General features: G+C 29.9%; 2 protein-coding genes across 5 annotated transcripts; one reads left to right on the forward strand and one right to left on the reverse strand.

The window, feature by feature from the left end:
- Window positions 1–5169: 5169 nt before the first annotated feature.
- Window positions 5170–44878, forward strand: Usp (ultraspiracle). Of its 4 annotated transcripts, NM_001161668.1 has the most exon segments (8): window positions 20529–20815; window positions 35804–35930; window positions 39835–39987; window positions 40057–40222; window positions 41668–41820; window positions 41917–42049; window positions 42122–42346; window positions 42450–44878. In NM_001161668.1, coding segments are annotated over 8 exon segments (1302 nt in total). In that variant the 5' UTR covers window positions 20529–20736; the 3' UTR covers window positions 42716–44878.
- Window positions 44879–53502: 8624 nt separating this feature from the next.
- LOC100575833 (SET and MYND domain-containing protein 4-like) lies at window positions 53503–55443 on the reverse strand. Its single transcript, XM_003247160.4, has 3 exons — window positions 55126–55443; window positions 53855–54012; window positions 53503–53775 (listed from the first exon to the last, which is right to left on the reverse strand). The coding sequence occupies exons 1-3, from the start codon at window positions 55441–55443 to the stop codon at window positions 53547–53549; spliced, it is 705 nt and encodes a 234-aa protein (XP_003247208.3). The 3' UTR covers window positions 53503–53546.
- Between the last annotated feature and the right edge of the window lie 43 nt (window positions 55444–55486).

Below are 55486 nucleotides of genomic sequence, written 5' to 3' on the forward strand. Positions count from 1 at the left end.
AAAAAAACTAATAAATGGAAAATGAAAATGTCCGTAAAGAGCTCAAAATAAATCAAAATATTTTCAAAATTTTACCGTGTATAGAAAATGCAAATATAAACAACCTGTGAAAATTTCATATATCTACGGTCATTTGTTTTAGAGTTACACCAAAAACCAAAATCGATTTTGTTAAAAATCGATTTTGCGTAAAAATTCCCGTTTTTCCTTAATTTTTCTTTTGTTTTTCACGTCGCTTTTGAAAACTACTGGGAAATTTTTACTTTTGACCCCCCAAAGTACCAACTAGATTCACTTTCCAATCATAAAAGTTACTGTTGAAGAAAATCGAAGCAGTTTTACTGTCCTAAAAGGTGATGACAGACACAAAAATTAAAAAAAAAACACACATCATTGTAAAATCAATACATTCATCGTTCCACTCAGAATCTAAAATGTGTGGACTTAATTTAAAGCACATAAAAATAACATAAATAAGTTTTTAATTGAAAGAAAATATCATATATAGTTAGAAATCTTAAAATGGTTTTTATTAGGAATTAGGTGGATAATTATGGTACATTTGTAAATAATATGTACATTTTATTATAAAAGTAATTAACCACCAAATAGAAATGTATGTATATTTATGAAGTAAAATGGTTAAAAAAAAACTTACCAATGAACATCTTGTACATGGTATAGGAACTACTGGCGATTTCAGGCAATTACTACAACAAGAATTGTGTAATTGCAATCCCCCATAAATATAAGGTTCATCTATGGCCAAAACATCTCCTAAAAATAAATTTATATCATAAGTCTATCACAAATAAATATTGTTTATTAAAAAGCACGATTTCTGGCATGTTTTCTGGTGCTCTTCTCGTAGTGGGATAAACTTGATACCTAATCCTAATGGTCTTTGATTTTTGTTATAATAATATTGTAAATCTGTAACTAACTCAGATTAAAAGTATGCCTAAGTTAGGTACAAACCTATATTGATATTGACTATTTATCTAAATACCTTGCAAATAGTTTATTTTAAATCACGATTATCAAATAATTCTTAAAGAATTTGCATGCGATACTTACTAATATAGGAACTTATTATTCATATTCTAAGTTATAAAAGTTAGTTATAAGAAAAAATTATTTAGCTCTTGTAAATTAAACCTATACCAATTAGGTATTTCAATTAAAAGTACATATATTAATACATATTTTACTGAACTTTAGAGGACCATAGTTAATAAGCTAGCGAACCAAAATTCATGATTTGGCTATCAAAATTTTCAGAAAAAAAAGCTTTACAGGAATTCATTAAAAAATATAGTAGTTACCATTTAAAAAAATAAAGTTCATTTTGCTATTGGTACACCTGGATGTTTAAAAATGTTGAAATTGTTATAAAAAAATTGCCTGTTAAAAATAAAGAAACATGCCTTTTTTCGTTTTAACGAAATTTTGTATCATCGATCCATAATCGTTAAAAAAAACCCGCGTACAATGACATAAGATACACTCTGTATATATAGTTGCATTCTGCCCAAATACATATATCCCGGTAAAAAAGTACCTATCCGCCCATGTTTACGGTGATAATGTTTTTTTTATCCATCTTTATCCATCCTTTTGGAACAGTAAAATGATTCATAAAACAACTATTATCTGCAGGCACGGCGCTGGAATTTTTTTCCAGAGGGGGCAGAGTGGGGCAAATATTTCTTTTACATGTGCTAAGGTTTTTTCAACAATCACTGAGGTTAATAAATAAAATATAAATATTTTCGTATCATACCTATAACATTAAACATAATATATAGCTATTAGCTATATAGTACGCAAGATTTGTATTGTATATGCTCTAAAAGTCTAAACAGATAAATACATAATATGTACAAACTTTTAAAATAATGTCAAATATTTTTTATGTTCCTTATGTAAGAAAATGTTTAATCACAGACCTTCAACAACTATATTCATAATGAATAATGATGTACAAAAATGATGATTACTTTATGACATTAATATTAAATTTACATACCTTTGTGAATGAATAATTATGTTTATATTACTTACCTACATTTCATAGATATAAATTAAAGTAATTGTGTTAAGTAATGAAAGTATTTCCATAAATTAAACATTTTTAAAAAGTATATTTCATAAATTCTTTGATGTAGCTCTTTTAAGCAGGGATTGAATCTGATATTTGATACCGATTTTGAATATCGGTTAAAACCGTTAAAAACCGAATTCGATACCGTAACCGAAAACAAAATCAAAAAATCCAATACCGGTAATCGATACCGAAATCGAAATCGGAAAAATTCAATAACCGGTATTCAAAACCAAAAACGAAATCAGAAAAAATAAATACCGTTATCCGAAACCGAATACAAAATCGGAAAAAATAAATACCTGCAACCGAAACCGAAATCGAAATCGGAAAAAATATTTACGGTTTCAAGCCCTGCTTTTAAGAATAATGTTTTATAACTTTATTATATTATTGTAGGTACATATTTGTCAGTGGTGGGGTTGGCGAGGTGGCTGAACTGTTCTCTGGTGGGGCTAGAGCCCCACCTTGCCCCCCTCCCTTAGCGCTGTGCCTGATTATCAACTACTTTGAGGCTGGTTTCTGAGAGTGAATTGAATTTAGTTCAAAAAAAAGTTTTCAAAATAATCGAGGTTGGCAATTAGTGGGAACCGCCCTGTTGTACAGTTGGCGTCGAATGAGTTACTATATAGGTAGTTACTATAGTTACTATAAGTATACTTATACTGTAGGTAATAACTAATGGATGTCTTAAAATTTAATTTAATGATATATTGATATTGATAACATGATAATCAGAAAAAAAAATCCCAGGTAATATAATCGAAAATTCCCAAAGCAAATAACTACTTAGGTACAGTGGTGTAGACATGATTTCTGAAAGGGGGATCAAAAAAAAAAACGACATAGGAGGGAAAAATTGGAAAATCCCCCACCCTCTCAAAACTTTTTACTTAGGTAATAAAAAGCCAATGGGGGGATCTGACCCCCACGCTCCCCCCCCCTTGTATACGCCACTGCTTGTCTGCTTAGGTATATACATATAATTGTACATTATAAAATTAAAAATACTCTAAACTCGCTTTTAAATTAAAATATAATATAAAGCATATATGCTTTGCCAAGAATCCTAGATAATATTCTTAACTTTAGATTTTATAAGAAGTCAATTCACTCCAGTGACGTATATATAGAAATAATTTTTGGGGTGGACTATATAATAGGTAGAAGTGATCTATATAGTGATCTATACCTAGGGGCTTAGATGCTACTATATACATTTAAGTATTTCACAGTTTATATAAAGGAAATTTGCGTTTTGGTGTGGAGGCTGGACCCCCCAGGGGCGGACCCAGAGTTAGGAAACTTTGGGTCAGGACATCTCAGGGAGCCACTTATTAAAACTAGATTAGAAATCTATACTTGTGTACTAGGTATATAAAAAAAAATTATTTGTACTGTATGTGTGTTTATTCGAGGGTCCAAGTGTCCAACTACCCAAGATCTGAAAAGAGGCCAATTTGATCAGAAAATATTAACTGTGGGTCAGCTGACCTCCTGAACCCCACTAGATCCGTTCTGCCCCCCTATATATGCCACTGATTCAATCTAATTTTAAATTAACGTTATTTTCTGAGCCTAAAATTTTTTATTGGATAAGTATTTTAGTGGACACAGTACATTATTTACCATTTCAACTTCACGAAATCGACAAATTTTCAAGAATATATCGATTTCGTATACGAGTAGTTATATCTACTGTTCCAATCAGACATCAAAATTATATTACAATAAAATAAATTAATATTAAATATGATTGGCTAATAAATGATACTTTAATTTTACAGTAAATTAATCTAAACAAATTTATTACTTGTCGTCGAAATTACCTCCCACTAAATATAAAGAATTACGGTGTTATTACTTTTTTCGTCTAGATTATGTTATTAATAAATTGATAATTGCATAAGTAATTATAGTATATCACATATTAATACTTAAGTTAAAGTGTTAAACAATAATAATTATTATGAATAATAATAATATTATTATTATGAATACTAACATCTTAAATTATTTAAGATGTTAGGATTCATAAACAGGAATAAGATTAATTTTAAAAACATTAACTAATTTATAATATAAAAAAAAAATATTTGTCAAATTGAGATTCAACTTATTGTACTTTAAATTTTTATTATCAAAGGGTATACCTATCCGTTTATAAATAAATAAATAAATAAATATTTATATAGTAATATCATATAATATAATAGGTACCTAATACCTATTTATCAATATTATAATAATGTAATAATAATTATCATTCAAATTTTACATATTTTTTTTATTATTAATTATTATTTTTGATAACTATACTCAATAGTACGGTTAACTGTTAAGTATAGCTTTGGGGCTTTGCGGACCCCCCCCCCCATTGGCACCATAAATACTTATCTAAACATCTAATATATATTATATATATCTAATATATATATATATATATAATCAGTATCGGGGCCCCCTAATTAAATATGTTTGGAAAATTAGCTGGACCCCTCCATGAAAAATCCCTAAATATGCCACTGAGTAGCACAAATTACATATTTACATGTAAAATACTTAAGTCTATAGTCTATATTTCATAATGTTTATTACGGTACTATTATAGTAGAATATAAAATAAATTATTATAATTTATAATGTTTCATTATTACACAATATAAACGTCGAGTACGAATAAGTACGATTTTACGAATAGACTGGTTACCGAGACGCATCAGCGGATACAGACAATCCTTATATTAGTCTTAAAGGAGTATATTATTATAGGACTCTGTCGGTTGTGGCTTTACTTGGTGGTATGGACTATGGAGGGAACGGGGTCAGGCCGCGGGTCGACAGCCACTACTACTGCTGTAAAACACTTCCCGTCGACACCGCGTATTGCGCAACCGCCGCGCTACCAGACCGTCCCCGCCCCGACACCGCCGCCCAGATACTTCGCCCATACCGCTCGGCGGTGGCGGCGGCCGCGACCGTCCGACAGGTCGGTCTCTCTGGCCGCGACACCAATTGATAACCGCCACCCCCACCCCGCCCGCACCGCACCACAATCTCGTGCTTGCGCTCTCCACGATCACCCGTAGCCCATTCCCCACTTCACCCCACCCCCCAGTGAGTGCGTACGACTTACGTTTTCGGACCGTTTGTCGTCGGGCCCTCCGAAGACGCAGCCACCGACGTCGTCGCCGCTTCGGTTTACCGCAACACAGAACGGTAAAAAAAAATCTGTGATTTCCATCGATCGTTATTCGTTTTCGACTTGAGAGACTTGTTCGGGTGCGTAAGACCAAAACGCTCAATGACCTAGTTCATCAACCTTGGCACATCGACGCGTTATCTGTTTTCTTGTGTGTGTTTTCCTAAGCGCGCGCGCGCTCGTCCGGCCGTCCGCGCTCCCCCCCGTCCACTTCAAAACAATAATAATAATAAAAAAAATAATAATAATAATAATAATAGTAATAATAATAGTGATAATAATAATAATAATAGTAATAAATTGTTTCCACTTCATAATAATACCCACATACTATTCAATATTGAATTACATCTGTACGCGGCCGATAAGAACTCCGGGACATCACTACCCCTGTCTCCGGGGACCTCGTCCAAGCATCACTCAGCGGGCCGTCACTGTCATCTGGCTATCACAATCACTATTGGACGACCATGGACGGCACCGAACGAGGTAAGAAGTTTTGTGCTCATCTCAAAGTAGATACGTACTGTCTTAAGAATTCTAAGTCAAATTCTTTGGAAAGTGTGTACCCGATGATCTGTGTCAGGAGTCTTAGTGCTTGTGTATTTGCACACTACGTAAGCAATATTTTATAACCCTCAGACCTCAGTTATGCATTTCATAAGGAATGGGAGTTGGGTACAGTTTGTCACACATTTCCATGAGCGTTCCCTATAACTGTGATAACCATATTTAAATTGTAGAAATTCATCTGCTCAATCTCATTTAAGTATTATTTTTTTCATTTTCATTTTACACGGCATTGTCTATGTAGGTACCTAATGTTTACATTATTGTAAATTCATCCAACTTTTTATGCTTCCTTAAGCCATTAATTCAAACTATTATGGTAAATTCATTCAGGTTAATATGCTACCATTACGTAATTCTAACTATTATTCAAAGACTTAACGTATTTCCTCAGGTATTATTATGTTTTCATAAATGTTCAAATTGTATCTACTTATAATAGATAATAGAAATTTTTAATTTTTGCTTTTAAGCTTTGAATAAGTTGGTACCTAGGTGCATAATAACTATATAAAGACCATATTTTAATATTAATTTGTTGCCAAACTTAAATACAATGTCTTGTCAATTTATTATGTTTTTGTATATCTAGGTACCTATTTTAAAAGCATATAATATAACTATATAAGAAATAAGTACCTCATAACAACTATTATGATAAATGTTAACATTTAATTAGAATTATGATGTATTTAATTAAGTATATGACAAATAAAATTTAATATTGCTACAATAAGTCAATAGCCTATGTCCCAGTACACATAAACAAACATGATATTATGTAAATAGTAAATACTAAACAACTGATAACTGATAGGTATCATAATTGTTGTTCTTACCAGGCCAAATAATATTATTATCTCTAGTAGTTTGATGATAGTAAATATTTGGACACCTATAATAGGTGGTATAATAGTGGTATCTACCTTAATACAAATAGGCGCAGTGTCGGTGTGACGCACTGTTCACTCTGTTACTAGGTGAATGATGGGAGCATTGAATATTTTCAATATTGGGGGCACATAGCTAAATTAGAATTTATATATTGAAATAATTTATGAGTTGTGACTCAGACATTAACAAATAATTTTTGATTTTTTGAACTAATCAAAAAATTTGATTTATTCAACACATTGTGCATAGCATTCAAATACGCTCTTATACTCAAATAAGTATGAATTGTCAAAACTTAAAATTTATAATTTATTTAATTAATGTTATTTATATTTATTGAATTTTGTATTCACAATAAGGTATATTATTTTTATTTTATGTGTAGATACAACAAAAAAAAAGTATGTAAAACATTGTTGATTTTAAAATTTTATAATAATAAATTATTTTTAACTTAAAATAAAATAGTTTTATTGATAGGCAAGTTAATTTCAGGGACTCAATCATGAACCAGACTGACACTGCAACACTGTTTAGGACATAGGTAGTTGGAATTTATTTAATATTTTATACAAGAAACTAATAATTGTCATTGGATCAGATTTTAGATATTTACGCAGATAATATTAAAACATGTAGTTAAAGTTTGTGTATTATGTTACATAGGTACCAAAACATTATAGATGGTTAAAATAAATATACCTATACAGGGTATAACAGATAGAACTGACTATTGGAATAACTTTTGTTTTAATCAATATTTAAAATTTTTTTTTTTTTTTGATATATTATTTATAGCCACTTGTGCTATATGTGTAATAAAAAAAATTATATTTACTTTTTAATACCGAAAATTTTAAATTTTAAATTTGATTTAAAATTTTTTGAATAAATTCTAAATAGCTAATTTGTGAATCTGATCATAAGAACTATTTAGATGGTAAAAACATTTATCTAAATCAAGTAGCTTATTTTTTAGAATTTTTTTAAATATCAGTATTTTTTTGATTAAATTAAATTGGAACGCTATAACTTTTTTTAAAATATTATTTTTGGAAATTGGCTAACATGGGTATATTTCTAAAACTATTTACTAATCCTATAATTTTATCAATTTTTGTCATAAGTTTAAGTAGCATAACATTTTTTTTTTTTTTTTTTGGTCAGTTCTTTCTGTTACACTGTATAATTATTAAATAAACTAGAAAATAAACAATAAATATATAAGTATAGGTAGTAGGTAGGTACCTACCTAAATTTATAAAAATAATTAACAATTTTGTTTTATAATTATACCTAAGTGCCTATGTAACAAGAAGTCGAGCAAAAAGGGCAAGTCTTGTAACTTTTAGAAAGCAGATTTTTCTGTTTTTAAAAACAGTGGTCCAAAATCTATATTGTTTTTAATATAAAATAGTTTTCAGTCCACTATTTTTTTCAAATTGTAACGGTTACCAAGTGCCAAGATAAAGTGGATAGGTTATAATAATGTATACTTGATAATTATTAATTAACAATGTATTATAGTAGGTATTTAAAAGTATCTTTATACTTTAATGAATAACTGCTTTTTTTAAAATTGAAACTGATGTTGCATTTACTATTGTTTGGTTTAAAACTATAATTTAGTTATTAATTGATTTGATACATAAATTGTAGTTGTTTCGTACAATTACCTTATGGCAGCTTCGAACATAAGGACATTAATAAGTCATTAATACTTAAAACTTATATAACCTTTATTTTACAAAAGCACATGTACAACCTGTGACATTACTACAAGAAGTACCTAATACATAGAGAATATTTAAACTTTTATGGTTAAGGCTATGGCAGTGTAAACACTACCAACACCTCCCTTTTTATAATATTTCCTTACATTTTTTTTTAAACTTTTTTTTTGAACAAGAAACACATTCTTTTACTTATAATAGGGATAAGTGAACTAATGAGCAGGTTCTAATTTATTTTATAATCATTAAGATAGGTGGGTACTTTTCATGACTTCTGAGGGCTTGATTTAATTTTTTGATGAATAATTTTTGTATTTGTATCAGAGAGATGATTTATGAGTTTCACTTTCTTTAAGTGATACAAGCTTCTCCTATATTCCACTCCTTTGCCATCTTTTACCTAGTAGGATCGAGGGGTGCCTGCCTTTTCAACTATAAATCCTCTAGACCACACACTCCTTTTCTTTCCTTGAAATAGGAATTGTTTGTATATGATTGGTTCTCCTACTTCATATTCAATATTGCTCATTGCTCTCATATTATTGTACCATTGTGCTTGTTTTTCAAGATTGTTAACATCTACTTGTTTAATATTGTTGTATCGTTGTAGGTTTTAATGTCTCCTTACTTATTGGCAGTCTTGAACGTAAGACTCTGCTCATTAACAACTGTGATGGGCTGGCTTTTAACCCTGCAACCCAAGAGTTTCTGTAATCTAATAATCATAAATTCAATTCACCCTTAGATTCTACATTTTTTATTCATTAATTTTGTTATTCTTGTCCCCTTTTCCGCAAGGCCATAAGATTTTGAGTGGTTTGGGCTTGTGGTGGCAACATCAAAAGACCACTTTTTCCCAAAATCCTTAAATTCAGCACTATTAAACGGATTGTTATCAGCTATTATTGCTTGAGGGATACCGAACCTTGCAAATATTGGTTTAAGTGGTTCAATTATTGTAAGAGAGTTTTTGTTTGGTATTAATAAAACTTCTAGCCACCTCGACATGTAGTCTAATAGAATGAGATAAAATTTATTATTGACTTCGGCAATATCTAATGCAATTTTATTGAACGCAATATTAGGCATTTCATGTCTCAAAAGTGGTTGTTCAATGTTAGATCTCTTAAATTTTTCACAAACTTGGCAGTTACTTATCTCATTTTCAATGTAATTTTATAACTTTGGCCAATAAATGATCTCTCTAGCTACAGATCTTGTTTTTTCTTGACCTAAATGCGATTCATGTAATGCCTTTATGAGGGTTTTTCTTAATGACTTGGGAATTATTATTTTATTATTGAAGTAGATTAATTCATCCTCTCCTTTGGACAGATAATCTTTTATTTTATTATATTGCTTTATTTGTGGATTAAGTTTATTTATATTATGGGTCCATCCAATTTTAATAAACAACACGAGTTGTTTTAAAATTTATTCTTTAAATGCGTATTCTGTGGCGGAAAACGCAAGTCGACCGGCGTTTTTTATTACGCCCGTTGTGTATAGCTGCTCCGATTTAAACCAATGTGTTTTTAATTCGACGGAAAACGCGGCGGAATACGCCGTGTATAGCCCCGGCCTAAGTGTAGTTTCTTTAATTAATTCATTTAGCTCCTGATTACCAACAAAATATTTTTTTACTGAAAGGACTAGGTATGTCTGTCATAATTGGGTGCTCCTCTATTTTGTCAGGTAAATGAAATCTTGAGAGTAGATCTGCAATAAATATTTTAGGGCCAGGGACGTAGTCAAGTGTGATATTATATTTTAATAGTCTAAGCAACATCTGTTGTAACCTTGCTAGCACTTTATTTAAATCTTTTTTAAATTATTCCTAACAACGGTTTATGGTCTGTCTGGACTGTTATCTATCTTCCATGACTGAAATGATGTAATTTCTCACAGCCAAAAACAATACCCTAGTAACTCCTTTTTTATCTGGAAGTACCTCTTTTCACATTCTATTAACGCTCTGGAATTAAATGTAACTGGTTGGTTTGTTTGCAAGAGATAAGCACCTAAGCCATGACTCGAAGCATCACATTGTATGACTATATCTAATTTACTGTCAAACACCTTTAAGATAGGGGCTTGTTGCATTCTGTTTCATTCTTAATTAAATTTTATAAAGGCACTGTTAGCTATAAGTAATTAATTAGGGATGAATTTACTTAGGTAGCTTAACATACCTAAGACTTTCAGTAACTCTTTTTTATTTGATGGATTAGCAAGCTCAAGAATATATCTGACATGATCTAGATCTAAACTTATTCCTTTTTCTGAGAAGATCATACCAAGAAACTTAACCTCAGGGATTTTCAATTGCAGTTTTTTAATATTAAATTTATTTTTTTTCTCTTGTTTGTTCAATTACCAAATTTAGTGACTTTTCATTTCTGTCTCTGACTCAGTATATATTATCAAGTAATCAAAGTAGATTTTTAGGTTTAGTATACCACTAAATGTCTCTTTATTATATTTCTGAAAAAAATCTGGGGCAGAGCTTAATCCAAATGGAAACCTGTTGAATTTCCTCCTCCCAAAAGGTGTTTAAAATGTACAAATATTACTTGATTCATTGTCTAATTCCATGTGCCAAAGCCCATCTTTCAGATCAAGCACAGAGAACCATTTTTTTACCAGCAAAGTTGGGTATTATTTCTTCTGAGATGGGTAGTAGAAAATGTTCCCTTTTTATTACCTTATTTAATTCCAGTCGTTCAAGACATATTTGTATATCTCCACCTGACTTTTCAACTATGGTGATGTTATGGACCCAGTCTGTTGGGTGATCTACCTTAGAAACTGTCCCTTGGTTTTTTAAATTCATTAATTTCTCTTTCAATTTGTCTTTAATTGTTATAGGTAACCTTCTACCTGCCTTAATTACTAGGATAGCGTTCTCTTTAATTTGAATGCTAAACTTTTTATCAAATTTACCAATACCGTTAAACAAATCTTTATTATTTGTAATGAATTCATCTTTGGAGGTTATTCTTTTTTGTGCTAAATTATTTAATAACTACCTTTTTTATTAGATTAAGTTTTATACAATCATCTAACCCAAGTATGGGGCTGGAACTATTAGCTACCACAAAAAACTCTAGCATAAAACAGTTATTATTATGTTCACATTTAAGTTTTACAATTCCTTTGGATTTAATTTTAAATTCTCTATAAGTCTCAATTATCTATTTGGATTCAACAATTGCAACTTTTTCACTCTTAATTTTATTAAGAACCTCTGAAATTAGATTAACATCCGCTCCAGTATCTAGCTTAATATTAACAAGATCATTATTCATTTTTATCTTATGCCACCATGCTTTATTCACACTATGAACTTTGGTTAATGTCTCTATTTTAAATGCTCCACTAAAATCTTCAGTATTATTAACATTGGACTCCCTTATTTGTTGCACATTCTTATTATTTCTGCACCCTATTGCATAATGATTTAAGCCCTTACAAATATTACAAGTTTTACTGAATGCTGGACAATTTCTAGGACCATGCTCATTATTACTTTTTTACACTTATAAATTGTATTTATACTACCTTTACCTTTTTCATTGATGTGAACATTACTCGACTCTTGTTTAGATGGCTTACGGTGTTCTTGTCTTTTTGAGAATTTTGTCTATATCTGTGGCTTCTTTACTTCCTCTTGTATGGCCAGGGCATTACTCTTGTCTTCAATTTCTTGGTGTTGAATTTTTGCAATTTCTGTTACTCTGCATAGATCTGTTGCCTTCTTGAGTATTAAATTACTTTCTCTCATTAATCTTTCTTGCATTGGGCCATTACCAATTCCCATTACCAGTGGCGCCGAACACGGGGTACAGGTCGAGCAGTAGCCCGACCAATTTTTTTGGGTGGTGGGTGGTGGTTGCCGTGGACTGTGGTGTATGGGTACCTACTAAGTACTAAGTGGTATGATAATTTTGGAAACACGCCACAGGGGAACACATCAGTCTAGTCTAGTTCCACTGTCAACAGCAGATCAATCATTTAAAGATACATTTTAATTGATCTTAGATTTAATAATCATTCAAATAAATAAATTTAAAAAAAAATAGGTAATTTGAAAACGATGAAATATTTGGCTTTTGCTTTCTATTGACATACTCAATTCAATTAAGTGGTGGGAAAGTGAATATTGTTTGTTCATTAAAGAGATCAAAATTTAAGTTCGGGGTAGTTTTAAAATGCGTAAGGGAATATAGTGGGTCATTCTAATGTAAGGAGTTAAATTTGAATTAGATTAGGTGCGGATTGCGGATAGGCTGCATCCCCCACACCCAAAGGCCTTAGCTGGTACATAAAATATTTCAAATTTTGCCTTAATTTTCAGTTTATTAGATAAAATAAAGATATGTTATAGAAGAGCAATACTATACTTAAAACGTTATATTATATTGCTTATTGACATTTAGGAGTGATTGATAATCGTACATTTTTTAATCTAGCCACCCACTCTTTTCATTTCTAGCGCCTGAATTCAATGATATAATATCATTGTATAGTGTACACCAAAATTAATTCTGAGTGGAGGCGATCTGCCGGTCAGCCTATATTATAATACCTAATATGATTTAATAATATAAAATTTCAACAAAATAACAATGATCGTAATTCTTAATTTAAATATCTAATTTCATCTAAAATTATACTTAAAATAGCACTAAAAATGTATGATTCAAATGCTCATCCAAAATTAGTTTTATTTTGCGGTATACCCTACTTTTTTTTTTTTTGTTAGAAGGTAGGAACATGAAGTGTTATTAGTGAATAGCTTCTTCATCAAGCCAACCATGACCAATGATCTACAATTGTATTATCCCTCCATTGTGCTTATTGTAATTATTTTTATATAGATTGATATTTATACAAATAAAACAAATATGACAAAAAAAAAAGAAGGTAGGAAGTTTATGAAGAATCTTGTATCAAATCTTAGGTATAAATATAAAAAAATGAATATGTCCGTTAACAGCTCAAAACAAGTTTGAAATATTTTGAAAATTGTGTAATGTATACAAAATACTATTATAAACTTTCAGTGAAAATGTCATTTATATACCTACAGTTATTTGTTTTAAAGTTACACCAAAAACCAAAATCAATTTTGTTGAAAACCAATTTTACGTAAAAATTCATATTTTTCCTTAATTTTTATTTTGTTTATCCCTGCGCTTTTGGGAATTTTAAATTTTTAACTCCTGAATGTACCAACTAGATTTACCTTCCCAAGGTACAAGATACTGTTAAAGAAAATTAAAGCAGTTGTACTGCCCTAAACAGTAAAGACAGACCAAAAAAAAATAAAAAAACCACACAGCATTGTAGTCATCGCTTCGGTCAGAATCTAAAATTTGTTTGAATTTCTAACTCAAAATAATTTGCAAGTTTTCGTAATTTTGACAAATGTTGTTGAAATTCTTAATTCAGACGCTCATAAAAAAATATTGAGGATTTACGCTTAACTTGTGTTTTGACACGAGAGTTTTGACATAGAGAACATTTTTTTATTGACAGTAACTAAAAAAAGTGATCAAAATCAAAATTTTCTTATGCATTTTAATTATTGATATAGCTAAAAAAAGTCGAAATATTTCGAAAATTGAATATTATGATTTGAAAATGGTAATATAAACATTTAGTGATTATTTAAATTATCTGCGGTAGTTAATCTTTTATATAACATAGTATACTATAGAATATAGCATAAATATATCGTCCCCGTTCATGCAAAACACACCAAGTCCAAAAACATGAATCAGCTTTTAAAATTTTTTCAAACTTTAAATGTATACCATATGTAACCAAATTTTTTTCTTTCTTTTTTTAATTGAGTTTCCCTTAAAGGAAGTAGCTGTTAATGAGTAGTTGTAAATAATATGACACTGTGAAATTTATAGCTCTTATTATTGTTAAAATACAAATTTCTAAGTTGATTTTTGGACTTAGTGTACAATGCATGAACGGGGACGATATGTAGATTGTAGATACTCGACATTTTCAACAAATACCTATTTATATTAGCTTTCTCTATATTATATGGTGTAATTAAAACAAAATATTTTGATTCTATTTGAATTATTTATAGACATTTTCAATTTTCAATTTTTTTAGCTTAAAATTATAATACAAAGTTCTTCATAAGTTGTTATAATAACAATTAAAAAATATTGAAGCTATATTGGAGTTCAAATTTTAACAAAATTCATTAAAATCACGAACATTTGCAAATTATTTGTACGTAAAATCTACAGACTTCATACAAATTCAGACTTAGGGAGGTGTGGGGGGCTTTGCCCCCCACACGTCTGCTTGATTTTTTTTAGGGGTAGTGGTGCCTTAAATTTTTTTACCTAGTCTGCCCGAGTATTTTTAAACTAGTTCGGTGCCACTACCCATTACTACACAGTCTCTGACAATTTCGTCCAAATTCGCAAATTCACACGAAGGAGCAAGACTCTTAAGTTTTGTTAAAAATTGATCAACGTTTTTGGATGCATTTGTAAAACTTAATGCGCTCATAGATTATATTTTTCTGTGGCTCACAATAAACTTTGAATTTTTGAACCACTATGTCATATTTTTCAACATTGTCACAATCAAGAAATGAAAATGTGTTGTATATGCGCAGTCCTTCCTCACCAATGCAATTTAATAGCATTGCAATTTTTACCTTCTGTCTTAGGTTTTCCTTTTGTGTTGCTAGCATGTATATGGTAAATTTTTGATACCATAATTTCCAGTTTTGGACTATATTTCCACTAAAGCTCATTGTACTTGGCACAGAAAATTGTCCACTAGTGCCTGCAATTTTCAGATTATCTGGTTAGCTAATACTGACGTGTAGTTTCATATGTTTCTTATGATTACTATTTACTATTAATTATGGTTTTACACCTGACACCATGTTTCGTACAATTACCGTGTGGCAGCTTCGGACATAAGGACATTAACAAGTCATTAATACTTAAAACTTATGTAACTTTTATTTTACAAAAACAGATGCATGATCTGCGACATTACAACAAAAAGTAATACATAGGGAATATTAAAACTTTTATGGTTAGGGCTACAGCAGTGTAGCCACTCCAAACAGTAAGTTCATAATAATATAGTAGATTGTAGATACTTGAGAAATTATTGAACAATCTCATTATATTATATTCAACAATGATAATATTTAAGTATTTGAATTATAGTGCTACTTTAATATAACTACTTAATAAAATAAACTAGTACAACATTTAAAAATCTATTAATCACATAGACGATATGCATATATACAGGTCAGGCTAGTCAGGCCATGGCCTGACCTAATACTGACTGGATAATATACTGATTAATAGAATTTAAAATTAAAATTAAAAACTTATTTTGTAATTAGAATTTTATATTTATCATTGGGTCTGTCTTAATAAAATTGCCTAGTTTCACTTATGCATATATGTAGGTGATTTATTTAATCGTTTTTATTTCTAAATAATAGTAATATGGGGTATTACTATTTAGTAATTAAGTGCTGTTTAAATTTTAAACTAATTTGAAATTCCTATAATGTGTACTATTTATATTAATTATGGTACCTGACACACATTTCATATTGATAGAAATCCGTTTCACATTTGTAAGAATTTTGTTAAATATGGTTTGTGTTATTAATCATAATTATTTATTACCTATTAGCATTTAGAGTACACTGTACATATTGTTCAAACTGCTCTATTCATCATAAAATGTATTTAAACAATGTCATTGTTAACTTAACTCTAAGTTAAGAATTTATAAGTATGTACATGTTACAGGTAATATTTTAAATTATAATTAAACACATCACTAATAATAATAATATTACTTACATAAATATTAATTAATTTAATAAGAAAACTCAACTCAAATAAAATTAATACCTAATGCTAATTCTTGAATATAAATACTTCTATACTAGGGAGTCTAAATATAACTTTATGGTTTGACAAAATTAGTCACCGGCTTACTCAGACTTCAGAGTGTTAAGGTAAGACACTCATGCACATCAGTCACCTATTTATTATAAAAACTATTATATTATATAGGTTTCTCATAATAATAGACAGTTATTTACATAATATTATGTGTGTATTGTAACAATACAAAATATATTATATTTGTTGTCCATTGACAGCCGCGTCAATCTCTTTGATCTTTATTGATAATAAAATTGTATCACTTTTATTAACTATTAAAATGAGTAGTGAGACATGAGTAGGGGACATGAGAATAGGCATCTTAGATTATATAATTAATAATAATTATTAATTAGTCAATATATCACTGTACTAGATTTTTAGTGAAATATATTAATATTATAGTACCTACATTATCATCGTTTTGTATTTATATAAAATGGTTGCTATTTATAATATAACCGGATTTAGACTACACATTTTATACTCAAATTAGCGAATTTTCGTTCACTAATTTCAATAGGGTGCTGTCAGTTTTGATATCAGAGTGAATTGAATTATTTTCAAACTTTTAAGAGGACGTCACACCCGTATGTGTTGTATCCGTCTTACACACGTACCGCAAAACGTGTTTACGCAGTCTGAGTAGAAATCGCTTAATTTTGATGTTAGAATAAAAACACATATTACAAAATTAAAATTTAAAAGATGACAATATTTTAGAAGGCAAGACGTTGAGTTTTTATGAAAAAAATTAAAAAATTGAAAAGTTAAAGGTATTTTAAAAATGTTGAAATTTGTTCTATTTCCAAACGAAATAATGAACGTTATATTGGGTATAATGAAAAAAAACGCAACGACTTGCCCTCAGAAATATTGTCACAATTCAATTTTATAATAGGTATTTTAAATTTTTACTTTAGAACCATAACTGAGCGATTTATACTCAGACTGCGTAAACGCGTTTTGTCCATTTCGTACTTGTGTAAGACGGAGACAACACATGCGGGTGTGACGTTCTCTTAAGTAACAACATTATCTGTGTTCTCTCGTTGGTTTTTTACGATACTTTAATTTTTAAGTGAATTATTAGCATTTTCAAATATTATTGTTTTACATAGATACTCATAATTTACTTAAAAATTAAAATATTTTTCAACGAGAGAACTCAGATAATGATGTTACGTAAAAGTTTGATAATAGGTCAATTCACTCTAATATCAAAACTTACAGAACGCTATTGAAACAGGTGAACGAATATTTGGCATGTCATCCGTGTATAAAACGGAGGCACCATATGCGGGTGCAACGTCCTCTTAAGCAGTAAAACAAATAATTGAAAATAATTATTATTTAATAACATTGGTATTTAGTTTGAGCCTCGGTTTGAACGTATTGAATTAATTTAAAGCTTAATAGTGATCATTAATGTACAATTAGCAGGGTTGGCCTTAGACAAGGCCAGCGAAGCCCCTGCCCGAGGCTCGTGCATTTGTATGATATTTTGGACCTAGTTTTATAAAAAATTGTGTGCTATAATTTTAATATAAAAATTACAATTGAAGTACCTACTGACTACTGGTCATCAAATTATTATTAATTATTATATTATCATAGCTCATAACTCAATATATAAATTCAATATATTGTAATTAATTAAGTATATGATTAATTATATTTCCTTAAATTAGAAAGTGTAGAAAATATAGGTATTATGCAAGTAAAAACAAATCAAAATTAAGTTTTTTACTATTAAAAGAAAATTTACATTCCATGTTGGAATACACAATACGCTACAAAAATAATTACTAGAATAAAAGCATAGATAGGTACTTAAAGTCAGATGTAATACAACAATTATAATATTCTATTCTAGTGGTATCCTAGACTGTTATCTTGAGGGGGGGGGTATAACTGTATAAGTAAATAATATTATATATTATATATTATAATATATTATTATATAGATATAATTGTTTAAATTTTGGAATAAAAAAAAAGATCATAACTCATAAGGGGTCTGCGAATACCTATTTTGACATCGCCCATTCAACAGTTTCTTGTCGTCACTATAATTCTTCCATCCTGTCAATGGCGGGAGTGGACGTCTGCAATCTGTATATTATACCTATGCTGCAGTTGTTGTTTAGGTATATATGATTATTAATGCACTAAGCTTTCGTGCGGTTAATGAACGTGATAGTATGTTTTGTCCTTGAACTTAAAGATTTTAAATTGTTTACGTAAAATTAACAACACAAACGTTTATATATATATTATATATTATATGGTAATATTTGTATTTTATAATGTGTAATTTCTAAGGAAAACAATATAAGAAATCTATTCCGACGACAAATTTGCATCTTATTAATAGCGTTTGGATATTTTAATCATTGACACGTAAATTATATTATAATGTGTTTACAATATATACATGACGTATGATGTATATATACAGTAAACACCTCCCAATAACTATGACGTGATTATTATAGGTATGGTACGAACGATAAAACGTTTACAATTCGTGCAGGCATATAATGTTTAATCGGAGATGGGCAAAATAGAAAACATAAAAAAGTACATTTAGTAAACTAATGCTGGGTTGCATAAACAATTTATTAAATTTATGGTTCACTAAAAATTTAATGGAACAATCACGGGCCACTAAATCTTGTTTAAGGGACCATTAGCTCACTATTGATTCATTAAATGTTTTGTGCAATCCGGCATACGTATTTAAAATGAACCATGTAAAATAGATGAGTTCGATACACTAATTGAAATAGTAAGTACTAAATGACATCTAAATGTTTTTTATACTATACGATATATATATATAGTTACTTATAAAATTCAAAGTAGGTAGTTAGCTACACTTTGTCTGATTTAGGTTTACCTAATGGCATACAATCAGATTCAAAATTTTGAAGGTAAATACTAAATGTAGTACTTAAAAATTATTTTGTTGTCGAATTCAATTGAATAATATTACTACTACTGGAGGAACTAATTTTTGATTCATCTATATTATATATAAACTATAATAATCGTCAAACATTCGTAACATTACCATTATAGTATACCAGTATCAGACAGTTGAATTATTTAGCATTAAAAACGAATATATTATCACCTGAACAAATATTAATATTACTTTGGTAGGTGTACCTTTTTTATGTAAATTTGTTTTATATTTTGAAAAACTATTCAGTTTATGTGCATTACGTTGATGATAAAATAACCTATTTTAAACGGTTTGTTTGAAGTAGACAGTAATTAATATTATACTGTAATTATAAGATAGGTACAGGACAACTATACTAAACGGTACTATTTATACTATTTTTTTAAATTTTAACACGTATTTAAAACGCGCCCAATTCCGCGTGTATAATATAATTATTATGAGAATAAAACAATATTTTCGATCGACTGTTCGATCCGACGAGAACTATAATAATATACTAAATTAACATTATTTTAGTAGGCGCGCGCGATGTATACCGATTACTACTATAATAATATATAGGTAGTCGGCTACTTAGGTAAGCACCGGACGTGTAACCGTCGTCGAAGGGTTACGGGATCGTCGGTGGGGATAAAGGTGATACACGTATCGAAAGATCTGGCGATTACGGAGGATGTAGCTGGTGTATCGTATATTATGCAATATATTATTATAATTTATAGGTATAATCGTTAGGAATATTATTTAGGCAACATTGTGCATCTCTGCCCGCGGACGGTACACAACAAGTAGTAATAACGTTTCTCGTCGGTGTGGTCAGACGAATGGTGGGGCGCGGCGGCGAGGTTTCGTGGCGCGCGCCGACCGAGCAGCGTGTTTATTTGGTTGCCGTCCGTTGCGGCGCGTACCTACAATATATTCGTTGCGGGGCCGTGCTCGGCGCTGTTGCTGTTGCCGTCGCTGCTATTGCCGCCGATCGCTCCGGCGTTGTGCCTCTCGCGCCAAAACTGTGTCACTGGGTGGGCAGAGGTACCACATCGCTGTATAGTTATATCGGCGTGCGTCGGCCGGCTCGCGGGATCAGTGGGTCGTCCGCGGTGGTCCGGGGAACAGGCGCAGCACTAACCTAACCGGCCTATAGAGCGTTCGGCGATTTTGTCGTCCGCGCGTGTATCGCAGTCGCAAATTATATTTTCCGTCGATTCCAAATATTATTGTCGCGTCGTTCGCGCGTGAGTCTCCGTCGTTAGCCGTGTTCCGGCCAACACCGGGACCGGGTCGAGTACTTGAACATGTTCAAGAAAGAAAAACCCATGATGTCCGTGTCGGCCATCATACAGAGCAGGGCGGCGCATCACCACTGGGGCAGAGGTAAAACATAGGAAACGCGGCCGCGGCGTCGCCTTACACTATTGTATTATAATTTTATTATTAGGTAAATTTAGAAATGCGTTCGTTCAATCAGGTATAATTTCCCCTTAAAACAAACACCGAACTATTTAAAATAAAAGACATATTTTTTTTTTGTGATATCGGTTCAAAATGCTTGTAAATGTGTAACCCTCGTTTTTATATATTCTTCCCCTATTTCATATTACCACAAATTATATCCTTAATTATATAATTATTAATTCTATAAAATATCATTTATTCCTAACTAGTAACATTTACGTTATTTACAAAAAAAACTATCTGAAATTTTGTACCGACAAGTTAAAATATTTATATACCGGTATATATATACCTACCGATATCAACTAAAGGAGATTTCGCGGGTATTATTATTGGTGTGTTCCGGATTAAACGAACGAATTTATAGAATATATTTCGCGCAATATAGTTGTATAACGGTCGAACGTGGAGCCCCCCTTGTCGGTTTAAAGTGGGTAAAAAGACCTATGTATTTATTTATCGCCACATGTGTGTGCGAGGGAAGACCAGAATAATATTCTGACGTGCAACGAAATCGTTCGATGTGGTTCGATATAATTTCGCACCAATAGGACAAAAATTCTTCCGAATGGGATGACGCGTTTTTCCGTTTCTTTCCCACGTCGATTTCCGTTATGCCCACGAAAGTTACTGTCTTGTACAATAATATTATATAATAATATGTGGGACCCGTTTTTTTCTACCTAACCGTTTGAGGCGGGTTTTCCGGCGTTCCACTCGCTGTTTGTAATCCTTGATTGCCTTTAAATCGTAATTTTTTTGAGGACTACGCAAATTTCACATATTGTTCGATTTGTTAAACGGAAACTCAGCAATGGTATTTTAAATAGAATTATGAACTTCGAACATATTATATACTAAATAGACAAAAGTATTTCGTCAATGATGTATAATGACCAGAATTATTTCCGTGATGCCGTTGGTCGTCCAAGGGACCAGGGCCGGATTGGTTAGGCGAGCTATCAAGAAAATCTCGGTGGGCCGCTTAAAGTTAAAATTTGGGCTGATCGTGTAAGTGTAACTGAAAATAAATTCATGTTCTAAATACGATTGGCCACCTATAAGCTCGTAATAATTATAGACGTAATTTTGGTGCACGAGAAGTGAAAATCTCAATGGGCCGATACATATACCAATCCGGCCCTGCCAGGGACCCGGGTTATATATCGTTTAGCTCATTGTAAGATGAATGATAATTTTTATGAAAAATATATTAATTGGCAAACCAAATATATATACATTATCTATCAATAAAATAGAAAGCAACCTAATCGATAGTTATAGGTTTTTAGATTTCAAATGTAGGTACAACCATCTAATAATAATGTTTTTTGCTGAAGCATATAATTTTGTAAAAAAATATGTAATAACAAATTAGTATGCATAATTGCATTGCCTGTTGAGTCTTAAAAAATATGTCAAACGCTGAACCTTCAGTTTTATTGGAACTTTAATAATTTTCATTTTGTAGCTGAATAAAAGTTTACACAGTTTAAATTATAGAAATCGACACTTGCAACAGTAGTATAACACAATAATAATAATTATAATGTATTTATAAGGTATTTGTGGGAGTTCTTTTCATGTATACAATACGTATTTTTGTTCACTTGGGTCATCTATATTGTAAAACTCGCATACCTATAAGAATTTTAGATTGCTGAGCATTGTAGTTAATGTAATTCAATGTATATTTTATTCATCATAAACTGTATATACGTATCGCTGAATAAATCAGTCGTGATAAAAAAAAACGGAATAATCAATGTTATGAAACCGTTTCATTCGTTTCAACCACTGCATATATTTAGATGAAACTATATTGTTTGTAATATGAATTTGATTTGATATTCATTTGATGCCAGGTAAATACGCATAAAATCTGCGGTATTGGAATTAATGTCATAAAAAAATAAAACTCCGATACCTAATGTTTTATAATATACGCTTTTTGAAATCGTTTATCGTGATCGTATAGTTGTTATTAACTATTGGTGCTGGAGTGCTGTTGTATAGTCTAAGACTCTATAACCACAAAATAATATGTTAATTTATAACCGGGAAAACTTGAGTCGATACGCGCGCGTGTCAAATGCAGATGTCGGTTTGGACGTATTTATTTTTTATTCACATTCGAGTTTAACGCGTCCGTTTTAAAATCGTAGTAATAATATAATAAATAATAATATTATGTATAATAAATAATAATATATACGTAACCACAACCGTCGTAGGCACCTTGTATTTCTCGAGGTTGTCAGAAAAAAATTAATAATAAAATCGATCACCGTCCATGTCGTCGTCAAGATTATGATATTTCACTGCTGGCTTGGTTCGTTCTCATTTATTTATAATGTATATACCTACCTACATTATAGTACTTATACTACCTATATCGTAAATAACAATAAATAGGCGCGCACACCGCTCACGTGTGTTCTACATACATATGTACATCGGATCTTTATAGAGCATTATTATTCATGCAGTCGTCCACACAATAATAATAATATGATCGACAACGATCGTAATAATTTATAATATAATATCGTCGTCTTCCGCAGTTGTCACATTATCGTTGCAATTCCCGTGCATGTGACGTATATCGTACCTGACGTACCTATAACAATATTAATAATAATAATATTATGTATCGTGACGATAATAATAATAATATCCCACGACGACGGTGCGGTCGGGGCCCGTTGTGGTCGTCTTCGCTGTGGTGGAAAAGAGTGGCGCGGGAACGAAGTGAAAAATGATTGACGACGACGACAACGATACGGTCGTTAGCGGCGGCGCGCGCGCGTTGCCACCTTCAAGGTCGTCGTCGCCGTGCCCCCCTCCCCCGTCCTCACCGCCCCGCTGACCTACCGGGAGCTTCCTATTTCGCACCTCAAGGTCGTCATATCTCGCGCGGGACGCACGAAGCCTGCTGCAGTTGTACACATACGTGTTTGTGCGTGCAGCCGGGAAAACTCGCGGCACCCGCGACTCCTCCGGTAGGTTCGACGCGCGCGATGACGACACGACCGCACAGACGCTCCGTACTCGAGTACACCGCGGTGTCGCAATATGCACGCGCGCCCCACCCGTCCGAAGATACCTATAACAATCATCATACAATTGTATGTTATTGTTAATATGTATTATAATTTATAAATTACAATGTTTCGTAACACGACAGACCTAAGAGCGCGTGTTTGCGCATGCACTTTCCGCTGACCCGGCGGCTGTTGTGACGACGGTTACGGCCATTGGGCTTCCGGACGACGGACCTGTGAAATATTACTTTTAATCGATCGAACGCCGTGGGGAAAGTCATGTCCCCGCGACCGCTGCTAAGACCAAAGTCCGCAAAGGTCGCACTAACGACCGGCGGAAATAGTCGTATAGACAATGTCGATAACCGATGCGGTCGGCCGGGAGGACGCCGTATAAACGGTCAAATTATATTTATTTTTTTGTCACGCCTACACAGAAAGTTTAATTTTTGATTTCGATTAATGATCGAAAAAATTAGATTTTTCTATCGAGCGATCAGTAAATTATGCTTTTTACAATTCAGCAAGTGGAGAGTTACTTTCTAAATCGGATTATTATTACACATGAACGTAACGATACGTTTTGTCTTAAATATCAAATACTTATAGCTGCTGTATGTATAGGTGGGTACTCCCATGCTGTTCCATATGCAATGGTTTGAAGAGAACACTAAGAATGCCGAGGGGTATGATGCCACACACACAATTGTTATCGGGAATGAATAAGTATTTCAGTGTTAGGCGAAATACAGCCCTCGCCCGCGGTTCGTGCCGCATGTGTTGCTCGCGACTGAAATAGTTCACTTCCCTCTATTTCCACACAATATCACAATATTGTAATACAAAATGCAATTAATGCTGGGTTTACATCAAGCCGATTAAACAGTAGTGCTTTTTGTTTCTGAACAAAATCGGAGACAAAGTATATAGATTACATTCTACGATATATTCCATTCTGATGACAACACAATGTTCGTGTTTCTGGAGACATTTTTGTGTCCACTCAAAAGCGGTAAAACTTCAAAGGGGCTCTGTTCTGTTTTTGGCAACATTTGTTTATTTCGTGCAAACAGGTGTTGACACATCATCCCAAAAAATTTATTAAAATCACGAATTTTTGTTTCTGCAGTTTTGTCTGCAGTGCGATGTAACAGCAATTAATGAAAAACAAAACATAAACATTTTGTCACGAAAAGTTTCCACTTTCAATCGCTGCTTAGTCGCTATTTCTTGTTTGTCACAAAATTTACAAATTTACTTTCACAGTTTGTTACTGTTTTGTCGGCTTGGTGTAAACCTAAAATAAAACTCCTTTTGCCCTCTATCAATATTACAACAATTCATATGAAAGAGCTGTTCTTACTGCAGTTTTCTGTATTTAGAGTCGTCTAACTGTTCCATATATAGAAGTAACCCACCCTACACCAAAAACCATCTATGTATTTGATACATCAATTATTAGACATAACATATCGATATTAATATTAAATTGATTTGGACCGTGTTTTTTCCGCCTAACGTGCTGCGTTTACTGTCTACCGGACAAAAAATAGTAAATTTTTCCGTGGGCGTGACAAAATATTATAATTTTACTTCAATATCGTAGAAAATACGTCGTGGTGTTCGAGAAATGGACAGTTATAGAGTTTAGCGGGTATTTTCTGTGTCGAGTTTTCCGCCAACAGATTTGTCGTGTCAAAGTTACATACGTACACGCACACGTTTACGATGTAAGTACTTGATCGTATTTCGTCCGACTGTTTTTCTATGCACTTCACAAACGTGAACTTATTTTTAGTCGCTGTCGACGCGAGCTCGTGTTATATTTTACATTTTTACCGTATTGATATATATTTTATATCGTCATCTTCTTAGTTCTACTCCCTCCTTTATTTTTTGTAATTTTTCCAGTAATTTCGTATCATAAAGTGATGTGACGTTGATATGTAAATATTTAATACTCACGAGCTGCGAGTGGTTTTTCGTTCTTGTTATTTCTTAATGTTTATTTTTTTTCGTTTTACGGGTGAAGTGGCACTGTAGCAGTAATTCCATCCTTGGCAAACACTTCAAGTGTAATGGTCTACATTCCTTTTTTCTGTTTCAATATTTCTGTCTCAGCTAGCTTCCAAAATACCATCGTTGACATGACAATTTAATTGCCTAAAGTAATGCCTTATTTATTTTTTAACATTTTATTTTTACTCGTACAGATTGAATCATGAACAGATTGAATCATGTTTAGGTAGTCTTATATCATCATAAAAGATAATTTTAGAAACATTGTAAATATGCAAATTTGTACATCATTCTTAATTCCATTACCATACCAGATGCTGATTATTAAGTAGGTAACTATAGGTTATATATTATGCATGCATTTAAAAATATTGACTCTGAAAGTCGACTTATCAGAATTTGGTCAATTGTCGACGGTGGTTTTACATTTGTGGCAATTGAAATTACATTTTTTCTATCTAGTTCTATGCCTATGATTTCCTTGTTTCTGTCCAAGCAATTGTTAATATATGAGGGCTAGGGAACATTTTTTAACCACCGTGGTAGTGGATATTTGTATTGAATCTTATCATTAAACGCACATAATATTAACTGCGTACGATAATCACATGGTTACTACTATATATCACATAAAAAAAATATAATCTTAAGTATTATTTACAATTATAAATAAACACCACGCCTCTGTAAGTAGTTAGTAGTAGAATTACTCACTAGTCACACACCTTAGGGCTATACCTTAGGCTATACCTAAGATAAATTATAATTTATAACTGATTACATTATTTCCAAATCCACGTTAACAGTTAATTTAGAATATTATAGGTACTATTTAGAATATGCCTATAGCACCTTTGTTATTAATGTTATACTGTAAGTATTTACACCTAATAAAATAATATATTACCCATAAAATAGATAATTTATTGTGTACATTTAACCAAATAAAGTTCACTGCTGCAGAGTAGTAAACAACGTACTTCGATTAGTAATTACCCCGTGCGCACGCTGTGTCATGTAGAATTTATTGTATATTATATTCAACATGCCGATAATGCGTTACCAACATTTTGTAACCGACACAACACTAAAACCGGCTTAATGCTGCTAATATAATTGGTCTCCTCCGATGCAGTCTAGCAGTATATTCAACTGCCGCTGTACATTCGAGTTTTGTCGCTTGTAGACTTTATGTTCGCATTAAATCGTGATAGACATCTTGATGATCACATGGTTAGTTACTAATTACTATAAATGAATCATATTATGCTCAATGCCACATTGCCACTCTTCGATAAACTTTGTTATTATAGTTATGCGAGAATATTTAAGAAGGGTTTGAGACATAATATTATTACCCCGTCAGTATAGATATATAATATATACCGGTTGATCGCCCTGTTTCCATAATATATCATTGAAATTACTGTTAAAATATTACTACATATTTGTTTATATAGAATTTTGGTTGATTGCATTACATTAGTTGCTAGTTAGTCAAATGCAAAAATATAGTTGTCTCTTATTAGTTAAATACTTTTGAATATTTTCAACAACATTCATTTCAACTTGTATTCTGTAAAACTTCAAAATACCGGGGAAAACCCCTTAGAGTATATTGTATTACAGCCATGGACAGAACCAAGATTTAATATTGTAATGTATCAAGGTATAGTGTATTGAATAATCATAGAAAAAATAAGCCTGACTGGTGGAGGGGTATTAATCGAAAATAGGAATAACCATACGAACACAAGATATTATACAATTTATATTTTATATTAATGTGTGTAAAATCGAAATTTTTTAAAATACAAAATAACGATTTAATAAATATTTGTCGGAAAAATATAAGAGTAACAATTTGAAAAATAAAAAAATTCCATGTAGGTAATGTAAGTTGTTGACAAATTCAAATCGGCTTTTAGAAGTCTTATCCGATAAATCGATCAACTATGATGGGCAAAAAGTACTATCAGAAAAGTAACATCCTCACCATATACAATATGGTATTGGAATGTCCATGTTCGTGTGGAAGTTAAACGTTATGATAGGTGTGCACTATAAATGGATGCACACTAATGATTATTTACTACAGTACTACACACTTAACTGGACGGCACGAATATTCTTTATATTGCCTATATTAAACTCCTTATAAGAGGACATCGTACATTCGTACCCGCCTATGGTATCTTCGTCTTACTATAACGCTTAACATGGTAAATATTGTATGTTAAGAATACATTTTACTCTGTTATTTTTAATATTAGAGTGAATCACCCTATTTTCAAATTTAAAGGAAACGTAAGAATATTATCTAAGGCAACGTGTAGGCTTTTTTAATACTAATTTTAACGCAACTGATATAAACATCTTAAAATTTAAAATCCAAATATCAATAAAAAAAAAACTGAGAGGTCTCCTTAGAGATAATATTCTTATATTTAAATATTGTATTATAGATCAAATCACTCTAATATTAAAAATAACAAAGCAAAATTAATTATTCTCAGCGTATAATTTGATATGTTTGGCGTTAATAAGACACTGTCAGCACAAGTATAACGTTCTCTTAAAAATTACAGATTTGCAATGCCCTTAACAACATCAGTCACTAGTTGAATAACTATATAAATCTTTATATACAAATATTAAATAGACATTTTTGAAACATTACATCACTTTCCAAAGCAACATTTAATCTCGTTACAAAATAATAGATATATTATATTCCTGATTTTTCGAAGACTGGGCTATATACATTCTAAAATCATCCATATACCCCCCTAGTTTTGTGTATACAAAATTTGTTATTTTATTATAGGTACATTTCTAGACTTCAATTAAATATCATCGTAACTATTTTGGGATCTATTGTATAAAGTACTATAATAATATAATGATTAAATATGCAGGTATCGGTAGTAAATACTAAGTAATAAATTATAAATATATAGTAGGTGTCTAGATAATACACTAATGCCTATGCAGGTGTAATGGGTCAAATATTTTACGTATAACAACTCTGAAATCCCATTCGATTACTATATAATAATATTATACCTGTTACATTTATCGTATTTCATTTGTACATTCAATTTACATATTTTGGAGTGTCTGTTTTCATTCCTCATACTACCGCGTCGTCCTGGTTATACCGATTATATTTTATCTTGTTTGAATAAATTCTAAGACTTTTAAAATGAATTCATAGTATTATATGAATTAATACTATTTGTGTATTGTAATCTACAGTTGAGATATTTAAACATTCTTATTTTGAAATAAGGCGTGAAATCTTGGTCATTGTAATGAAATATAATATAAATATGGGTTGTCAAGTCCGGAGAGTCCTGCAGCACTTGTTTTGTGCTTATTATCGTTCGTTAAAATCAGAATATTTAAATTTAGATTTTTGGAGGACATTTTTTGAGGCCTTTAAGATCTGAAACATCTGTATATTATTATTTATAAGTGGTGTTATATTACGAAATTCTAGCTATTCATTTTTAGTTTAATAAAACTGAGGACAACAATGGAAATTCGATGTTAAGACGTACAACCTTACAATACAGTACAATAAATTATAATCTGATGCTAAAATCAATTGCGTCATTCAGTTAAAATACAATATAAATTGTTTATAATATGTATAATGTTATTACCTGTGCGTTTTATTATTATATGCACTATATGTAACCGCATAAATGCATAATATTGTATTGTGTTAAATTATCAAAAAAAAAAAATATATATAAAAACGTTAGTTATTTGTATTTTTTACCACTTTTGAACAACACAAACTATTATCAAAGGGATCAATTTTAAAAACATTCTAAGCTCAAGTCCTGCCGTCTGGACTATGAACTGTATTCGAATTATATTTTTGTTTATCACTTTCTTTGAACAAAATGGTATTTCTATTTCGCCATCAATTACGTTTTCCATCTCTGGTGTATACAATACGCATAATACATAATAGTACCTATAGTATATATTAGTATATATTAGTATATATTAGTATTGTGTTTGAACTTGCAAACGTTTATTTCCTATTTTTATCTCGTACTTACGTATTATATTAATATATTAGTTAGGTCTAATACTCTCGTTTTTGTTTCAATAATTATTTGTTTTTAATTAAAAACGCCCGATTTGACGTCAAATACATCATCATGCCCATAATATATTATATACTTAAAAAAAAGGATGCCGCATGCCTAGAATTAGTAAATCAGAAACGGAATGCTTTAAGGCAGATATATACCTGAAGCGGAAATGTGGTTTTGACCCTGAATGTTCTGTGTAACCCAATCGTAATACCTACGTCGTATAATAATATTACGTCTATTTAGCAATCTGTGTGTATACCATATACCGCGATTACCCGATGACTACTCGATGACCCAATATGTACGTGCGTCAACGTCTGTCGTGGACGTCGCGGGGCGTATATGAGATATCCATATCGTTTTCTTTAATTTATTATTTATTTATTAAATACAAAATGCTTATATGGCTATAATGTTATATAGTATGATATGTACAATAATATTATACGACCACATACAATAATAATATATTGGTACGTATCGTTTCAATTCTGCAGATACAGATCACCTAATTAGTATTGTATTCGAATTCGAAATGCAGCATGTCGTCCAATATCGTCACGCGAGCACCAACCTTGTACAAATTCGATAAAACGAACGCGCGATGTGCATTTTTGTAATGCGCTCGTGCGCATGTGCATGCTTATAACTGCATTGAAATCTCCCACCCGATTCCGCCCGGGTGCTGCAGTTAGTTTGCTGCATTTCGTAAATAATTAACTTATACTTACACGTAACGCGTGTACGTACGAGAGCGTGTATAGCCGTGTACCTATAGCGTATATTATATATATATTAAGCTCTCGTCCGCTCATTCCATTATTAGACGTTGTCAAAATGTCAAGGCCGATCCTCGCAATTGATTTGATTGGGTTACCCCCATACGTGAAAATTTCATTTGGCTGTGCCTACGTGTGTTTTTTTACCATACGTGTGGTGTTCCGCCGCCAATGGTTCACAAACCGTGGATGTATTCATTATTATACACTATACATTTAGGTATATAATACGTTTATTACGTAGTTATATACGCGGGTAAACCGTAAACGGTGTATACTGTATGATGTGTATTTCGATCGGCCAAATCAAATTTATATTACACTTGCCAGTGGCGTGCTGCAGACAAGACACAAATGGGGTCTAGACCCCACTTGAAAATGGAGTTGGTGTGGGTGATATTTTTTGTTAAGAATTTTACAAGTTACTAAAATTAAATTTGTAAATGTTATTTTACTACGTTCTTTTAGTTTTGGGTGGGTGGAGGGTGTAAAATAATTAACTTTGCCCCACATTGAAAAAGGGGTCTGCACGCCACTGAGTCACTTGCAGTATACTTTATATAATTTGAAGAAGTGTGCGGGTAATATTTTAATATTAATAGTATGTCCGAGTGCAAATAGAACACTTTACCTGCATAGTTAACTGTAACACTATATATTTGGAGGGAGAGAATCAAATGACACTCGCGAGCAGAGACCCCTCTCCGCATCTCCCAACTAAACCACAAGTTGAAATGTTGTTGTATAGTATAATTATTAACATCTCTTTAATCACACATAACTATCGCAACCTAACAGTTCTATTATATGCAGTTATAATATACCTATGAGATATTATATTGCAACTAAACATAATATTATTTTATATGTGAACATTTTACGTAGATCGAACAAAAACTATAACATATAATAATAAATTTTACGTTTTACACATGCATGACACATTCCTTATCTATATGTCTTATTCCCTCATATAAGTCAAATATTATACTACCTAGCCTAATATGTTACAATATACCAACGTTTAATGTTTACAATATTTTTTTTATTTTTATTTTTTCGAATACACGAAAGTTTACTTATGAAAAATTTAAAAACTATAACATTTTAAAGCAAACTATAAGTGGATACCTACTTTTTAATGGTTTATTCTATTTACTCATCATTTTAAAACTATAATATCGTAAAAACCGACAAGAGATTATAGATAACATTTTTGTAGGATATTTGGTAAATTGTAAATGTGGAACATATATTGTTTAGTCTATATATTATGTGTTTGCGTTAGACGGCGATAATGAATGATTCTACCTCGCACTGTTACGTCTCCTTAATATAAACCTAACCTAGCCTTACCAATGTCCTCTAATGTATTGTACAACCTTCCTTTTATTTCTGAGTGGAGCTATGCGTATTGTAGGTTATACAGTGGCCAATGACGTGTGGTTATTTTTTTGTTCACGTCATTTCTTGGAGCAGTAAAAAAGTTTCAATCTTCAACTTTAAAGGGTTTCTAGGTTTTCTAAATGCAAATTAGATCTGGTATTGACAATTGACATAGCCATAGGAAACTACATGTCAGACCATGGCCTGACTAAAAACCTACCGACTTAATATAATTTAAAATTTAAAACTTAATAATATGTAATTAGAATTTTTTTCATATTTATCATTTGGCCTGTCCTATAACACAATTTTCTAGTTTTACGTATGGACATACCCTATACCTACTACCTACAAGTTAACAATAGTGCATATTTATAATACAACTTTATAATATAATACTAGCTGTATAACCCGACTTCATCTCGGGAAAAATGAACAAATATAAAATACTGTGCTATGTAGGTGTATATCTTGGATTTAGTGTACCTCAGTTCTCAAGAAAATAAGTGTCGGTGTACTATAGCTTTGTGAACTCATCTGACCAAGATGGGCAATCCACCTGTTAGCACTTGGTATATTAATTTTCGAACGCGGTTAAAATATTACTCTATAAACCTTTCTAAATTCTCTTTAAACAAACTCTGACATTTGCTTAAAAATTAGTCGGCTTTCCTGGTGTTAAATAACTTTCTGTTTGTATATAGGTATTTAGAATAGTTTTAATTTTACTTAATTCGACAAAAACATAAATTTATGTAAAATTGTGCAATTTTATAATACAGCTTATCCGATTTTAATATATGAACAATGAATATAATAACCTAATTAACGAATACCAGGTATTTAACTTTATTCACATATTTTTAAGTACCAGTAATATCTACCTACCTACCTAATATTCTTGACTCCGAGAAACACTAAATAATTAGTGTAATCTAATGCGTATAAAAACATTACCGCAGACGTCCTGTTATTAATGATGATATTAGGTAATCATTTTGAACTTATTGAAACCTTAACTTTGAACATCGTATTAATGAACACAACATTTTCAGTGTATAGGTACACTTCATTGCCTGAAACACAATATTATGCTTTTTTGTTTATATATAGGCTGTTGAATTATTGTTTGTGAATATACAACACAGAAGATACAATAATGAGTATAATATGCGATAATATAGATTACAATTGGTTTTTATTCATTTTTCTTTCAACGTATTTTTTTATTGTTAACTATATATACCAAATCAAGGGCATACAAGTCAACGGTTGAAAAGAGGATACCTATTATGCAGTGAATAAAAGTATTCAAGGTCGTATCATTATGCTACTTACCTGTGTATTTTTTTACATTAAATTTGTAGAGGTGAAGGTCGAGGAGAGTTTTCGCTCTCAATATTTTGTACTCGGGAAAACAGAGCGACACAAAATATGTGACAATAATAATAGGTACTAACCAATATCGATAAGCGCGTTTGGCAAGGCTAAAAATGAACTGCAAAGTTTAAGCAATTTAAAATTTCAATATAGGTATACCCATTAAAAGTAGTACATATGTAACTAGTCATTATTGCTATTTTCTTCTACTATTTCAGGTCTACAAACTTGATACCACACACATGCGTTCTCAGCTTGCATTAGCTTGTGCGGTGTGTGTTTATACACCACAAATATATGTGTTATTATTGTAGTTAATCTACATTCACAACACCGTAACCAAAAAATTCAGTTGATATATTACGCACAGTTTCGACTGCACGAATAGTGTTAATGTGTTAATAGAATATTTTTTATTACCTGCAGTTATTAACGTGCACATCCACGACATAAATAATATTATATAGGTGCACATTTTTAATCTATAATTATATTATTATTAGGTACCTACGTTTTGTAGAGTTCCTCTCGAGGTTACTATATTAGTGTATACACTTTATCTTGTGGATATTTCAATTTATGCGTCAATACGATAGGTAGGTATATAATATGCATTATGTACACAGTACACTATAATATATATATAATATATATATACATTAGGTATATCGATATATCATATATGTACAATGTTACTCTATAGTTCCACCGTTCCACGATTTCACAGTAACGCAATGTACCTATAATATAATATGTGTGTGTATAATGTATAATATAATATTATGCATATTATACGAGTACACATGTATACAGCATTATATCGTTGCTATTTTCGAAAAACATCGCTCATAGCTGTGGTATTTGCTGTAACGTGTGTCGTGTGTATGTGAAATGGTCGTCGTGCATTAATGCATAAAAAAAATCGCACGCCGATTATCTTTGTCACTCGTACCTCCTATATGGCTATATGTTATACAGTAATTTGCCAAGAAAAGATTTAAATGAGATAAACATAACAATAATATAGCGTTTGATTTTAATATACATCGAATATGTCTCGATTCTAGTTTATTTTTTCATCATATAATATTATATTATACTATACTATATTATACTATACTTATATTATACTATAATACTATATTATATTATACTACAGTCGGGTATAGTCTCAGAAATCCATATACAGTCTGCGTTGCCACCATATTTCTGTCTCCGATGATAAATCAAAAGTACATTATACAACAATAGTCGCCGCTTATCGGACTCACGATTAGTAATTGACTTTTTCGCCTATTGGACTCAAACAGGCTGGTCCCAATTTATAAGCGTATATACTTCCTATGTATTAACATAGGAAAAAGTTTGTCTATTGGACTCACTATTCACTGATTAATGGAGAGGCCCAATAAATATATACATATTTCCACATAGTACATTTACCCGATTTATTTGCATATATAAATACGATTTATTCGATTCATTACGTCGAAATGAATATTTAACTCCTTCAATATTTCAAAATTTTTATTTTTTAATATAATTTGAAGTCGTGACAACACTTCATTTTTTTGGGGGAAAAAGAGGTTTTTCGCTTACGAATGACAACATATAGTAGGTTGGTACATACATATATGAAATACCTAGATAAATAAAACATATAATAATACAAATATACCTACTATTAGTCAATAAAACATACCACATTCGTATACAAATTGTAGGTAGAAATTCGATTGTATTTTTTCATTACTCGATCGATTTGTCAGTTGTCACAAGGTGTAAAATGTATATTATATAGGTACAAATGTACAATAGCATACGCACATTATTTGTGAACCATATGTACATCATACATTGTATGAATGTATACATAATGTAATGAGATCATAAGTTTTATAATTTATTTATACCATGACGGGTAGTTATAAGCTAGTAGTTAAGCTCTTCCCTTGCTGCGCCCTTCCTTTTCATATACTGTACATACCGTAGTTAATAGTTATGTAATATTTCTAATTGTACCTAATATGTATAATATGTATGTATACATTATTCAGCTAAACTCCTGAATTAACATAATATCGATATAACGATTTAGATATAAGAATCATATTTTCCTACATTTAAGCTGTATTTCTTATGTATTTATTCTTAATATCTAATAATTTATTCGTTTGATTACAGGATTAAGATTGGACAATAATATGTCACTGGGTTCAATGGGTCCTCAGTCACCTCTAGACCTCAAACCCGACACGGCAACTCTAATGGTCAATTTCAGCCCTCCGGGAGCTCCTCTAAGTCCTGCAGGGTAAGCATAGTTCATATTCAGTAAATAATTCGACTGTAGGTACTTATCATATTCATTATTCAACATTTATTTCGTTTACCTGTGGATTAGAAGTGGAAATGTGGTACCGTGGTGGTTATATTACATTTTGATTACAAATATTAAAAACAGATTAAACTAAATTATGTATGGCTATTACTTTATTATATATTTATATGTATTAATTACTATTGATTATGATAGTTATTACTATTATTACTTATTACATTAGAAATAATTGTGCAATTATTTTTACTAGACTCAACACGAACTCTCGACCTGATTTAATCTGACAGCATTTATTTCAAAAGGAATAAACTTGTAATAAATAAACCAAACATCTCTTATTTCATTGCATCTGCCACCTATAGGTATGTCCCATTGGCCATAATAGGAATTCTACGATATTATTATACCTATATTATGCATCTATATGTACAATATAAAATCATGTACGTATAGTCATATAGATTCTACTGGTTCTGAAATTCAAATATTTTTTATTCACGTGGAGAGTATAAAAAAGATAATAGGCTTATGAAACGTTTTTTTTTCTCCATAAAAATCCTTATTTAACCTGACAAAATTTATTCAAAAAAAAAAAAAAATAAACTTGTAATAAACCAAACATTTCTTACTTCGTTGTACTTAATGTCCGGTTTTTTTGGAAATATTATTACCATATTATACTATATTATTATGCATATACAAAATAAAATCGTGTGCATACAGATTCTAGTTGCTCTGAAACTCAAATTATTTTTTTTCACGTGGAGTATAAGAGTAATAGGCTTTTATATGAAACGTTTTTTTTCCATAAAAATCCGGATTCTTGCGTTATTTATCTACTGATATACATAATACCTCAAACATGAATAATATTTACATAAATTTAGGTATACCATGTGTGTATAATATGTGTGTATACCTATCTAATCATAAAACCGGTCGATAAAAAACTGATAATTGTTCATTCCGATATAATATTCTCATTATCAAACTTTTAAATTAAATTCGTCTGATTCGATGGGTATGCGTTGGTATTTTAAAATGTATAATGTGTATACAACTATATAGGTACACACGTATACATTTACATTTAATTAAATAATATAGTATCTTATTTTTCCGTGAAAATCCGTCCTACTTTATTATTATAGTGTAAATATTGAATACCTACCATAATATTATCTAATATTACTCTGAACTCGATGTACATATTATTAACATTATCAATAATGCGCCGTCGACGTGTAACAAACATAAATGACCTAATATTACAACCAATATAATCGTCATTGTTGTGTTTATACGATTTTTTTTTTCACTAACAAGACGTATTCATCAATTATTTCATTCCGTTATATTTCGCAATGCTCTCGCAGTGTGCACGTCTCAGTTGTAAATTATTTTTTGCTTAGTAGGTACATATTTCAGTGTACGTAGTGTATATCACAGTAAATCAAAGACAAACATTTATTTTGGCTGACAAAATATATTTTGTGCTCGTTTATCATAATAGTATTTGTATTGTACAATGTACATATTATTTTAATAGTGTGTTTAGTCTTCGGTGTTGTTATACCTACTCGATGTTCGGTCCAAATAGTGTCTTTCAACGATTATTATTATTTTTACGTTAAATTGAAGAGTTTTCGAAGACTTTTAAAATGTATTCCAACTCGTACACCATGTATTCAAGTGACAGGTAAATTTTAATGATGGTTTGGGTTAACACATTGTATGAAACTTGAACATTGGACGGAACGTATATGAAAGTATTTTTTATATTTGTTTATCGTTTTTAATAAAAAAATACGTTATTACTAAGCGCTCTATATGTATTTCTATCGGCATGACTGAGATTTAGAAGTTACACAGGTTATGCTAGCACTGCAATATCGAAATCGATAAATATAATATTATATGTAGAGACGTATACAGTGTGGTTGAATAAAAACAGTAAATTTGTAGAAAATCTTCTAGTGTTGTGAAATCATGTGTGAAGTATAAAATACCTCGTGAAGTGTCAATTATGACATTTATTGCATCTGAGTAAGATTTATGTACTCTGATAATAACATTTTAAAAGAAATACCTAATGCGTTTTAACTTCAACCATAATTTTTTTTTAATATATGTAATGACTTAGAAACTAGGTAATTTTTGGAGTACTTACACTTATTCTGTATTGTATAGTATTTATTCTATTGTATTAACATTATAGTCTGTTAACTATCTACTTCTCTTCAATTTTATCACTTGACTATTATAATTTTAAACCATAAACAAGTGGTAAGTTGCGGTGTGTGTATTTTATTTGTGATATAAAATTATATATTTATGTTGTAAGTCTACACGTATACAATATATTATACAAAAAATTTAAAAATTAAAAAGCTCTCATCAGTACTTTATAAATATATACTGGTCCTTTTCTTTGACAATTCCATTGTGATTAATTAGTAGTTACCTATATCACTCAGTAGGTATATAAGAATGTTTAACATGTACCTAGTATAGACTATAGTAAAATAATTATTAAATAGAACTATAGGTTAGATTACTAATTTACTATAACTACACAGTAGAATATACATACTTGTCAATATTATGTGATTGATTTCTATAAGTAAAAATGTTTTCATGTTTAGATTTCAAATATCATTGTTATTGCAGACTGCAGAGTCAACTATAATTTAGTATTTCTAAACATGCACAATTGTGACTTTTTTAATTTTAAATAAAATGTCTCAATACTGAGGATTTTTTTACCTTTGTATAAGAGTATAAAATATTTGGTGATGTACCTATATTATATTTAAAAAGTGTAGTACTGTAATTATAATATGATTATACATCATAGTTCATAAGCATACTTTTATTTTTTAGCAATTAGAATATATTATAATATAATTGCTTTTATGTAAAATGTTATAAACTTAATGTATAAACTTTAGCTTTTGGCAGACATATTTTTGTGTTAAACTTAATTTTTGGTAAGTCCACATTTTTCTGATGTAGAAAATTTTTTCATATAAATTTTCAAAAAGGCTTAATAAGTAGGCAATGACAGACATTTAACCGTTTAATACTCATAGCATATAGAGTACCTATTGCCTACTATAGTTCAATCAATTATCCTTTTTTGTAATTATAAAGTTAATAGCCCACTATTTATACATTATTAATGTTTTCATTTTAAAGTTTCTTGAAAATCAATTGTAACAGTTTTCTAATTAAAATTTTGGCTGTAGTAATTATATAGAATTATAGAACCTAATATATTTATTATAAATTATAATCAATGGTATTATCAAGCTACATGTCTGAAATATAAATTTATTTTTGGATTAAGAGTATGTGTTTTTTATACTTAGGTATATGTATGGTTTCATTAAATTTTCTATTAGTAACATACAATAGAAAATATTGTTACCCATAATACAATTTCGCTAAGACCCATTGATAATAAAAGAGTGTATAAAAACATAAACTATGTATGTTTTAATCAATTTTCCAGAATAGATGAAAATTGTTACAAAATTTGCAAGTTCATTTTAGTAGGACATACACTGTATGAAACATGTCTTGTTGAACAATGAATTCATAATTAATTATATATATTTTATGTGCATACATTTATTTATTATTATTCAATCATTGATTTGTATAAATTGTTGACCTATTGACGCGTTAACACATAAGTATCAAAGCGTCAATTAACATTGTATAATATATTAGAAGTTTTAAAAACAATATAATGTTGTTTTGTAAACTCCAGTGCTCCTAATCAATAATCTAAAAAATATATAATATTAAACACAAAAATGTTGATGACTAGATTTGTAGCTAATTTAAATTACGTTTTTCTTGTTTTTTATAGATTATACAGTGTCGACCGGAACAATATGATGAATAATTCTTGCAACGTACAAGACTCTCCGAATTACCCGCCCAACCATCCGCTCAGCGGTTCGAAACATCTGTGCTCCATATGCGGCGATCGCGCCAGCGGAAAACATTACGGAGTGTACAGGTAACGTCCGCGGTTTTCCTATTTTCCATTCGTAAATGGTCAATTAATCGTAATTGCGTATGTGCACAGCTGCGAGGGGTGCAAAGGGTTCTTCAAACGTACCGTGAGGAAGAATTTGTCTTATGCGTGTCGCGAAGAAAACAAATGCATCATCGACAAGCGCCAACGAAATCGGTGCCAGTACTGCAGGTATCAAAAATGTTTGACCATGGGCATGAAAAGAGAAGCCGTGCAGGTGCGTTATATTGTCGTCGTCTGCCTTTATTTACGGGCAGCTTTAGACGTTTTTGTACTTTTACCGTACTACCGTATATGGCATACTATGAAACTAATAATAATAACATCAGTGGGGTACATAATATGTAGCCATATATAGGTAGGTACATTCCATATTTCTAACCTCTAGATGTGTCGCGATCAGAGGCGTCGAAAGTAGGTTGGTCTTGCGTATGACAAATACGATTAATAGTTAAAGAATTTTTTTTTCAGTACTTACGGCCATGCCCGGGTTAAGATAATTTTGGGCCCAGGGCCAAATAGTAATAATATTATATCCATTATTCATATATTAGGTATACTATTAGGTATAGGAAACATAGTACCCGACAGGGGCCCACTATTCTTCTATATCCGTTGTGGACACTGGGCCATGTCCCTCCCCCCTTAATCCGGTCTTGCTTATGGGTGGGTGGGTGGGTGCTTACCTAAGCTTTAAAAATAATTATGTCACGGGCGCTTCAAATGACATTGGCGCTTCCGGTCGCGATTACGACGCTTATTCAAAACACAGGCGGCCCAGAAGGGTGTTCGAGATGTTCGTGATATTTTTATAAAACCATAAATACGTAATAACAATGTCATACAAATATATAAGAAATTTGTAGGTTTAAACATTTCTGTTGGAAATGGCTTAGTTCGTAAAATAATTTGACATTCGTTAGGATTTGTGCGCCACCAATCACCATATTATTGCCTAGTAAAGAAATAATACTTATAAATATCAATTAATTTTAAAGGTTGGTTTTTTCATGTTATAATATTATATTGTATGATATTTTCTAAGCCCGACTTCCAGTAGGTTACTCATTATCTGAGTTATTAAGGTGAAGCCAGATTTTTCATTACAAACAAAATGTATATTAGCTAAATTCATTATAAGATCGTAACTTGATATATTTTTATATTTGGTACTTAAAAAAACTGTATATTCAGAATCTGATTCGACACAAATTCGGACGTAATTACATCTATATAAATTACAATCGGTTATGCAATTTTACGAAATGTTTAGTGATTGCGCTGCATATTTTAAATTATTACCCATAATCTTGTTCGTGAACTTTTTTAATGGCATCATACAAAAATGACTGTTTGATATTTAAAAAATAATATCAATAATACAAAAAGATTGAACAAATAAAATTAATTTACAATTGTTTAACTTTTCAATTATATAAAATAAATTTCCCTTTGAAATATGTGTAGCTATATTATTAAGGTACAAGACAAGTGTAGGTAAAACTATATTGTTTGTTGAATACTAATTTGATTTAAATATTATTTTTTCTACTCATAATATGTAAGAATATTGGTTAAAGTATCATTAATAATATAAAGCTCAAAAAAGCGCATATTTTGAATAATATTATAGATAATAATATGATTTTCAATAAATTAAAGGAGGAAAGGCAACGTACAAAAGAACGAGATCATAATAGCATAGAAGTTGAACCCACGAGCAGTTCTAATACTGATATGCCAGTGGAACTTATTTTAAGGGCTGAGAATAAAGCTGATGCTATAAAGACTGAACAACAGTATATAGAGCAACAAGTGAGGTTTTTTTTTTGCACAAAAATGTCTGAATTAATCATATTTGATACTGTAAACAATAAAGTGTACCTAATTAAAAAAATTAATTTTTTTCAGCATCCTCAACATACTGTTGGTGCTATTTGTCAAGCAACTGACAAGCAGTTAATACAACTTGTTGAGTGGGCCAAGCATATACCGCATTTTAAAAATTTACCTCTAGGCGATCAAGTTTTGTTATTGAGAGCTGGTAAGTGATTGTATAAATTCCAAATTGTTTATAGCATACAACATTTTGAATTAATTAATTTTTCATTTGTAGGTTGGAATGAGTTGATGATTGCAGCATTTTCCCATAGATCAATCAGTGTAAAGGATGGTATAGTCTTAGCTACTGGACTTACTGTTGACAGAGATTCAGCTCACCAAGCTGGTGTTGAAGCTATATTTGATCGTGTACTCACTGAACTCGTTGCTAAAATGAGAGATATGGGTATGGATAGAACAGAGCTTGGCTGTTTACGTACTATTATTCTTTTTAATCCAGGTAATGTTCTTATGGTTAATTATAAATATCAATTACTTGATATAAAGAATATATTAATATGCTTTTTTATTCATACAACTAATACTTCTTATTTTTGTATTAGGTTCAAAAGGTTTGCAGTCTGTGAATGAAGTGGAAGTACTACGTGATAAGGTTTATGTTGCGTTAGAAGAATATTGTCGTACAACACATCCAGAAGAACCTGGGCGATTTGCTAAACTACTTCTTCGGCTTCCTTCATTACGTTCAATTGGTTTAAAATGTCTGGAACATTTATTCTTTTATAAACTTATTGGAGATTCACCAATCGATACATTTTTAATGGAAGTTCTTGAATCATCGTCACATGACGTTCAAGTAGCTACATGATTTCTAGAAATTTTGCTAGTTAATAATACCATTACTTAAATTTAATGGTTATACATTTATATATTAATGATTAGATTAAAAACATATTATACAAAATTGTTTGTAGATATTTTTCTTCAGATTTATGAATTTAAATTTTACATGGTTATAGATTGATCACTTAACCAATTTAGAAGTTTATAACTATTAATGTTATAAATTAATGATTTAAGAGCGTGTTTAGAAAACAATGATTTATTAAAAGATATTAATTATATTATTTTAAACAAGTTTATTTTTATCTTAAAATACTGTAATTTCTTAATCAATTTTAAATAGCTTAATAAAAAACATTTGTTGTTCCATAGATTTACATTTTTCTTATAATTTGTTAAAAATTATAATTAGATACCTGATTTTGGTAACTTCGCAATTGATAAAATTCACATAAAACTATTGTTTCCAAAAACGACCAAAAATTTTCACGAGGCCATGTAATTTCATTATCACATATAACTTATTCCAATTAAACCTGTTATTACCTGTAGTATATGTACTACCTATACACAATTCATTACAAATAAAATAGTTTTGTAACATTTATTACTTATATCTGGTCAAAAACCTAATAATTTGTTTTATTATACAATTTCTTAACTACAACAGTAATTAATTTCTGATATTAATATCATCATTGTCTTTAGAAAAAAATTTCCAAACACGTAGCTCTGTCACAATTATGTTATATATTCATAAATGTATTTATTTTTGATGTTTTGATTATATTTAAGATACATTGTTTTGAATAGTAACAATTATTATAAATAATAATATATTCAATTAGGTTTGTAGGAAAACATAAAAATGGTTTTTAAAGCTGTTGTATGTTTTCTAACTCAATTTTCAGTATTATTTGAGTGTAATCATGTTTAACTTCAAAGTACTATTAGAATTTAAACTTCATTAGTTTATTGTTTTACTTGATATTTAAGTACATAGTTTTAATATGTATTGTATTGATTTCAATGATGTGTATACTTTGTTATTATATACATACCAAGTACCAACTACAAACATTTTTTAATCAAACTATTATAAATAAACTATGATAATTATTTTAAATAGCTCTGCTTAAATGATGTATAAAAAATGTTAAATTTGTATTGTCTTAGCTAAAAAAAAATAACCATTTTACTACTTAAATAAACTTCAATCCTAATGAAATATAAATATATAATTTATTAATGTTTTAACCAACTACTTACTGACAAATGTTTAATTTTTAAACTAAATTATTATTATTATTTATTTCTATGATTTATTTTGTAATAATATTAAAGAATGGAAAAATAATTTGCAAAGCAAAAAAGAAAGCAAAAAATAAATGTGACGAACAATTTTTCCTGTATAAACCTAATGCATATCTAATTAAGTTTTGTTAAATTCAATAATGGCACTTCTAAATTTAAAAATTGCATACACTGTGTTGGTTTTTATGTACCAATTACTATTTATATTAAATGCCAATAATAAGTTTTGTTACATTACTAACCCAAAAGGCCTATTAGTTATAAAAAAAAAAAAAAATACCATAAAATGTTGAGTGATTGTTCCATGTGATTATTTTCAAAATTATACTACCTATCTTAATTTTATACCTCATTATGTTTAGGAATTTAATTTAAAATTTGATGAAAAATGAATTGTGGTTTTTTTTATTATTATTATTTTTTATTATTCAATGTAAACAATTTTATTTTTTTTAACTTATTATTGTATTTACTATTATTTTTAATAAATAACTAATCATTATAATACAGCACTGTAAGTTATTAATTATTAAGATGGTTACGGTATTAAAATATGTATGAAAATTACGTTAGATAATAGAGTTTTAGGTTCCTAGTATTTTTTATGTGAATTGTCTTCTTATTATTTATTATATTTTAAGGATATTTTTTTTTTTAAGAATATATTTTTTTAATTATAAGTATTTTTAATTTTATCTCAAGTTACTGACATTTTATTCATATAAAAATGTTACATTTTGAAAATAAAGAGTTACACTATAAGTTAAAAAAATGTATATTAGTTTTATATAAAAAGAAAAAGAAAATACTTTTCACATGTAATGTGGGCTTTTGGATTGGCAACAAGAGTATAATAAAACCATATTAAATATCATATTATCAATTTGTTATCCGTTTTTAGATTATTATTGGATATTCATAAAAAATATGAGTTTAGTTGAGTTGGTTTATCATTGAATATTATAGAAATCAACTTATCTTTAAACTATATTACACATTTAGTAATATGTAAGTGTACGTATGTCAGTCGTCTGATGATTATTTTTATCCATTGCAATTACAAGAGTTAAAAAATAAAAGATCAGAATACCTTGTGTAATGTTGTTGCATTAAGTTACTAATAGAACACTATTAGGGCCCATTTTACAATCATAGTTTAAACCTCGGTTACGCTTGAACCACTGATTTTACCGGCCGAATTCGGTGGTTTAACCGGAGTTCAACTATTGTAATATGGGCCCTTAATGGGCTTAATGTAACAGTAAGTTTTATTCTGTACTATAAATATAATGATAGGTGTGTGATTTATGTAGGTGCATCAAATGCATATTGAAAGTAAGTAATTTGTATGGTGGCCGTTCAATTGAGACAATAATTTATACACTGCAATGAAGTAACAAGCTCTGAGACTGAACACAGATTATATATTATTACTTTCTATTTCATACATTTTTGAAAGTTCTTGACATTTGAATTCTGTTGAAATTAGGTACTCTCTCAAAATACATTTGTTCAAAATGTTCTAAAAATATTAATGGTCTTTCCAATAAAAAACGTCTAATTAGAATGATCTTTTGAATAAAACCAAAAATCAATTTTAGTTGTGATTTAACCTGATACAACTATACTCAATGTTAAGGGGTTTTATGTAGGCAATTTTTATGAACATTCAAGAAAAATTAAAATTGTATATCTTAAATATGTTCAAATATTAATTCAAAATATCTACTTTAAAAGTGGAACCATGTTATAACCAACATTGGCTGTTGCGTAATTTTTAGATTATACATAAAGAATAAACTGTTATATCTGGGACAAACTTACAGGTATAATATTTACTGAAAATTTACCACATTTTCATATTTACAAGAAAAAAAATTACCTGCTGTAACGTTTTATTTATTTTTTATATACATTATGGTTTGTTGATAAATAAATGAATAACCAGTTGTCTCTAAGTTACACAAAAATAAAATTTGAATTTGTTGTTTTGGGTTAATAAAAACTATAAAACAGGGCTTGCATTTGAAAAAAAATCTTATCTGTATATATAAAACAATAAGCTGATTGACTAATCTATTAACGCACAGCTCAAACCATTGGACGGATTGGACTGAAATTTGGCATACAGATAGCTATTATGGCGTAGGCATCCGCTAAGAAAGGATTTGTCGAAATTTGCATTTTAAAGAGGTGTTCAAACAGGGATCTTGAGGTTCACGATGGAAATTGGAAATTTTATTTTTATTTATTTTTTAAATAGTTGCCATTGGTTTCAGTCTACAGTAGAAATTATTATTTATTTAATTTTGGTTTCCATTGGTTATTTGGGCAGATCAGGTACATTGATACTCTAGATTGAAATCATACACTTACGTGCCAGCAGCACAGGGTCCACAATCTACCGCAGCTACAATACACTGCTGCGAATCAGAATTTTTACTCCACGTAACAAAAAAGTTAAGATACGTTTTGAACGCCATCCACCAAATATTAAATAACGAATTGAACAAAGTTTGGGTCATATAGAGTTGATATATTTAACGAGCAACGAAGTGCACGGGGTCAGCTAGTTTACAATAAAAACGTTAGGTACCCAGTTTTTGCGTTTATCGTTATTTAGAATAGAAACGTTATCCAACTTTTGCGTTTATCGTTATACAGAATTAAAACGTTATAAAGTTTTGCGTTTATCGTTATTTAGAACTAAAACGTTATACAAGTTTTGCGTTTATCGTTATTTAAAATTGTGTTAATACCTATTACCTATACTTAAAAAATAATAACTAATGTGGGTAGATAATGGCCCGGATACGTAATATAATAATATAATCGATTCTTTAGATTGTTTGCATAAAATAAATGTTTCTACGAAAGCAATAGACCTTTTAAATAAATAGATAAAAAAATATTTTGTTTTGCGTTATGTTTTATTTAATGATATATAATATATTTTGTTAATCGTTATGTTTTGTTTTTGGTATTTAATTATTTTTGATTATCGCTTTTCGTTATAATTACGTTTACAAATTTCAATCGTTTTTGTCAAATATAACGTTATCTTAACGTTTGCAAGCCCTGAAGTATAAAATGAAAGAAAAAATGCGTGATTAGACCAAAATAATAAGGAATTATTTCACTTATTTGTAAGTAAAATTTACCGGCTGAAGTCTGCAGGTAATATGACATATAAAAACAGTAACCACAGTCCACGAGCAATAACATACAGGTACTTTTTATAATTTTTATAATAAAATAAAAGGTGATTATTGTTTGTTATTCAAATATACATCATGACTCAAAAACTAACATACGAAATACTACCTATAGGCTATTATTCCCATAAAAAAACGTTTAAACGTTCATACAAATAAAAGAGGGAAAGAAGCAGTTTGTGCTGATACCGAATATATGTGTCTGATAATGAAAGCAATATTTTGGAGCGTGTTTATTTTACAATTAAAACGGTCATTATAGTCAAATGTAGGCCAATTGATGATTCTGTTGTTTTAAATACTGTTAGAAGGGTGTAAATATTGCTTGGAAATTTTAGATAATATGACGTCTTGAAAATGTAATGAAGGTTTTTTGAAGTTTTTTTCGTTTATAATATAAACCACAATCGTTGACAATTTTTTTTTTCTATAAAAAGATTATTCTGACTATTGTGAACATTAAAATAAAAATGAGCCTAATCATTCCAGCCGTTTTCAAGTGATGCGATTACCAACGAACAGCATTTCATTTTTATTTATGCGGTTAATATATCGGGAGACATGACGTTTATACCTTTTACTAAAAATTTTAAAAACTCACATAGGTATCTTAAAAACTCCTTACTCCTAGATATGCCTGATACCTATTACCAAAAAACATTACATCAATACATCAATCATCAACGGTTCTAGGTCACTTTGTACGGTCAAGGATTAAAAGTGCGAAACGCGGACACTTTGTATACAAAGTATACGGTTGGGTAAAAAGGTACATTGCGGAACGCGGACACTTTGTACTATTATATAGGTACACAAAGTATATATTATAAATTTAAGTTATATACCTAAATAGTAAGTACCTATATATAATGTCAATTATTAAAATAGAAAAATTAAAAATGAGTAGTAAATTGTTATATAAGCTATTGTATACTAATAATAATCAAAATAAACAAACAATAAATACCCAATATGATTATAAATCTTAATAAATTGTATTATATTTCAGTTTTAAAGTAAATTAAAAATGTGTGCAATATAAATATGTAAAAATGATAAATAAAATATAATACTGAAAAAAATCTTTAAAAACTACATGTATTATAGTATAATATGGAAATATGTCAAAATGACAAAAAATATAATGTTGATATAATACCTGGTGTCAAGCTCAGATATAAAGTGCACATGCATAATTATAGATTAATATTTATTGAGGGTTTAATAAATCAATTTTAGAATAATTCATCAAAATAAATCAATTTTAAAATAATTAGCTTTTAAATATTTAATTTACTTAATTAATTAACTATTATCGATCTATATGAACATTATGAACCCATGTTTCCCCAGATTTACCAAATAATATTTATAACATTTTTGATATAATTTGGCATATATAATAGATAGTATTATTAACTTAGGTATATAACTTATATTTATAATATATACTTTATGTATATAATAGTACAAAGTGTCCGCGTTAAGCATTTTAAACAATGGACCATACAAAGTGACCGTTTACCATCATCAACGTCAACAGATGAACAACCACTTAATTTTTATCTCTTTCCTAGACAAATAATAGTGATTATATTTATTTTTGTCACTGGTTTCAGTATAGATTGTATGATTTTTAAACACTGAAGCTATGAAGCTATACATATACCCATTGTATATTTATTTGATTAACAGCGTTTATACAAATAGTTATAATATTATTTTATTATTTTTATTGAAATATGATATTGTTGACGTAGGTACCTACTAGAAAACTATTGACACAATGACACAATAATAATAATTAATAGGTATTAATACTTTTTTTAACTCGATTAATATATATATAGACGCGTTGATCTTCTAGCTGATATTATACAAATATAGGAACCATAGAAATTCTAAAAACAAAACGATCCATGGTTTCTATAAAACCTCTATAATAGAATACAGATGATTGTTTAACATATGCATTATTTTATCATTAAAAATATAATTTATGGTTATGTCTAATATCAATTTATAAAATTATGGTAAATACAAACTTTATTTATAACTTAGGTATACAGACTGAATCACGGACATTCCCCGCGACCATTCCCCCCCAGACTATTTTCGGTGTAGTAGGACATTTTCCCCATATACATTTTTGATGCGGACATTTCTCCCCCATTATTTTTAAAAGTTTACTATTTCATAATAATACTTTATTATTTAATATGTAAAATGTATTATTTTATTATTAAATATTTTGCCCATAATTGTCTTATATTTTCAAATATTTTCATAAATATAATAAATTATAAATGTATATTTTTGATCAAATGAACTAGGTACTTGAATAAAATTCAAAAGCAATTATTAAATTGTTAAATATCCAAACTGGTAGTCTTAACAAAAAAAAAAAATACGTGTTTAGAAATATAACAAAAGAATTAGTAATCAAATGTTTTTTACAAAATGTATCATTTTTATACCTGAATTTTTAGCTATTTTTTTTAATTTTTAATGCTTAAAATATAAAATATTTGCTTATTTCTTTTTAAATTGTTATTTTTGAAGTAGTTCAGTGGATCGAACAAATAGATTTATAACCTATTATATTTATGAAAAAAAAAATAATTTCATATTAAATAATAAATAATACAGTATTATTAAATTCAATATTATTAGTCAATAATAAACTTTAAAAAAAAATTGTCCACATCAAAAATATATCAGGGGGGAAATATCATACTACATCGAAAGCAATCAGGGGTAAAATGTCCATTTAACATACAGACTTTATAAATATATTATAGTATTAACAATATTTTTATTATATTAGTATATCTATTTTTTTGTTTTTGTTTTTTGCTAATTCGTCCAGTACTTCGTTGGATGTTATATTTATAAATTATAACCCCACAATGAACAGCCATAGAATAAATATTATCGCTACGTCCACAACTTGATTTTCTGTAACGATATTAGTGATCTTACTTATTTTTTCATCCACCGAGCGTTTAGAAGTAAAGCAACTTCCCTAACAACACATGACGTCCACGGGAACTTCCCGTTTGCTTCCTGACTGGAAACAGCCCAGGTGGATTCCCTATGTACGTCCATTCAATATCCCTCAAAATTTGATGTAATTACATCAAAATAGCTAGTAATTTTCCTTTTATAGACATAGTAATTGTGAAAATGTAAAATAGACAAAATAGTCAATATTACAAAAGACAACGACCATATAATAGTAAGTAATAGTACTACACGGACCCAGTGGCGTGGCGAAGGGGGTCTAGAGGAGCGGCTGCTCCTCCAAAATTCATGGGCGCCATTTTGGGGGGGGCAGGGTGTGCACTCGCACACCCAGTAATTTTGTTGTCCACAATTGGCCTAGGCCTAATTAATACTATGGCCAGATGGCCTTCAGTTTGCCAATCTTTAATTGTGCATGCACCGCAGCTATTCACTGATAATCATAAATATTATTATAATATTGTGTTCTTTAATTTGATAATTGATAAATTTATATCGGTATCACTTTATCCACTGGCACACACAAATATGTGTAAATGGTAAGTGGCTACTGACAGGGGCGGACTGACTATTTTTGGCCCGGCGTGCAAAATTAATTAGGGGCCCGTAATTTTTTTTCAAACCTACCTAAATTAGGAAAGAGCCCTTAGTTTTATAAGTAAATATAAAAAAAAAATTAAGAATAACATGTTGTTTATTTGTAGAGATGTTGAAATATGTTATTTTATTTTATTTTGTATAATATCGTATTATACCAGTATTATACCGTATACCGACTGTGGTAATCGGGGGCCCGGACCATAAATACTAACGGGGGCCCGGGGTGCTACTTGGTGTATAGCACCCTGGGCCAGTCCGCCCCTGGTTACTGATAGACAAAAGACATAATAATAATAATATGCATCTATTCTATCTAAAAATATCTTTACTATACACTATACAGTATATACACAGAATGTATGAACGGTAAAATGTAATGTGTTAACTATAAAAATATGTTTTTATTAAGTATGTTTTTGATACTGTAATGAATCTGTAATGAAAAACTGAAAACACTAGAAACGTTTTTTTAACGATTGGCCTGGAGGTGGGAAAAAATTGGCCTCTTTAATTGTTTGCACGCCTTAAAAAAAACTGAAATGGCGCCCCTGCCAAAATTTGGGTGGGTGGGTATTGGGTAATGGGTATTCATTTTTAGCATACATATATTGTACAGAATATACTATAGAATTAATGAAGTACTAATGTAAACAAAGGGTGGCAAATGGGTACCGCTCTGCTGTTCATTAGATGTCAAACGGGTCATTGTAATGGATGTGTTAATTGTTAATTCAATGATATAAAATCTTTGTACCAAAATTGAACGAAGACGATCTGCCTATATTACTATAAGTATATTTTATAATATTGCTATTAAAGTCATTTATACTAACAGTATGTTAAATTTACTTTGTCGAAAACATTTAATTTGTTGTACTTTAAAATTTTTATGTACCTACCCACGAATAATATTTTTAAATTACAAAAAAATAACTAAAAACGTTATTTTTCGTTTAGGTACATATCTAATTTTAACTTAAAATGTCTATAAAAATGACTGTGTGAATATATTTTTAGAGATTTGGGTTACAATATAAATTATTTATGAAAAACTATGTTTTAATTTTTCAATCATTAGATAATTAAAAAATGTATCATTTTATACATTTTTATTTTTAACTACTGTATAATTTGCAATTTTCAGTCATTTTCTTTTCATCACTTATATTTGAAAATGTTTTATTCATTTCTAACTGAAAAGTATATTTATTATTATTATAACTTTCGAGACTGATGAATTTCGTCAAAATTCTAACTTCAGACAGTCGTAAAAAATTATTGAGGACTTACGCTCAACTTTTTGAACTGCCCCTATTTCATATTTTCAAGTTTATTGCCCAACCAAAAATTTTTTACTGACAGCAATTAAAAACCAATTGCTTAGGGTATACAGCTATCAATAGTTCAAAAAGAATCAAAATATTTTGCCAATATTCGGTAAGAATACCGAATGTACCTATGTATACGGTTATTATTTAATTATAAATCGATTTTGATGAAAATTGGCTTTGTGTAAAAATTCTCATTTTAGATTCTGAGTGGAGCGATGAATGTATATTGATTTTATAATGATGTGTTTTTTTATTTATTTTAAAACTGTCATCACCTTTTAGGACAGTAAAAATGCTTAGATTTTCTTCAACAGTATCTTTTCTGATAGGAAAATGAATACTTTAAAGGAGTCTAAATGCTAAAAAATCCTAATAGTGTTTGAAAGCGCTGGAAAAAGAAAAGAAAAATTACGAAAAAACGGGCACTGTCCATTAGTTTATAGGTATATCGTATATGGGTCGTATGTATCAGTATTAAAGTACTCATCAAAAGTGAAGTAAACCGAAGTAACTGCACGCATCTATTTAAAAAGGAACAATTTAGGCAATATAATATAATCTCGTCATACCCCGCGCCCGTGGTCTCTGTGTTAGCACTGCTAACTTAGCACCATGATTTAAGATATTTTCATTGGCATTGAATAGGATATAGAAATGTCATCATATAAAATTATAAATACACTCCTAAAGAATCAAAAATGTCTTTGGTAGTCATAGCTTAAATTGTACTACTTTACACATTTGAATGCAAAAAAACCATTTTATACTGCTTATAAATATACCACACTATTTGGGTACCTACCTAGTTGGGTTTACTAAGGTTGTTTTTTAATACTAAAAGGCTAGTATCTTTTTAATTATTCTGATAAAAATATGTGCCTAAATGTATTAGAACACCAAACATCAGGGGTTGCCTAGCCTCACCAATTAATTTTAAGTTTGGCACAGATTAAATACTTTTTTATCATAAGTTTAATGTTTAGTTTTTTCGGATTATTTTTAATGTGCAAACATTATGCCAAAGTACTTAAAATGCAGTATTTGCATTTTGCTATCATCAAGTAATACATATTTAGACATACTTAAAGTCAAGATGAATATAATATAAAACACGTAAATAATTATTTTTCTTTGGGTATAATACTTTAAATACTATTAGTTTCTATTATATAATAAAAAAATTATCTCATTAAGATAAAAAAATTTAAAAAAAAAACATTACTTTTTTAGTTAAAAAAATAAAAAATTACCTTGTTATAGTTAAAAAATGTAAATTATAAAATAAAAATGCATCCGGTTATAATAATAATAAAAAAAAACTGATGATAATATAAACTAAAAATTATATACATTTTAATAATAATTATTATTATTAAAATATAATTGGATGTTTGAGTTCTGTATGTGCATGATTTATAATATGAAGACACTTATGATACAATCCAAATGGTCGTTTTACATTAATAAATAATAGCTTAATAAACCCATAAAGATAATCTAAATGACGATGAAACTCATCATAGCCCACGTTTTCTATAAAGTCCTCAAATCGCTTGCACTCCTTTATCACAGTTTCTGCCATTCTAGGGTTTAAAATATTTCTGTAATAATATATTAAAAATCATATGATTTATTATAAATAGGTTTGTCACAAATAAAATATGTAAGTATATAGCATACATTGCAGAAAGACCATTTGGTATGGAATGATATTGGGGCCAGTTTTCTATGCAACGCTGGCAGCAGCATTCAAACTTGAAATTATTCCGGCAACTCTCTTGTCTTTCTTCTTTTTTCATCTTATCAAACAATATTAACCTTCCATAGTTAAAGAATAACTAAAATAACAATAAAAACATATGGAATATATACATTAAATATTAATATACAGATTATAGTGAAAACTTGTGTGATAAATGATCTCAAAAAGGAATGTTTCGACAAATTTAATTTTTATTATAAATATTTATTATGTTAGTGTTACACCCTTTATGAAATTTAACACACAAAAATGACAAATAACAGCAATTTATTAATTAATGTAAATAAAGTAGGTAGGTACCTAACTATAAGTATATCTTTTAGTTGAATTAAGAAAATTCACATAATAAATATCAGGTATAAAGTTAATAATTTAAAATCAAAAATATGAGTTTGATAGGCCACTGAAAATGTAGTAATAGATATGTTGTACTGTAGTGACAATAGAGTTTAAGGCAATAGAGAAACTAGGAAATAAGACCATTAAATAATTCAAAGCATAGACTAGTCTTTTAATTTTTATTTGATGAAGAGTGGTACTTAAAACTTTTAGAATAGGTACTCCATACAACCAATTTATACAGAAAAAGATAAAATAAATAAATTCCTTAGAACCAAAAATATGTACATATCATTTAGCATTGTTATAGATTTTTCTATAACTTCATATACTCTATTCAGAATAACCTAGCCCACTCGATTGACAAAAACTCTTCTCGTTTGTGCATGTCTGTTGCCACAGTGAGCACTGATGTTTGCTGTGCTGCCGCAGGTGTATACAAAGTAAACAATAATATCTCACCGCTCTCACAAATAATTATATACACGTGGGCATTGTGTTTGGTGCAGAACAATAAGGTAAATGTACAAGAAACATAGTAAAGGAAAAACACTGTATACATTGTAACATTATAGGTAATAATTATTACGATTGTATTATTATAATCGTCTGTATACACAGCGGCAACTGTCAATAGTGACGGGTAACGGCAACAGTCAACAACTAATGACCAATCATTTACACCTGACTCTCGCCAGGGGGTCAGACGGCTGCTGTCGGCTCAGTTGCATGGGTTAAAGTGGGAAAGGTTATTCTGAATAGAGTATAGCACCTATGACAATGCCATGAAATAATCTATCTTCTAAAAAAAAAAATAATTATAATAAAAAAAAAAAAGATCTATAGTTACCTGATTTCCTTTGGGAATTGGTTCGATTGCTTTAATTACTCTTGTTTTTGTAGATAATTTTCCACTTCGTTCTATATTTGGATCACAAGAATGGTTGAATAAAGCAAGACTTGGATACAAAGCTATTGCCATTGGAAAAGTCATATAGTAATAACTTTGTAATGATTGACCTTTTAGAGATACCATGTTTGGGGCATTGATATTTATTTTTCTAGCATTTAAATCTAAAACACTTAGGATGCGTACCAAAGAAGTACCTACAATACCTAAATAGCATTCTTCAATTTTGAATCCACTTAACATCAAATACTGTAACATTTCAGCAGCATACAGTTAAAAAAAAACAATACTTCTATTGGCA

This window comes from Acyrthosiphon pisum, chromosome X (assembly GCF_005508785.2).
Source record: "Acyrthosiphon pisum isolate AL4f chromosome X, pea_aphid_22Mar2018_4r6ur, whole genome shotgun sequence".
Classification (NCBI taxonomy): Eukaryota; Metazoa; Arthropoda; class Insecta; order Hemiptera; family Aphididae; genus Acyrthosiphon; species Acyrthosiphon pisum.

Excerpts from the sequence above, each read along its gene's own strand:
- LOC100575833 (XM_003247160.4), bottom strand. The coding sequence starts at position 55,443 with ATGTTACAGTATTTGATGTTAAGTGGATTCAAAATTGAAGAATGCTAT. Across the intron at positions 54,013-55,125 it reads CAATTCCCAAAGGAAATCAG|TTATTCTTTAACTATGGAAG; the intron begins GTAACTATAGAT and ends TTGTTATTTTAG. Across the intron at positions 53,776-53,854 it reads CCAAATGGTCTTTCTGCAAT|AAATATTTTAAACCCTAGAA; the intron begins GTATGCTATATA and ends ATATTATTACAG.
- Usp (XM_008188778.3), top strand. The coding sequence starts at position 20,737 with ATGTTCAAGAAAGAAAAACCCATGATGTCCGTGTCGGCCATCATACAG. Across the intron at positions 20,816-35,803 it reads GCATCACCACTGGGGCAGAG|GATTAAGATTGGACAATAAT; the intron begins GTAAAACATAGG and ends GTTTGATTACAG. Across the intron at positions 42,347-42,449 it reads TATTATTCTTTTTAATCCAG|GTTCAAAAGGTTTGCAGTCT; the intron begins GTAATGTTCTTA and ends TTTTTGTATTAG.